This window comes from Papio anubis, chromosome 5, assembly GCF_008728515.1.
Source record: "Papio anubis isolate 15944 chromosome 5, Panubis1.0, whole genome shotgun sequence".
NCBI classification, from domain to species: domain Eukaryota; kingdom Metazoa; phylum Chordata; class Mammalia; order Primates; family Cercopithecidae; genus Papio; species Papio anubis.
In genome coordinates, this window is record NC_044980.1 from 34,825,641 (window position 1) to 34,897,729 (window position 72,089).

The following is a 72,089-nucleotide window of genomic DNA, read 5'->3' on the forward strand; positions in this document are numbered from 1 at the left end:
TCACTGGGCCAGCAGACTAAAGCTGTACACCTGGCCAACTAGAGGTATATCAGAAGGTATAAGTGACTCTGGGTTTACATTATGAGATCTATAATAGCATGCATAGGAGTCAGCACTCCTAAATAAATGATCATAAGCCTGTCCCTGACCATGGCAGATGTTGCTTCCTTTCCTGCCACTGCTTTGGTAGCCCAGCAGACATCCTTCAACTCTCTTGGGAAGATTATTTTAGACAACAGAATCGCTCTAGACCACCTTTTAGCCCAGCTGGGAAGAGTGTATGCAACTGCCAATAACTCCTGCTATACCTGGATAAACAACTCAGGTACTGCTGAAACGCAGATAGAGAAGATCTGATTGCAGACAGTGGGGCCACTGAAAGAATCTTCTCTGAGCCCTTTAGCAACTTCTAACCTCGATGCCAGGATCTAGGCTAGGTTACTGCCCATGCAGGCCTGCTCGTCCTCCTTGTGGTATAGTCCCCTCGGGCATGGTGAAAAGTATTGTAGCTACGGTTTGCAGGTCACAAGAATAATGCAGAATGTGCTGGATCAGCTACATCTGGATATAGGGAGGGTCTGGCTGAAACAGACAGGGCTCTGTTCCAGTCCCCCCAAAACAGGAGGTCTTTCCGCACTGTAGCCCAGTATGTCATGCTGTCTCTGAAGTATAAAATCAGGGCGGGCTGCTTCCCTGTGAGCCTCAGCTGTGGTGCAAGTGGGGCACAGGCAGATGAGATGCTGTCCACCCTGGGGAAGTCCCTGAGCCTTGGGGGATCAGCTGGCAATGAATCCTGGACTTCTGTTGTCCCTTGCTGCCGATCTATAATAACAGGTGCACTTCATCTAACTCGTGTGTGGAGAGATGATCTGTCTCACTATACTCAGAAAAACTGGGAACCAGTACACATTGAGCCTGCTTCACAAGCACAATATTTACAGACTCATTAGTGCTCATAAAAGCTGGCAGCAGGATTTCGGGAGAGAGCTCTGCTGCAATCTGGAGTTTCATCTCTTGGGAAGTTATGGGTTCTTTGGGTGTTATGTGCTCTTCTTGTTTATCACACATACAGCATTTCATTACATGCAGATTGTGGAGGCCCCAGAAGGGAAAAGTCCCTATGGTGTGCTCCTTCCTCCATCCTGATACCAACCTACACATTTTCTAAACCTTAATGTCAGTCAAAAGGGAGGAGGTTAGCGAAGAGTGGGAAGGCTTCACATGGAAACAGTAAACATGAATGCTAAGATTAATTCTAGCACCTATTAGTAAGCTTAAAGCCTCCATTCTCCCATACATGTGGGGACATTTTTATATGGATACATACCTCCTACTCATTAGTACAAAATCCTTTGCACCAGCCAGTTACGGTGGCTCACGTCTGTAACCCCAGTACTTTGGGAGGTCGAGGCAAGCGGATCACCAGAGGTAGGAAGTTTGAGACCAGCCTGACCAACATGGAGAAACCCCGTCTCTACTAAAACCACAAAATTAGCTGCGGGTGGTGGTGCATGCTTATAATCCCAGCTACTCGGGAGGCTGAGGCAGGAGAATAGCTTGAAACCCAGAGGCAGAGGTTGCGGTGAGCCGAGATCATGCCTTTGCACTCTACTCCAGCCTGGACAAGAGCGAAACTCCATCTAAAAAAAAAAAAATCCTTTGCACTAAGGACTTCAGAGCCACACTGGCTGAAAAGAGTCAATTTGCAAATCACATTTTCTACAGAACACTAAATAGGGTGTCTTTTACTCTTCTTATATTACTTAAGGTTTAGTGCCCATTGGTTTGTGGTAATGGTCCCTCAAAGAACAACACACAGTCCTGTCCTTGGAACCACAGCTACAGTTGCATTCCCCCTTCTCATCTACATGGACCTGGGGCTCCATGATTGAAATCATCTGCTCTGGCTGCCTACCTCGGCATCCCTATCACACTTAGAAAGTCATTGAAGCCAATTCAGTGATTCCGTAAGTCCAGCCAGAGACTGTAACCAGGAAACAGAAGTGTTTCTTTATCAGCCCGCCCATGATTGCTTGCTGCTTACTTGCATGAATATAGGTCAAGACTAAATAGCAAAACAATCTGGTTCAACAGGTCAAGCATTCTGGAGGATTTGGGGCCACTTTTCCCATTCTTCAGACCCTAGAGGTTGGCTAACCCTCCACTCACTTCCCGCTGCCTTCATCCTGGCCAGTGCCAGTGCGCAGACGTGCCTCATTCCCCGATAGCCTTGAGTAGCCAGATGACAGAATTCTGGGCAACTAGAACAGTAATCTCTTGGTCAAATGTTTAGTGAGGCCGCAAGGAGATAATTCTGTGAACTTTTACTTTTCAGGAAATCTGGAAACCTACAGTCTCCATGCCTGATCAGCAAAGGAGCTCTCTGTGGGCACCAGAGACAGGGACCCTATGTGGAGACCTGCAAGCGTGTGTCTGGCCCTGAACTCTCAAGCACAGGACAGGGTTCCTGAGCATTGAAGAGAATATGTGGGAGAACAGAACAGAAACGGAAAGAATATGCGAGGTGTCTTTCTCGGTGTTATTCCGTGACAGATGGTGACTGAAAGAGGCTGAGAAGATCTGGACAGGGAGTCTGGAATGGTCAGGCTGTGATTCAGAGAGGCGCATGAGAAGGAAGGTGGATTTTAAGGCTGGAAATCTGAGGGTCAGTGGTCCAAGTCACTTAGAGACAGAATCACAGCACAGCCCTTGCTGATGGCAAACAAAGGAGGACAAGAGGACTGAAAAGAATTCTGCTAACAGGCAGGAGCTAGTAAGGATGAGTTTGTAGCAAAATTAGCAAGTGGAGAGGACGATTTTTGGCGATTTTTCCTGTTCTTCAAGAAAACAGGAGATAATTAGAAGGACTGGAGAACAGGGTTGCCAGAACTAGTGGGAAGCCCCCGAGAAATGGTGACATCACCCACCAAACAGACTCCGCCAAGGCCACATCTGGCCTTATGTCTCCTTCACCTTTCTAGCCCCACACAGCCACCAGACAGCTATACCCAGCAGCTTCCCACAAAGCCACAGAGTGCCCAGAGTGAGCCCCAGCAGAAACACAAAAACGTCAAGCAGGTACTGCTCATGCCAGGGCTGCTGGAAGACATAGGGCTTGAGGTGAGTCGCCCCCCCTGTCTGGAGGATGTGGTCAATCCAGCCCACCAGCCGCTGCGTGGGGCTGAGCGGGTGGGAGCGCAGGATGATGCTGGCAGCCACTGCTGCAGACTTGTACCTGTTGAGAGAGACAGAGAGCAGGCATTACTAATGTGACCTCACAAGAGTTAGAATGTGTGATCCGTTCTATATGATGCACGAAAGACTAAGTTTCAAGGAAATGTTGTTGGCTTTGCCGTAATGTATCTGGGTCCCCTTGAAATTTAATCATGACACCTACATGCAAAGATCTATGCATAATGCTGAAAGTCTTAAACTTCAAAAAAGTGACTAAGTCCACAAAGACTAGTGCCTACTCCAAGGAGGTTTATGATGTACCCTAGGAAAATTATATATGATGTAATTTTTATATATATACATGTAGCACCTCCATTGTGCCAGTCTCTAGATGGGGTGACAAATCTCACTGTAGGGAATGTCAGGCACAAGCTAAAGCCTACACATTCCTGCACCATCAGAACGTCATGTTGACCAGGGCTGACTTCCTGGGCTACAGGCTGCATATTTGTACCACATACTTAGCAGCATCCTGTACTTGGTTTCACCATGTCAAAGTTCTCAAACTTTATAATAGGAGGCTCCACATTTTTACTTTACACCATGTCCTACAAATTGTGAAGCTGGCCCTAGTTATGTACAATGTCTGAGGACCATCCCAGCTCAGAATGGTCATTTTGGGTCTAGGTCATTGAAAATCCAGTGAAAGTTACAAACACATTTTTCAGAAAATGACCATCGGCAATACATGAAATTGCAAATATATACAACTGATCTGAAGTTAACCAACCCATGGAATTTAATGACTCTTTTAGGGCTAAGAACCACGAGCTATGTGGTTGTTTTAAGTCATCTAGCGAGAATTGCTGAGTGTCTCCTAATACATGTTAAGCCTTGAGGTCTGATTTTGGTTTGTGCCCTTGAAACTCCAATAAATTATTCAGTGCCTTTCACTTATTACATGAGGTGTATTTTTCTCTTCACATGAGATCACTGTGCTGGATATGTAGTTAGTTACCTTGGAGGTCACTGGGCCCCTTCTATTGCCTCACTTAACTAAAACTCATTAACCATTTACTTTGTGGCACACCATGTGCTAGGCACTAAGAAGACAGCAGAAAACAAGAGACACATGCTGCTGTCCTCATTAAGCTAACTCTCCAGTCTCTGGTTGGAAGGTGAGGGGGACAAATAATAAATGAAAACATAAGCCAGGCATGGTGGCTTATGTGATCCCAGCTACTCAGGAGGCTGACGCGGGAGGATCATTTGAGCCCAGGAGTTTGAGACCAGCCTGGGCAACATAAAGAGACTCTGTAAACAAACACGTAAATAACTGAGGTAATTGCAGACCTTAAAAAGTGTTAAGAAGGAAATGATATAATGGGGGTGGGTGAGAGAAGAGGTTACTTAGGACCGTCGGAGGTGAACTCTAAGAAGAAACGGGTTGGAGATGAGACCGGAATGTGACGAAGGAGCCAGTATGTGAAGAGGCAGCATCACAAACAAAAGGCCAAGGGGGAGAAGAGTGTGGAGTATTTGGGGAACGGAAAGGCAATCTCCCGCCTCAATTGGAATCCCGCTGACCTGAATTCCAATTGACCTGAAATACAGCTCACAGAGACCCTGTGCACATAGTCCAGGTTCTCCAAAATGAAAAGGTAGGAAATGATTCTTAACATCTAACTTAAATGCTCTAGTCTTGCTCTCAGAGGACACAGGTCAGCTGTTGGCATCACGCACATATTATCCCATGTCCCAGAAAATACAGTTTTAATCTAAAGTAAAACAAAGCAAAACCAAGGAAACAGACTCCCACAGTACCCTTAGTGTTTTTGCCTTCGTTCATCATTACGACCACAACCCCAGAGAGCTGCATACCTCTTGTCTTCCATGATTTGTTTCATCTTAAGAGCCAATGTCTCTGCCTTGAGCTTCTTTAACTGAATAGAGACACCAAAGTTTTTGGCTTCTACTCGGACCATGTTTTCAGGCTGGTCTCCAAAGAGAGGGATCCCCACCATGGGCACACCATGCTGAATGGCCTCCATTATGCTATTCTGCCCGCCATGGGTGACAAACAGACGGATGCTGGGGTGAGCTGTTGTAAATAAGAAAGAGGGTGGGACACTTCAGGATGAAAAATTCAAGATATCCTGCAAAGATGAAGGGGATAAGAAAGTGCCAAGTGGATCTAGCGGTGTGTTGGAGACATTGTATCTAATGACTGTGCTTGGGACACATCCAAGGTTACAGTTCCAAGATACAAGATTCCAAGCATTGTTATCAAATGGAAACATCTTCCCTCAGCCAGAAACTCAGCTAAGGCTTAGAATTGAGTGAATTCTGTAGAGAAGAGTGTTAAGCAAGGCATCCATCTCTATCTGTCCATCCATTCTTCCTTCTCTCTGTCCTCCCTGTGCCTCTCTTTGCTTCTCTCATCTGTATTCTGTGTGTCTCTCTGTTTCTACCTCCTCTGTCTGTCTATATTGAGCCCTCTTTTATCCACTGACAGCTAATTTCCCTTTTCTTGTATTTCTGACATATTTGTTGACAGCACAACTCATGTGTCACTCATAAAACTTGTATTGACTGTATGGTGTCCTCAATTATATGAGAAGCCCCTTGAAAGTAGACTGGATCTTTCACCTCTGTATTTCCAGTTCCTGTCTTTCCATGCCAGCATTACTTAGAGCTAACTAAAGTGATTGTTGATAATGACAAGCACATCTCAACCTGGGTCACTCAACTGCGATGTGCATCAGACTCCTTGTCTCTTCTTTGAAATTGGAGGCATATGCCCGGCCCCAGAATTTTAAAATATATATTTACAGAAGTAGGACCAGGAATCTACTTCTTAAATTGCCCAGATTCTTTTCAGCCATAATCTTGGTTATGAATCTCTGCTCTAGTCAGTGTCTATGGCAACACTTGGCATGGAGAAAACCTGTTGGGGGTAAGGGAGCTCTCTAGTCCCAGATGATTCAGTAGACCAAATCACCAACTGTGAAGTTGCTAAGCCTGGCACACAGGTATGTTGGCACATCCTAAAGACATCATTGGCATTAATCTTGTGATGGTAGAAATTGCTCAGACCCTTAGTAAATGAAGAGGATGTGTCCACATTTATGTGTGGATGTGTGTTTGTGTAAGTCCATGTGGCCAAACTGGTGCTCACAAAGTCACTAAAGCGAGTGGCAACTCTCCCAATCCCTGGTATATACATTCAGAGTTGATGGGTTGTCTTTAATTTTGTTTGGGTGACCTTGTCCAAGACCAAATGCAGTAGGGTTAAAGAGACTTGAGAGGAATATCACATAGGACTGCAGACATCAGGTCTGGGATAGAAACGAATGAAGGAAAGATGGCTGCTTTGACATCTGATCCCATTGGAAGTATAGCCTTGTTTCCCAAGAACTCCAACTGGCTGCTACTTTTCTGTCCACTGAGCCTCACCTGTGCCATTCAACAATGGGTACAAATGTCCAGCTAAAGGTCAGAGCCCAGATGAGCCCCAAAGACAGGTCAGTGGAAGGAGAAGAGCAGTCCTGGGCAGCCCTTACCCAGGAGGTCACTCTGAGGAAGCCAGTCCACAATTTTCACATTTGCAGCCAGCTGGACTTCTTTGGGCCAATGAGAACACTGGCACTTCCATATCACCCCTTGGGGTAGGTAGGCAAAGGCATTGTTCATCTCCTTGAAGATTTCCGGATTCTGACAGGTGTTCACCATGGAGCCCAAGGTCACGAGGACAAAACCAGAGTCCCCAAACTTGGCAATGAAGTTCTCCAAGTCCTAGAGAAAGATTACCAAGGTAAAGAGGTGACAAAATTATTGGTGAAAGCCTAGTTGACCAGAAAATGAAAGCCAGATTATTTACTAACACAGTGCCCTGTCCTCACTGTCCCAAAGCTATTATTATAGCTCCTAGGATAGCGCAATACTAGCTGCACTGTGGTCACGTCCTTTGTGTTGGTGAGAACATCTTTCTTCTTGAAATTCTGACCCTACTATCAGGGCCTTTCTTGACCTTCCACCCATTATAGGCTCAGGGGGTCACATGAGTTTTCCAAGGTCAGACTAGAGGTAATAGTATCTGGAAGAGTACTAGTAGGTGGCCAGGGTCCAACATGAGGAGAGGGATTTCTGGAGGCTGAAATGGAGAAGCTGGGAGAACACCTCTGTTGCAGGCAGAAATGGTGGCAGAATAGGGTAAGGCTCCTCTCCATCTACACAAAATGTACCATTTTAGTGTGTTTTCCTCTAATGTTTTATGATAGTCTCGGTCACTGATCTTTTTGTACATACTTCATCCTCTACCTCAGTAGTTCACCCACAGGACTGCAGATTATAACCACAGAGAAAGATTTTTTAAAAGCAGCAATGCTATAGGGAGGTGGAGCCAGATGGCAGAAGAGAACCCTGAAGTGATTGTGCCCCCCACAGGAATACCAAATTAACAGCTATCCACAAGAAAACACCTTCAAAAGAACAACAACAACAACAAAAATCAGGTGAGCAATCACCATTCCTGGTTTTAACATCATACCGAGGAAAGTGGCACTGAGAAGGTAGGAACGACAGTCTTCAATTACCATGTGGTGCAGAGAGAGAATCTGTGTGCTTAGGGGAGGCAGAGCACAGAGGCTATAGACTTTGCACTGGAAGTCAGTGCTCTGCAGTCACAGAGCAAAGCAACACAGGGAAGAATTCAGCTGGCACCCATGCAGGGAGCATTTAGACCAGCCCTTGCTAGAAGGGAATCATCCACCTCAGCAGTAGGGACCTGAGTGCTGGTTAGACCAACCACCGCAGGCTAAAGTGCTCTGGGGTTCTAAATAAACTTGAAAGGCAATCTAGGCCACAGGAACTAAAATTCCTGCAGTGCACATGACCTGGTGAGACATCAGCCAGGGCAGCCAAAGGAGTGCTTGTGTCGCCCCTCTCCCAACTCCAGGCAGGGCAGCCCACAGCTCCAGGAGAGACTCCTTCCTTGAGAAGAGGAGAGAGAAGAGTTAAAAAGTCTTTGTCTTGCAATTTGGGTACTAGTTTAGCTGCAGTAAAATTAAGCATCAAGGAGAATCCTAACATCTCCACATCTAGGCCTTAGCGCCTGGACAACATTGCTAGACATGCCCTGGGTCAGATGAGTACCTACTGCCCTGAAGGGAGAGACCTAACCCTGGCAGGATTCACCACCTGCTAATTCAAAAGCCCTTGGGCCTAAAATAAACATCAGCAGTAGCCAGGCAGTACTTCTCACAGGCCTGGGGTGGCGTGGCCACAGGTGAGACTCCTGCTTTAGGAAGGGAGGGAAGAGAGTAAGTAGATCCCTAGAATTCCCAATTCCAGGACCCAGTTCCCAGACGGAATTCTTAGACCCAACCTGGGCCAGAAGGGAACCTGCTGCCCTAAAGGGAAAGGTATAGGCTTGGAAGAATTCACCACCTGTTGACTAAAGAGCTCTTGAGCCTTGAATAAACATCAGCAGTAACCAGGCAATAGTTATCATAGGTCTTGGACGAGGTCCAGTGCTGTGTTTGGTTTCAAGCATAATCCAGCACAATTTCAGTGGAGGTGGTCATGAGAGTGTTTGTGTCACCCCTCCCCCAACTCCAGGCAGCTTAGCACAGGGAGAGAGAGAACCTCTGTTGGTATATGGGAAAGTAAGAGAAGAGAATCAGAGACTCTGACTGGTAATCCAAGGAATTATCCTGGCTCTTACCTAAGACTACCAAGGTGGTATTTCTACAAGGCTGCAAGAGTCAGCATGTCTGGGCTTGGAGTGCCCCCTAATGCAGACACAGGTGCAGTGACCAAAGACTTAGATCACAACACTCAATTCCCTTTGAACACTTGGAAAGCTTTCTCAAGAAGGATAGGTACAAACAAGCTCAGACTGCAAAGATTAGAATAAATACTTAACTCTTCAATGCCCAGATATTGATGAACAAGTTACAAGCATCAAGACCATCCAGGAAAACATGTCTTCACCCAACGAACCAAATAAGGCACCAGCAACTAATCCTGGAGACACAGAAAAATGTGACCTTTCAGACAGGGAAATCAAAATAACCGTTTTGAGGAAGCTCAGTGACATTCAAGATAACACAGAGAAGAAATTCAGAATCCTATCAGCTAAATTTAGCAAAGAGATTGAAAGAATTAAAAATAAAAAAGTAGAAATTCTGGAGTTGAAAATGCAACTGACATATTGAAGAATGCCTCAGAGTCTCTTAACAGAAGAACTGATCATGCAGAAGAAAGAATAAGTGAGCTTAGACAATATAATAAGATATAAATAGAAACAACAAAAACTTAGTGAACTGAGAGATAAAGTGTAGAATTTTTTTACTGTTCTTTTTTGCTTGTTTGTTTCTTTTTGCAATCAAAGTTAAGTTTGTTTCTTTTTGTAATCAAGGTTAAGTTGTCATCAGTTTAAAATAATAGGTTATAAGATGTTACTTGCAAGCCTTGTAGTCACCTCAAATCACAAAACTTTAAACAGATACGCAAAAAATAAAATTCAAGAAATTAAAACACACCACCAGAGAAAATAATTTTCACTAAAAGGAAGACAAGAAGAAAGGAAACAAGAAAGAGAAGATCACAAAACAACCAGAAAACAAATAACAAAATGGCAGGAGTAAGTCCTTACTTACAAATAACAACATTGAATGTAAACGGACTAAACTCTCCAATCAAAACAGAAAGAGTGACTGAATGGATAAAAAAAGAGACTTAACATGTTGCCTCCAAGAAACACACTGCCTATGAAAACACAGACTTAAAATAAAGGGATAGAAAAGATATTCCATGAAAGTGGAAACCAAGAAAAAAGAAGGAGTAGCTATACTTACATCAGATAAAAGAGATATCAAGATAAAACCATGAAAAGAGACAAAGAAGGATACTATATAATTTTATAAAGGTTGATTCAGCAAGCACATATAACAATTATAAATATATAGGCACTGGAGCCCTCAGACATATAAAGCAAACATTATTAGAGGTAAAGAGAGAGATAGACCCCAATACAATAATAGATGGAAAATGTAACACTTTCAGCATTGGACACAACATCCAGACAGAAAATCAACAAAGAAACATTGAACTTAATCTGCACTACAGATTAAGTGAACCTAATAATATTTGTAGAAATTTTCATCCAATGACTGCAAAAAAGACATTCTTCTCCTCAGCACATGGACCATGTTTAAGTGTAGACCATACATTAGGCCATAAAACAACTTTTATGAAATTCAAAAAACTGAAATTATATCAACTACCTTCTTAGACCACAATGGAATAAAACTATAAGTCAATAACAAGAGGAACTCTGGATATTATACAAATGCATGGAATAAAACAATATGCCCCTGAATGACCAGTAGGTCAATGAAGTAAGTAAGAAGGAAATTTAAAAATTTATTGAAACAAATGATAATGAAAACAAAACATACCAAAACCTATGAGATACAGTGAAAATAATACTAAGAGAAAATTTTATAGCTATAAGTGCCTACATCAAAAGAGTGAGACTTCAAATAAACCATCTAAGGATGCATCTTAAAGAATTGAAAAATCAAGAACAAACCAAACCCAAAATTAGTAGAAGAAAGAAAGATTATAGCAGAAATAAATGAAATTTAAAATTAAAAAATAAAAGATCAATGAAATGAAAAGTTCGGTTTTGAAAAGATAAGAAAATAGACAACCCTTTAGCCAAACTAAGGAAAGAGAGAAAACCCAAATAAAATCAGAGCTAAAGAAAAAAGACATTACAACTGATGCTACAGAAATTCAAAGGATCATTGGAAACATCTATGAGCAACTACATGCCAATAAGGTGGAAAACCTGGAAGAAATGAATACGTTCCTAACACATAAAACTTACCAAGATTATTCCATGAAGAAATCCTGAACCTGAACAGACCAGTAACAAGTAACGAGACTGAAGTTGTAATAAAAAGTCTCCTAGCAAAGAAAAGCCTAGGACCCAATGGCATCAATGCTGAATTTTACCAAACATTTAAAGAACTAATACCAATCCTACTCAAACTATTCTAAAAACCATAGAAGAGAAGGGAATAAAAGGCCTGTATTACCTTTACACCAAAACCAGACAAATACACATCGGAAAAAGGAAACTACAGGCTAATATCTCTGATGAACATTAAGGCAAAAATCCTTGACAAAATATAGCAAATCAAAATCAACAACACATTAAAAAGATCATTCATCATGACCAAGGGGGATTTATCTGAGGGATTCAAGGATTGTTCAACATATGCAAATCAATCAATGTGATTCATCATATCAACAGAATGAAGGAAAAAAACCATATGATCATATCAATTGATGCTGAAAAAGCATTCAATAAAATTCAAAGTCCCTTCATGATAAAAACCCTAAAAAACCTGAGTGTAGAAGAAACATACCTCAACACAATAAAAGCCATATATGACACACCCAAAGTTAGTATCACACTGAATGGGAAAAAACTGAACACCATTCCTCTAACATGACAAGGATGCCCACTTTTACCACTGTTATTCAACATAGTATTGGAAGTTCTAGCTAGAGCAATCAGAAAAGAGAAAGAAACAAAGGGCAGTTAAATTGGAAAGGGAGAAGTTAAATTATGCTAGTTTGCAAATTATATAATCTTATATTTGGAAAAACCTAAAGACTCTACCAAAATAACTATTAGAACTGATCCACAAATTCAGTAAAGTTTCAGGACACAAAATCAATATATGTAAATCAGTGGCATTTCTGTATGCCAACAGTGAATAATCTGAAAAAGAAATCAAGAAAGTAATTTTATTTACAATGCCCACAAACAAAATAAAATACCTAGCAATTAAGTTAAACAAAGAAGTAAAAGATCTCTCCAGTGAAAACTATAAAGCATCAATGCAATTATTTGAAGAAGACATTTTAAAAACTGGAAAGCTATTCCACGTTAATGCACTGGAAGAATCAATATTGTTAAAATGTGCATACCACCCAAAGCAATCTACAGATTCAATTCAGTCTCTATAAAAATACCAATCACATCCTTCACAGAAGGAGAAAAAATAATCCTAAAATTTATATGGAACCACAAAAGACCCAGAATAGCCAATGCCATCCCAAGCAAAAAGAACAAAACTGGAAGAATCACATTACCTGATTTCAAACTATACTACAAGACTATAGTAACCAAAACTGTATGGTACTGGCATAAAAAAAGACACATAGACCAACAGAACAGAATAGACAACCCAGCAATAAATCCATACATCTGTGGTGAACTTATTTTTGACAAGGGTGCCAAGAACATAAGGACAGTCTCTTCAATGAATGGTGCTAAAAAAAAAACTAGATATGAATATGCAGAAGAATAAAACTAGACCCCTATATCTCATCATATACAAAAATCAAATCAAAATGGAATAAAAGACTTAAATCTAACACTTTGGGAGGCCGAGGCCAGTGGATCGCCTGAGGTCAGGAGTTCGAGACCAGCCCGGCCAACTTGGTGAAACCCCATCTCTACTGAAAATACAAAAAATTAGGTGGGCGCCTGCAATCCCAGCTGCTCGGGAGGCTGAGGCAGGATAATCGCTTGAATCCAGGAGGCAGAGGTTGCAGTGAGCCAAGGTTGCACCATTGCACTCCAGCCTGGGCAACACGAGCAAAACTCAGTCTCCAAAAAAAAAAAAAGAAAAGAAAAGAAAAAGACTGAAATCTAAGACCTCAAGCTATTAAACTACTAAAAGAAAACATTGGGGAAATGCTCCAGGATGTTGATCTGGGTACACTTATTTTTCTTGCGTAATACAGGCAACCAAGGGAAAAATGGACAAATGAGATCACATCAAGTTAGAAGGCTTCTATACAACAAAGGAAACTATCAATAAAGCAAAGAGATAACCCACGGAATGGGAAAAAATATGTGCAAATTCTTCTTCTGACAAAGGATTAATAACCAGAATACATAAAAGCTCAAACAACTCTGTGAGAAAAAAAAAATCTAATAACCTGATTAAAAAATAAAAGATCTGAATGGACATTTTTCAAAAGACATACAAATGACAAACAGGCATATAAAAGGTTTGCTCAACATCACTGATTACCGCAGAAATGTAAATCAAACTACAATGAGATATTATCTCACCCCAGTTAAAATGGCTTTCATCCAAAAGACAGGCAATAACAAGGATGTGGAGAAAGAAAACTTGCACACTGTTTGTGGGAATTTAAATCAGTACAACCACTATGGAAAGCAGTTTAGAGGTTCATCAAAAAACTAAAACTAGAACTGCCATATGATTCAGCAATCTCACTGCTAGGTATATATCCAAAAGAAAAGAAGTCACTATACTGAAGAGATACCTGCACTTCTGTGTTTATTGCTGCACTATTTGCTGTAGCCAAGATACAGAATTAATCTAAATGTCCAACATCAGATGAATGGATAAAGAAAATATAGTATATGTACATAATGGAGAACTCATCAGTCACAAAAAGAAAGGGATCCTGTCATTTGCAACAATATGGATGAAACTAGAGTATGTTATGTTAAGTGAACTAAGCCGGACACAGAAAGACAAACTGCATGTTCTCACTCATTTGTGGGAGCTAAAAATTAAAACAATTAAACTCATGGAGATAGAGAGTAGAATGACTGTTACCAGAGGCTGGGATGGGGAAGTGGTATAGTTAATGGTACAAAAATATAGTTAGAATGTATAAGGTCCAGTGTTTGATAGCACAACAGGGTGACTACAGTCAACAATAATTTATAGTACATTTTCAAGTAATTAAAAGAATATAATTGGGATGTTTGTAACACAAAGAAGTGATCAATGCCTTGATGTGGTAGATTTAAAAAAAATAAATAAAGCAGTATTGCTCTGTCCCAAAAGCAGGCCTGGGCAGCTTGTATCATAAAGTCCCCCAGGTAGTTCTTAACAAAGTTAGTGTTGTGAAAGGAAAATAAATCTCAGGATCCCCAAATCTAAGCCAAAGAGAAAAGTCAAGCTGGGAACTGCATTGGGCAAAATTGCCTCCCATTCCGTTCCTAAATAGGATGGCCACAGCCACAAAGATTTAAAAAAAAAAAAAAAAGCTGCATACCCCCCTCACCATTTGCTCACAAGAAAATTCCTTGTGGACAAAGAGCAGACAGAACTCAAAAGCATCCGTCTGCTCGCCTGAGACAAATGTATTTTGGCTTGATTCCTCTGCCCTATTGTTTCACTAACCCAGACTAAGGTATAAGTGACTGTTTCTGTAAATTGTGCACTCAGTGAAAAGCTAATCAGAGACTCAAAAAAAATGCAATTGTTTGTCTCTTGTCTACCTATGACCTAGAATACCCCTCTCCTGCTTTTCCGGACCAAACCAATGTTTACCTTAAACATACTGATTGGTGTCTCACGTCTCCCTAAAATGTATAAAACCAGCCTGTGCCCCAACCACCTTGGGCACATGTTGTCAGGACCTCCTGAAGCTGTCATGGATGCATCCTCAACCTTGGCAAATAAAGTTTCTAAATTGGTGAGACCAGTGTCATATATTTTGGGCTCACAGTATCCAATGTCTTAATTTTGTGTTTAGCACAATTTTGTCAATTCTTACTTCCAAATATTTCTTTGAACTCTGTCTGATTCTCTCTGCCCTACAAGTGCTCACTCCACCTCCCAACCCATCATTCTACTACGTGGTTCAGACTCTACTGGATTCCAGCCAGTATACCACTTACAATTCCTAAGGACTTCTTTAAAACAGCCTTGTCATCATTTTTGTAATTACAAGGCAACATAAGACCATTATATAAAAATTGGAAAATGCAGAGAAGAAACATTATTTTTTTTTTAGTGTATGTTGTTTCACAGTCATTACAACCCTTATTCCCATTGTTATCCTCTTAACAACGTCCTCTCCCTACTCCATGGTGGAGGCCTGATCCACCCACCTGCTAGCTAAGGTTTCTGGTAAATCCCCACAGTTTTACTCATGCAATTGAATATTCCACTCCACTAGTGTAGCCAGCGCCACCCAGGGAACCCAGTCTTATTGCCATCTCAATTACATCTCCACATATTGGGACCCCTGCTCCCCAACCTGGGGTGCTTTCCCTCTCAGCTCCATTCCTAAAACTTCCTGCCACCAATGCAAAGCCCATATCACCTATAGATCATTCCCCACCTCTTCCTGCTCACTCAATGAAAGTTAGAAAAGTGGACACTTGGGTGGCTGGAAAGCCCAGGCCCTCAGGGCCTCTGAAATACATGGTGGTGGGAAGGTCACCTACATCACCTGAGCTTCTGTCCTCCTCCATTTATAAAAATGAAGATGATCACACCTCCATACAGATGGAAGGATATTAAATAAGATGACTTCTGTAAAATGAGAACCCAGTGCTCAGAGGCAACAGGCAGCCAACTCATTCCTAGCTCTCCTCCCTTAGAAAAATTTCTGTAGCAGAGTTGTGAAACTGTGCTGTGCATTCAAATCACCTGGGCAGCATTTGCAAATTACAGTAGCAGGGGTCCACCCCAGAGAAATCAAGTCAGAAGATCTGGGTGGAGCCAGGAGCCAGGGCTCTACAGGCAGGGAACACTGGAGATACTACCCGCAGTTCTTGCTGTCGGTCCCATACAGACCCACCCTGCTTACTCCGAATCCATAGTGTTGTCATTTCACTGTGAGTATCTTATCTCCTTAACAATTATTGCATGTAATGGGCACTAACTACCTGTTTATTGTACACATGATCATGCAAAATAAAAATGCAAACAAAAAATTGAAACTTTAATACAGGGCTTATTTTATCAAGGCTAGGACTAGGGTGTGGCAAGAGAGGAGCCAGAGGAACCCATACAAAGATGCCCTTGATCTCAGGATGGTGCAAGCCCTAACATTATACTTGCACAACCCTGAAACTCATCACTTCCTTTAAAAGCATGCCCTAGGTGCCTCCCTTGCCTATCCCTACTTCAGCCTCAAGATCCTACTGGCAGGTGGCAGCCATCAACTATGCACTGAAGGCCTCTGTGTGAATCCCAAACTCAATGCTGAGGGTCACTTACTTGTGGTACTGGTTTAATAGGTTTTTCCATCAAGCCTCCAACATAAACAGTGTTGGGAAGCAGAGGTCGAGCAAAATCAAAGGCAAAGTCAGAGTTAATGAACCACAACTCTGCTTTCAGTAGAAGATGAGACAAAACTGGCCTAGAGCCTTCTGGGAAATGCTCCTTGATGGCGTTGTCAAATGTAGACTGCATGTGCCATTGCCTCCTGCAGAAACTAAAGAACATCAGAAAATTCTTCACTCGGCCCCAGAAGTCCATGTGATCGGTCAGCAAGGAACGGAATACTGGAACATAAGACAAGGGGATTGGTAGCCCAAATTCCAAAGAGCCGAATGAGGTGGAAAGAATGGCCACAAATGGCTTACTGAGCTTCTCAGCAATCAAGAAAGGACAGTAGTCAAAAGTTTCAACTATCACCATGTCGAAGTTCTCATTCTTTAAGGAATCCATGATATCCTTTCTCCTTAAAAAATGACTGCACTGCAACGCCAAGTATTCTAGAACTTTTAATAAGTTTTCAAAATTTCCTCTGTAAGAAAAAAAAATAATAAATATTCATGGGAAGTGTTAAATTTACAGTACATAAAAGTATCTTGAGATACAAAGAAAATATCCCAGGGAAGCAACAACCTTTCTAGCAGTCACCCACAAATTCAACCAGTTTCCCACAAATGCCCTCTGCCATAATTATCCTGGCTTAAATGTTTCTACTCCCTAGAGTTACCCTTCTCCCTTCCCCTTTTCTACCCTTATCCAAACCCCAACCACCATCAATGCCGACTCAAGGTCCTTCTACTCTGGGAGCCATCTCTCAGAGCAGCAGATCTCAGAGTTCCATCTCCTTGATAAATTAGGTGACACTCTATTTACCCCTCATTTACATACGGAGTGTTTATGAGTGATTTTCTTATTTATCCAACCAAATTGTGTAAGTAACTTGACGAAAGAGTTTATCAGTATTGATTATATGTGCTATGTTTTAGCACTGTGTGCTTGCATACGAGAGATTGCCTCAGTCTAGTTACTCTTTGATTATATTACAACCGAATATCTCAGCTGAAAATGAGAATTCCACCTTTTTATCCCTAGGAGTTAAGCAATGGAAAAAAATAAAAACAAAAGGAACCTGGTTTTTGAAACGCATTGCTTTTTCCTTTATTATTCTTTCTTTCTTTATTATTTACTTTTATTTATTTTCATTTTACATATTTTTATATATTTATTTACATATTCATTTACTTATTTACATTATTATTTTTAATTATTTATTATTATTATTTCTTTCCACCTCAATGCAGGCTGGGGTATTCAGGTAAGATAATGTCAAAGCTTTACTGACATATGCAAAGGGACGATTTTTTGCAACATATTCCCAGTAATGCCTGCATAGAATATGATCCTATTTTACAGAATTTGGGGGAAATAGATGAGGATGCCTAGGCCAGCTGCAATAAGTGCAAGAGCTCTAGATATCAGAGACCTACTGGCTGTATGGACGACTGAGAGAATCAATTCCCTGACACACCTGTAACCTGTACACCACCGTACCATTGCCCTCCAGTTAGAGAAGGTCTCTCACTAGTGATATGCAGACTGACTGAAGTCATCCTCTGTTGTATATTTTTAAAGATTCATATAATAAAGGAAAAGTTGCCAAACATTTTTGAAAATGTCAGTAATGAACTGGGTACAGTGGCTCACGCCTGTATCCCAGCACTTTGGGAGGTCGAGGAGGGTAGATCACCCAAGGTTAGGAGTTTGGGACCAGCCTGGCGAATATGGTGAAACCCCGTCACTACTAATAATACAAAACTTAGCTGGGCATGGTGGCACACTCCTGTAATCCCAGCTACTTGGGAGGCTGAGGCAGGAGAATCGCTTGAACCCTGGAGGCAGAGGTTGCAGTGAGCCGAGATCGCGCCATTGCACTCCAGCCGGGGCGACAAGAGCAAAACTCCATCTCAAAAAAAAAAAAAAAGCCAGTCATGTAGTAAAAATTTTTAGACTGTAGTTCATTAATCGTATTTAAAATTAAGCTAATAAATTAAAATATTTTAAGAATGCACTCTTAACCATACCTGTCCTTTAAAATATGAAACTGGATAAGAAGAGACAAGGCATATGCTTAAAATATACAACTAACTCTGCAAGATGATATAGGCTAAGTGTCAACTGGGTGGATTAGATCAGACGTATAGAGGAGAGAATGTGGTGTTCCAGCTTAGGTGAGGAGGGAGGCTTTATGGAAGAAGTCAGATTTAAGCACTATGTTGACTATTGAGTAGAATTTTCAAGAACACAAGAGTAGGTAAGGCCACTGCGATTAACCAAGATAGACATGGATTTCTGTGTTTCCTCTTTTATGTCTGAGATCAAAAAGTTATGTGTTTCTTCCCATCCAGATTAAGCAAAAGGAGTCAGTTTCATGTTTCATTTGTACCAGGTTGATTGCTTTTTTAAAGAACTTTGCATGACTGTATGTTCAACTTCTACAAACCCAATGTTCATAAGCCTTCCCTTTATTTATGAATATATGTGAGAAGAAGGGAAGACAGTAAGTGGGAAAAGGTGACTCTAATTTTCCCACCAACAATGAAAAGTGGAGGAGTCTATCCCAATTTCTGTGTCGGGGATATTACAGGCAATGATTGTAGGTGAAGTGTCGCAAGGAAGTCCCAGAAGAAACAATTTCCCACTTTCTGCAGAAAAGCATTCATGCTTATAGTGTAAGAAAGACGGTATAAAGAAGAATGTCCAGGGACTTTACTGGATGATGTAGTATGTAGTACTCATCTACTCCCCTTATCATCTGCCTCTCCATCTATCAATCCATCCATCCATCCATTTGTCACTTTCTCTTATTAAAATAAAATCTCATTAAAATAAAATCCAAGTATCCATGCATCCATCCATTATTTGTATGATGAAAATAGTGACCCTTTGGTTCAAAGAATAAAAAAAAACATTACCTGCCACCTAAAGTTTCTTCCAGAAAGAAATCAAAACTCTTCTTAAATTCTCTTTGATGATCTTCAGGTGCAAGCCAACTGATAACTTGATACGATTTTTCCTCCTTTTTAAAATCTAAGAAAACAGCAACGGGTTTAAAAAAAGTAAAATATGCTGCGCAAAAGAGTAACATTAGCATAACAATATCAAAACTTATTTCAAAAATTATGTATGTATTTGAATGATTGCTTCTTTAAGTATTTTTAATGTATGCATTTATTTATTTTTGAGACAGAGTCTTGCTCTGTCATCTAGGCTGGAGTGCAATAGCACAATCCTAGCTCATTGCAGTCTCAGCTCCCTTAAAAACCACTGGGATTACAGGTGTGAGCCATTGGTATAATTTGTATTTAAATACAGTACACATTTGTTTGATTCCAGAGTCTCTGTTCTTTCCGTTTTACAAAAACAATCATTTTTATTATTTAAAGTGATACATGCAAATAATTTTTAAATTCAGTCAAAAAATACTAAAAGACTTCATTGAAAGAGTAGTCCCCTACATCCCGACTTGCCAGCTTGGCCCCTTCTTCATTACCCACGTGTAATAAGAAGTCTGACTCCATTTTCACTGTTTGCCTCTTGACAAATGTCAAGCCCCATTTCCCCTTCCCAACCCCATGCTTCATCTGAGCAAATTGGTAAGAAAACCCGCACATACCTTCTCTGTTATCCCTGGTAGGAGTTTCAATCCATGCAAGTCAGGACAATGAAGGGAAATCCTCAGCTCATCCTACCTCTCCTCACAGTAAAAACTCAAGCCAGTCATCCCTCCCTGCTCTCTAAAGCCATTTTTCAGATTTGCCTGGCAGCCTGTCCTGCTATTCTGAAAAAAAGAAAAAAAAACCTCACCCTATGAGTCATAAACCTCTCATTTCTTCTTAATACATGTGTGCCTTCATCACATCCAAATCAGATTTTGTGTGAGGATTGGGGTATATTAACACATAGTCCCACATATTAAGGTTCTCATACTCAACTTAATTGAAATGAAAGACTCTATCCAAGTATCTACTGGCAAATACTCTGCAGTCATAGACTTGGCTAGAATGTTCTCTTCCATGCTGATTTTTACAGCCTCTCAGCCACAGTGCGTCTTTACCTTGGAAGAAACACAATGCATGGCTACCCACAGTGTACTGCAACAGCCCTACTATTGCCCACAATCTTTGCCAGCAAGAGCCACTGCTTCCAGCTTTCTCCAGGAGTACAGATATAACATTACATTGAGAGTGTCCTCCTCTGAGGAGATTCATTCGCCACACTCATTTAAGACACAGAAACATTCAAAAAGGAGCTCATAAAGGGGATAAGCCATTGTCCCATGCAGAGTATCAGACCCAGTCCCTCACTTAAACTCCAAAGGATCATTTGGTTAGTTGAAGGCCTCTCCATCCCCAATACTACTAAAAAAACAACTATCGAGCCTCCCTGTGTCCATAGTGTTACAAGCCCAACATCTTTTAGGCCTTTTTGCATTTTAAAGACAATATATTCCTTATTTATAAATTTTACTCAGGTCCACTCATGTTTATTACTTGAAAATCAGCCCACATTGCATAGGATCCCCTGTAACAGAAGGCTCCAGAATCTATCCAAGTTGCAGTACAGCAGGCTCTCTCATTAGTGCCCCCCAGGAACACCTGCAATGTAAAGGCATTAACATCCTCCTTTTGTGCCTCCTGGAGTTCTTCTGAGCACCTATCATGGCCGTTTCAGTTTCCTATTGCTGCTTTAACAAACTTAGTGGCTTAAAATGACACAAAGTATTATCCCATAGTTCTGGAGATCAGAAGTCCAAAATGGATCTCATTAAAATAAAATCAAGGTGGGGGTGAGCTGCATTTCTTCTGAAGGCTCTAGGGAACAATCCTTTTACTTGCCCGTTCCAGCTTCTGAAGGCTACCCGCATCCCTGGCTCATAGCCCCCTTCCAACAGGCAATCACATCGCTCTAATTGCTTCTTCCATCATTAATTCTTTAACTCTCCTACGATCTTCTCTCCTTTATAACAGGGGTGTCAAATCTTTTGGCTTCCCTGGGCCACATTGGAAGAAGAAGAATTGTCTTGGGCCACACATAAAATACACTAATACTAACGATAGCTAATGAGCTAAAAAAAAAATTGCAAAAACAATCTCATAATGTTTTTAAAAAGTTTACGAATTCATGTTGGGCCACATTCAAAGCTGTCCTAGGCCACATGCAGCTGGTGGGCCACCAGTTGCACAAGCTTGCCTTATAAGAACTCTTGTAATTACATTGGACTCACCTGGGTAATCCATGATAATCTCCCTGTCTCAAAATCCTTATATTAATCATATCTGCAAAGATCCTTTTGCCATGTAAAATAGCACACTCATAATTATAGGAATTTGAACACATATATCTTTGCGGGGTGGGGGGAGTAGCATTATTTGCCCACCGCAGTGTGTTCTCTAGATCCCAGACATTCATATACATCCCTCATGGAATGAAAATGTATTCATCCTGTCCCAACATCCCCCAAAGTCTCAAACAATTATATCATCAATTCAAAGTGAAAAACCTCATCTAAAGCTCATCAGCTCAGAATTCCCAAATCACATCATCCAGATAATCTACAGCAAGCGTGGGTGAGAGTCTGGGTGTAATCCATTCAGTGAAACATTGCTCTCCTTCTGTGGATCTATGAAACTAGGAAAAAATGACCTGCTCCCCAAAACCAAGAGTGGGACAGGCATAGGATACCAGTTATAGACATTATTCTAATGGGGGCAAAAAGGAAGTAAAAAAAAAAAAATGAGGTGCCAGTCCCAAGACATTTGACTACAACTGGGCAAACAAAATTAGGTTTTAAGGACTGGGAATAATCCTGTGGTTTGGCTCAGCCTTCTGGGCTAGAAGCTCTGCCATCTGGGCTCATTGCTTCACCTTCAGAGTTATCCTTTGTTTTTCATGAAGCGTTGCATGTGGTTACAGCTGAGTGGTTTGTCAGTTTAATTCCTACTTGCAGATTGGGGAGCTCAACAGCCCTCCTTCCTGTCATATTCTCCTCATACCTCTGAATCCAAATTGGCAGTGCTTCTGAAGGTATAAAATTCTTGGGTACCGGGAGGCTGAGGCAGGAGAATTGCTTAAACCCGGGAGGCGGAGGTTGCAGTGAGCTAAGATCCCGCCATGACACTCTAGCCTGGGCAACAACAGCGAGACTGAGTCTCAAAAAAAAAAAATTCTTGGGTACCTTGTGACCCTCCTGGGTGTGTCATAGGAATTCACTCCGCTAGACGAGAAGCTGCTCCACAGACTTGTTTGGTTTTGTTTTTGTTTTTTAGACAGTCTCGTTCTGTCACCCAGGCTGGAGTCCAGTGGCACAATCTCGGCTCACTGCAACCTCTGCCTCCCAGGTTCAAACAATTCACGTGCCTCGGCCCTCTTTGTAGTTGGGAATACAGGCACAAGCCACCATGCCTGCTTGATTTTTGTATTTTAGTAGAGACAGGGTTGCACCATGTTGGCCAGGTTGGTCTGGAACTCCTGACCTCAGGTGATCCGCCTGACCTCCCAATGTGCTGGGATTACAGGTGTGAGTCACCGTGCCCGGCCTAGGATCCACTGCCTTTTAGAACAGCAAGACCACCAGCTAGTGTCTAGATGTTCACCTCATCATCCTTTTAATATGTTGCCTCTGTAATGTGGACCATTAAAATCTTTTATCTGGCTGGCTGGCTTGTAGGAATACCTTGTCAATTATTTTACTCATTTACTTCTTTTTGTTTATCCTCAACTCAGTGTGCTTCCTCTGTACCTTGCTGATCTAAGTAGCAATAATACTTTACTTCTATTCCTTTTCCTTTTGATTTCAACCTGTTTCTTTTGAACAAGAATAAATATCCTTTCAGGGACATTTTCTCATTCCTTTTCACCAGGTCTGTGAGATAGTCATGAGCCTCTATTTATGTTTATTTGCAGAAATTGATATTTTATTTTATTTGTAGACTAGTCATTATCTTGTCCTATCCATCTTTTCCTTTGTTTGATTCATTTCCTTTTCCTCTGTTTCATTTCCTTTCATATCCTAGGATTACAGGCATGAGCCACCATGCCCAGTCTCCACATATCTTTACGAGATAGTTTCATCCACATATCGTTATGAGATAGTTTCATCTTGATTGGTGGCTTCTGCCATTATGGGTGAAGGAATCCATGAGACAGACACCTAATTGCAGGACAGTTCTCAGGGTGGCCTTGGGCTGACCCTGTTTTCCTCTCTGCTTGTCACTTGTAGTTATCGAGAATAACTGTACAATGAGCTGGGAATGTAACACTCTGAGATAGAGAGGCACTGGGTGGAATAGCCCAGGCTTTGTTACAGTCTCCACTAGAAACAGGATACCCTTCAACACTTAGCTTAGCACATCATGTTTCTCCAGGGTATAAAACCCAAGGTGGCCTGCACTTCGTGGTCCTTTATCTGCATTGCAAGTGGGGCATGTACAGTTGAGACTCCATTCATCCCAGGCAGCTTTCTGAGCCTTGGAGGACCAGCTCACAGTGAATTTTAGGTTTCAGTTGCTGTCCGCATGTAGGTAGTAAATCCACTTCATGGAATTTGTTGCGTTATGTGGGTGTTCTTTCTTAGCAGACTCAGGCAAGTTGGTAACCAGTGCACACCAAACCTGCTTCATGCTAATCTCTTCAATGAGCTTTCTGTGTGACTGAATACTCTGACCGTTTAATCCTTCAGAGGCAATAGCAAAAGGCTGTCCAGACATACAATTGGCTTTCTCTACAAGACAACAGGATACACTGCTTTCCTGACGTTTGAATTCCCTAATTTTTAAATATTTTCCATCCTAATAGGCTGAGAATTTCCAAAACCATAAAGTCCTCGTTTTCTGCCTCATAGTTATTTTCTCAATTTATCTTTCCTCTCACATTTTACTATAGACAGTAAGAACACTTGAACATCTACATTTCTACAAAAAGTCTGTGTATGATGATTTATAGTCTCTAAGACAATACAGATTTTCTCTATCATATTCCTTCCTTCCTTCTGAGCAGAGTTCTTGGAATTCCCAGTCTACTCACAGTCTGTTCAAAGCAATCTAGGCTTTCCCTCTTATGCTCTTGAATAGTCTTCTAGTCACTGTGTATAATCCAATTGTGATTCCAGATATTGATGGGTTGGAGTAGTAGTACATGTGAGTATTAGAAACCTTTGCTTCTTCAGTGCCTCTGATGTCATTTATTAAAGTTGCAAATAAATAAACAGTATGGGAAAGTGTTTCCAAATAAGGAGTTAATAATTGGCTCAAATGTGTCGATTCATTAAATGGGGCATCTGATCAGAAATAATAACCCAATTATGTGTTTCCTTGTTTGTAGACCTTCAGCCAAGCTCTACGGATGAAATGAAAAATGGGAATTCTGTTTCAAAGCTTCAGAGACATCCATGATGAGGGAATTATTAAAAGAAACTCTAGACTCCTAATCCTATGAAAAAAGAGAAAGGATCCACACATTCCTTGAATTGTTTATAGATTTTGCTGTGCTTATATTTGTTAAAGAGTAAAAGGTCTGTAGCTTTCAGTAGTTTCTCTCTCTCTCTTTTTTTTTTTTTTTTTTTTTTCTCAGACTGGGTCTCACTTTATTGGCCAGGCTGGAACGCAGTGGTGTGATAATAGCTCATTGCAGCTTCGGCCTCCAGGGCTCACACAACCCACACAATCCTCCTGCCTCAGCTTCCCACATAGCTGGGACCACAGGAGCATGCCACCATGCCCAGCTAATGTTTTATTTTTATTTTTAGTAGAGATGAAGTCTCACTATGTTGCCCAGGCTGGTTTTAACTCCTGGGCTCAAGTGATGCTCCTGCCTCAGCCTCCCAAAGTGCTGGGATTACAAATGTGAGCCACGATACCCGGCCAGTAGTTTCTCAAAGTTTATTGGAAATGCCATCATTAATTTTTCATCTAAATTTTATTTTAAATCAATTGAATTTAGTTACACTTTTTGAAATTAAGAAATAATTGTCTTAAAATGAAAATACTACAACTATTTAATCAGATATCCAGTTTAGGCAGATACAAAGGCAGCAAAGAATATGAAAACAAACGTAAAAGATACTAAAATGGTTTTAAGCGGGGACTCAGAAAGATATTTGTATACCAGTGTTCATAGCAGCATTATTCACAATAGTCAAAAAGTGGAAAAAACCTAAATGCCCATCAATGGATTAATGGATAAACAAAATGTGATATATCCATAAAATTGAATATCCAGCCATAAAAAAGAAGGTCTAACACACGTTAAATATGAATGAACCTTGAAGATATTATGCTAAGTAAAGCAAGCCAGACACAAAAGGACAAATATTGTATTATTTCACTTATACGCTGTAACCAGAATAGTCAAATTAATAGAGAAATAAAATAGAATATGGTTATCAGGGGCTGAAGGTAGAGGGTAATGGGGAGTTGTTGGAGGCCGAAAGAGTGAGGGTCAAGATCAACTCAGTATACCACTGGAGACTATGTGAGTAAACAGCAAACTGTTTCTCATAATCGCAGAATGTTGGCAAACTGACAAACTGCGTCTGCCACCCAGAAGGAATGCTGAGGGCAGTCACGCCCCAAGTACAGTGTTTCTTGTGATTAGGCAAATCTCAAGCCTGTTAGTAATAATATGAACCTGTGATCAATCAAGCAGCTGACCAATCGTTACCTCCTCCTCCACTCTTTCTACCCAATAAATACAAAGTGTTATGGAAGCTCAGCAGCTGCCTTTGCTCACTAGAAGTGGAGCACTCTTTTCTTCTTCCCCTGGCCCCCTTCTTTATAACAGTTTCTTTTGTCTTAGGTTTTCATTTCTATGGTTGTCCTCCTTCATTCAGTCTCGTAATGACAGTCTCAAGTAGTAAGAGTAATGTCTCTCGTAATGATAGTAACAAGTAGTAATTGTGGCAGTCCGCCACAAGTGGCGCCTGAACAGGGATAAATAGGGACATTCAGGGACAAACAGAGACCTGAAGGGACCTGCAGGGACAAATAGAAATAAGTAGGGATAAATAGAAATAAATAGAGATAGAGACAAATAGAGATAGGTAGGGAAAGACAGGGACTTGCAGGAACTAACAGGGACCACAGGGACAAATAGGGATAAAGACTAGCATAGACTAGCAGAAACTTGCAGGAACAGATAGGGACACATAGGGTCCTATAGGGACTCGAGCAAGGAAGGTCTGCTGGAGCAGAAAAAATCTAAAGCCCAGAAAAAATTAAAACCAACCAGATGAACGAGACTTGAACGAGACTTGTAAAGTCTGCTGGCAGCAACATAAGGTCAGTGCCCTAGAGGTACGAAGAACAGGAAGTTTCTGAATCAAAATAACATGGGGAAGAATTTGGTTATTTCTTTTCTCTTTTTTGTTTGGAGTTTGGTACGTACCATCTTTTTGTTATTATTTCAGTGTCTGAAAGAATTTTTTGCCCCACCTACAGCACCTATTGAGGGTGGTGAACAGGAGAGGGAGGATGAAAATTGGCTTGTACCGTCTTCTGTGGCTACAGAAAGGCTAACTTTAGCTTTGGCTTTCATGGATTGTAAACATGTGCTGGCACCTGCGAGATGTGCAGAGGACTTGGGAGGTTTTCTCGGAGCTTAAGATGTGGGAACTGGGCACGAGAAGGATAAGCCTTAGATTTGCTTTCTCTGTGTCTTCTGTTAATCAGAAAGAGCCTGTTTCTCGTTAGCAATGGAAAGTTTTACCCCGCAGCAATTAACCAAAAGAGGCAGAAACTGTGTTGCAGCTTGTGGAGCAGATGCTTCAGCAACAGCCTGCCTCCTGGCTACAGCTACAAAAACCTTTGCTTTTGTTTTGGTAGATTTACTAACGTGGGGACCAGGGTATGTTTGTGTTTTCACAAAGAATGAACAAACCATGTGGGTGCTCCCAAGGTGTGTGCGACCATGGAATGGGAGACTGGGGGGACCCATGGATTCCAAACACAGGCCTGGTTCCCCCAGTACAAGCCATGAGCCAGTTGAATCTGAATGTGAAGATGGAACGAGGACTGACTGGAGTCACACTCACATCAACCCCATGACATGCAGACAGATCAAGAAAACCACACAGGAAGCTGAGAAACTGTTAGAGCATCAAGGTCAGGCAAAAACCCCTGATTCCATGTTTGTGGCCATGCGGGCCGTGGTTTCCTGTGCATCTGTAAGATCAGCTGGACCACCAACCGGCAATTGAGGGCTGCACAGCCTGTAATTGCCTTTCTCAATTAAAAACAAAACAGGAGAAATGTTGGAGGCCAAAAGAGTGAGGACTGTGATCAACTCAGTATACCACTGGAGACTATGTGAGTAAACAGCAAACTGTTTCTCATAAATGCAGAATGTTGGCAAACTGACAAACTGCGTCTGCCACCCAGAAGGAATGCTGAGGGCAGTTACACCCCAGTTACAGTGTTTCTTGTGATTAGGCAAATCTGAAGCCTGTTAGTAATCATATGAAACTGTGATCAATCAAGCAGCTGACCGGTCGTTACCTCCTCCTCCCTGTTCATTGTACCTGATAAATACGCCGAGACGGGTGGATCACGAGGTCAGGAGATCGAGACCATCCTGGCTAACACGGTGAAACCCCGTCTCTACTAAAAAATACAAAAAACTAGCCGGGTGAGTTGGCGGGTGCCTGTAGTCCCAGCTACTCGGGAGGCTGAGGCAGGAGAATGGCGTAAACCCGGGAGGCGGAGCTTGCAGTGAGCTGAGATCCGGCCACTGCACTCCAGCCTGGGCGACAGAGCGAGACTCCGTCTCAAAAAAAAAAAAAAGAAGGTTATGGAAGTTCAACAGCTGCCTTTGCTCACTAGAAGCAGGGAGCTCTTTTCTTCTTCCCCTGGCCACTTTCTTTATAACAGTTTCTTTTAAGTTTTCATTTCTACCTTCGTCCTCCTTCGTTCAGTCTCGTAATGACGGTCTCAAGCAGTAACAGTAATAACTGTCATAGTGATGGTCTCAAGAAGTAAGAGTGGCTGTCAGTCACAGGGAGTCACTGTTTAATAAGTAGAGTTCCACTTCGTGATGATGACAAACTTCTGAAAACGGATGGTAATAATGGTTCTACAACAATGTGAATGTCCTTAAAGCCTCTAAACGGTACATTTGAAAATGGGGCCAGGTGCGGTGGCTCACTCCTGTAATCCTAGCACTTTGAAGGCCAAGGCAGGCAGATCACCTGAGGTCAGGAGTGTTCAAGACCAGCCTGGCGAACATGGCGAAACCCTGTCTCTACTAAAAATACAAAAAAATTAGCCAGGCGTGGTGCTGCACGCCTAATGGCGCCCGCCTGTGGTCCTAGTTACTTGGGAGGCTAAGGTACAAGAATCGCTTGAACCTAGGTGATGGAGGCTGCAGTGAGCCAAGATCACGTCACTGCCCTCCAACCTGGGAGACAGAGCGAGACTCTGACTCAATTTAAAAAAAAAATGGCTAAAATGGTAGATTATATGTTATATATATTTCACCACAATGAAATTTTAAAATTTAAATGAAAAAATGTAGATTAAAAAATGGTTTTGGCCAGGCGCAGTGGTTCACACCTGTAATCCCAGCACTTTGGGAGGCCAAGGCAGCAGGATTACTTAAGGTCAGGAGTTCGAGACCAGCCCGGTCAACATGATGAAACCCCATATCTACTAAAAATACAAAAATTAGCCGGGCATGGTGGCACACGCCTGTAATCTCAGCCACTTAGGAGGCTGAGGCAGGAGAATTGCTTGAGCCCGAGAGATGGAAGTTGCAGTGAGCCAAGGTCATGCCACTGTACTGCGGCCTGGCCAACAGAGCGAGACTGTCTCAAAAAAAAAAAATGGTTTTAGAAATCTGAACAATAACAAGGACTGATGTTACCTTCAAAGGTTGAAAATATCTCAGAATTTTCTTCCTCAAAGATGCTTGCTTTTGAGTTTTTTTTCTTTTTTTAAATTATAGCTTCAGGGGGTGCACGTCCAGGTGTGTTGCCTGGGTGTATTACATGATGCTGGAGTTTGGGCTTTTCCTGGAGCAACACTTTCATATTGAGCAATTTGGAGCATAAAGTCCTAATCCACCCAACTCTGTTATCAAGCAAGTCTGTTAAGTTCTCAGGGTTTCTGTTTCCTTGTGGATCAACAGAGGAGTTCATAAGATGTATGAGCTTCATTTTGGCTAAAATTCTTTGGATTCAATGACTCCATTAAGAACATCTGAAATCACTATGCACAAACTTGTGGGCAGCCACTTATTTTTCAAGAATGCAAAACCATCTCAGCCATAGACTCCTAACTTAGCTACATAAATAAGGGGCTCCCTGCGAGAGCTTACTTACATTCCGATATCATAAAAAGAGGAAAAGTAATCTATAAAAAGAAAAGTGATTCTTACATGTAAGAAGTGTTAAATAAGGCTGAATATTTCTGTTCTATCTATATACAGAGAGTCTTTGAGATGGAGCCTCACTCTGTTGCCCAGGCTCTAGTGCAGTGGTGCATTCCCAGCACTGCAACCTCTGCCTGCTGGCTCAAGCAATCCTCCACCCTCAGCCTCCCAAGTAGCTGGAATTACAAGTGGGTGCCACCATGTCAAGTTAATTTTTGTATTTTTTGTAGAGACAGAGTGTCCCTGTGTTGCTCAGGCTGGTCTCAAGTGATCCACCTGTCTCAGCCTCCTAAAGTGCTGGGATTACAGGTGTGAGCCACCTTGCCCAACCCTGTTTAATATATTTTTTAAGCCATCTTATTAAGTAGTATTTGTTAAAATAATCCATAATAATGAGTGGATGGTTGCTTGGGATGGAGTAGAGGTCAAGTAAGGGGAAAAAAATATGGGAGTATGGAGTGTCAAGTCCTGGTAATTAGAGCCTAAGAAGCTTTTTGGCACTTTACATACACACACACACACACACACACACACACACACACAGGCTTTTCATCCTTCCAATTGAATTAGAATTTTTAAAAAAAATTTTGCTAAGCCTTTCTATGCAAGCAATATTTTGCTCTTTGCTTGGAGTAGAAGAAATCAAGAAAAGTGAGAAAAGATACCTGGCATAAAAGGACCTCTTTTGTGGTTAAGCATGGTGATATTATGGCCGTGATCTTGAAGAATCTGAGAAACCCGGTCCATCAGTAGATAATGGCTTCCACCTAGGAACAATGCACAATTTTAGTTCTGGAATGATGAGAACACCGTGTCTAAAGTCGATAGTGATCAATCCAGGAGAGGAAAGGTAGGGGAACAGGAAGTGGATAGTGAGTGGAGGAAGATGAGTTTTGCCAGTCTCCTCATGTCCCTCTGGGTAAAACCCAGCCCACTCACCCAGAGCACGACCACCCAAATTTTTACCTGTGGCTCTGGTCCGTGAGAGATTGCCTCTTGTGAATCACAGTATCCATGTCAGTGTAATGAGTTACTATGTGCTTAGGCCATGGGAGTTCCTCATCCTGAGGTACATGTACATTTTAACTAAGGCCTTATGGAAACACAGAGTCCAAAAGAAATCACAGCATTGGTGGAAATACAGGTATGGTGTTGTACATATGAGTGTGAATAGTTCCTAAAAAACAATGAGAACTGTTTCTGGGATCCTGCTCTTTGGACATTTATGCTGCTGTAGGAGATAGAAACCTTAAGAGATCTGTCCAAGAAATCATCACTGGAAGGGAAGAAATGAGGGACTACTACTTAGAATCCAAATCTTTAAGATTCTAATGTAATTGGAAAGGATGTACTTAATTTAGGCCAAACAATGATCAAGTTCTAATTAAGACATTTGAGGACAAATGTGGGGCCCTTGGGGTGGGCCTGCTGGATCCTGGTTGCACGACAGACTAGGGAATCCCTGATTCCAGAAAAATCCTACCATCCTAAGGAAAGAGAAGCTTGATCCTCAAAAGAGGTACAAGTTCCATGAAATCAATGTCTTCTCAGTATATGTTCTAGTACATAGCCTTTGCTTGAATGTAAGGTTCTCAGCAGCAGAGAAAGGAAGATCAGAAGAGAAGGTAATGTAATGGTAAATACCAAAAGTTTGGGGGTGGAGGTGGAAGGGAGTAGAGAAGTAGTGTGCAGCTCTCTGCATGACTCAGTTTACTTATACCCAGCTTGAATAGTCTAGAGCAACAAGCGATGTATAAAGTACAAATCTGCAACAGATCTTGCTCACATTTTAATCCATGTAAGAACAGGGAGCCAGGAAGAAGGGGTCCCCACAGAAACAGCTGTTAGTGGTGGATCCTGGGGAGTCAGGTGGCTTTCTGGGGCAAAAATCGGGATTCCAGCACCTCAGAAACGATACCAACTCCTTCTTGGAGCCTGAGGAAGGAGGACGGTGTACTTTCAAGAAGTTAAGAAGCTCTGTTGCTTCACTGAGACTAACACTCAGAAAGGGGTTGGGGGGAGTCTTCAAATGGACTTGCACTGTTTCTTAAACAGTGATTTTTGAAAATCCCCAGTGAAAAGGGCTTCAGAGTGGAAGTTGTTGTGAGCGTGGTCTTGCAGTAAGAAAACCCTGAGTTAATTCCTCATGGGACATCAGGGAGGCCACATGTGCTCTTAAGGAAGGCATCTCACTCCCCATCCCTCAGTTGCCCTCTCAGGAAATCAAAATGGGCACTAAATTAGATGATCTGTGGTTCCTCCCAGTTCTAGGAGCCCTGATTCTAAGTAATAAAAGGAATCCATTAGAACCCACTATGGGTTGAAATAAAATCTTGGGGAAGCTCGATCCTGGGATGATCCCTTTATGTTCATATACGCTTCTCTTTTATATCCTATTCCCTTTGGGGTAAAAGTAAAAGAAGTAAAACTGAGACCCAAAATGCTGAATTAACAGTTCCACGAATCCCTCAAAAACGGTCAGCGGCACAGGTAAAAGGAAGGAGACTCCAAAAGATCCGAATGACCTGGGTCCTCTCCTCAGCCCTGGGCAGTTTCTCCAGGTCTTCCCTGGAGGAAAACACTCCACTGGCCTTGCAGCCATGAAATACCTGCCTGCGCCACCCTGGCTCCGGACGCAGCTTCACAACATTTACAGTGCTGCCCTCAGGAGCGCCTTTCCCTGGTCTCCAAGAGCTGAAAACGCTCACCACCGTTTCTACTGGAAGCTACTGTGCAACCACACACACGCACCCTCTGGAGCTTAGGATGAGCCTCTGAAAGTCCCACTGCGCTCTGGAGAAGGCAGCCCAGGGTCTCAAACTCCGGGATGAGTCTCAAATTTCTGGCCCCAGCCCTGCGGGATGGGGAGCGCTTCCTGAAGAAGAGTGAGAAACGGAGAGTCTCTTTTCTCCAAAACTATCTTCCCCACCTCAGCAACAGAGGCCCCTCTCTGCCCCACAGCTGGATGGGCTTCTCCCTCCTCCAGCCGGGTCCGCAAGCCCAGCCTGGAAAATCGCCTGGATGACTCTGATCAAGCGCGGTTCGCTGGAGCCCTGGCAGTGCGGGTATCCGGGACGCGCCTGTCTGGGAATTCTCCGGCCAAGCACTCACCTACTGTAGATACTGTCAGGATTTTGGCAGCCTCTGAGAGCAGGACCCCAGGGAGAAGGAAGCCCACTAGAAGCAGCAACCGCTGCCCAGCCATGCTCACTTCTACGGAAGCCGCGGATCTCAGCCTGGGCTGCGCGCCCTGCGCCGGGCTAAGGGACGCTGTGCACCTCAGTGCGCCAAAGGCACTGGGTGTGGGAAGAGGTAGAAGTGAGGATCCTGCCAGTCTTCTCTTCTGTGCATCCCCTCTTGCCCTCTGCCCCTCCTGCCTCGTGCTCCATTGGGTAATCTATCCTTGCTCTACCGAACTACCAGCAGTCAGTAGGAGGGGTTGGTGAGTCCATCCTTAACCCTGCTCTGTCCGTGTGATCACAGCCCTCCTGCCTGGAAAATCCTTACTGTGAGCCAGGAATGGCAGGGACCTCAGTAAATCGCGCTGATGAACGCTCTATCTCCATGGGACCCATCTCTCTTTTGCCAAGGCTGTGTGAATTTACCTACTCTAGTTCCCTTCTGACTGCCTCTACTACCTCATACTGCCAGCCCCGTGGTCTGTTTCCTGAGAGACTTACTTAAAATCTTGAGCTGATATTCCAAGCCCAAGACCTCCCTGGAAGGGGATCCTCAAGGGAAATCAATCTACCATCCCTGGAGTCTACCTCTTAGTGTCTCTTTAGAAGGTAAGAGAGGCTAGAGTTCTACCTCTGGAAGTCCAGGTCTGTCCCTGGAGGACTGAAATTCAAAAGCTGACACTATCATTCCGAATGAGTATCCTGAAATAGGACTGGTGAATCTTTCCGTAATTTCCAAGAGCACACGCTGAAGACAGGTTGTAATTCTGCCTCCGTGCAATGTCAGCCCCAGTGAGGGCAGGGATCACTAGGTCCGGTAGCCCCCTTTACACTCTCTATCCTCAAACTCTAAGACTTCCTTTAGGAAAGGCTTTCAGTGCACCTCTAAACAAGCAGAGGAATCCTTGGTTGCAGTGGGTCCTTGAATTCTGCTTGTACTGTTCCTGCCTTCTTCAGTCTATAGGTGTTATTTTTTCTCATTGGAATTTAAAGCATTACATGCCTATGCATTTGTGCATCCCTCACCTAGCCATACCTACTGTGGAGGAAGAGAGAAGAGAGGAGGGAGAGAGAGAAGTGTGGGAAGGGCCAGGTTTACCAGACATCACAGGGCTCCAGTTCGTCTTATTCTTGTACTTTTCATAATGCATTAGCAAAATAAAGGATTTGTTATCAAACTCCAAGATTTTTATTTATTCAACAATTATATTGATAGCATTTATTTATTTATTTATTTATTTATTATTATTATTTTTTTTTTTGAGACACAGTCTCACTTGTCACCCAGACTAGAGTCCAGTGGTGCAATCTCAGCTTACTGCAACCTCTGCCTCTCAAGTTCAAGCAATTCTCCTGTCTCAGCCTCCTGAGTAGCTGGGATTGCAGGCGCCTACCACCACACTCGGCTGATTTTTGTATTTTTTAGTAGAGACGGGGTTTCACCATGTTGGCCAGGCTGGTCTTGAACTCCTGACCTCACAAGATCCACCCGCCTTGGCCTCCCAAAGTGCTGGGATTACAGGCATGAGCCACCATGCCTGGCTGATAGCTGTTTATTATGCCAGGCATTGTTCTGCCAGGCAAACTGATACTAAACACACTAAGAAATAAAATATATAGTACATTAATGGCAAATGCTACTAAGAAAAATCAAATGGAAAGAGATATGAAGAGTCAGGTATCAGATTCGTTAACGTTTTAAATAGCATGATTCCAATGGACTCTAAAATATTATAGGAGTATCAGGATTATTTGAACCCAAATTTTGATTGTATTAAGTAGTTATTGTTGCTTTGGAGAAGAGTTCTATGTAATTGTGGTTATAAACATCTTATAAAGAAATTCTGGCCAGGTGCAGTGGTTCACGCCTGTAACCCCAGCACTTTGGTAGGCGAGGCAGGCAGAACATGAGGTCAGGAGTTCAAGGACAGCCTGGCCAACACAGTGAAACCCCGTCTCTACTAAAACTGCAAAAATTAGCCCGGCGTGGTGGTGCATGCCTGTGGCCCCAGCTACCCGGGAGGCTGAGGTGGGATAATTGCTTGAACCCGGGAGTTGGAGGTTGCAGTGAGCCAAGATCGCGCCACTGCACTCCAGCTCAGGAAACAGAGTGAGACTTTGTCAAAAAAGAAGGAAGGGAGGGAAGGAAAAGAAGGGAAGGAAGGGAAAGAAGGGAAGGAAGGAAGGAAGGAAGGAAGGAAGGAAGGAAGGAAGGAAATTGGCTCTTAAGGTACATTCTGAAGCATTTACAGATTCAGTCTTATGATTTCTTAGATTTGCTTCAAAATAATAGGTTGTGGGGGTAAACAAGGTTAAATGTGTGTGGCAGCATAAGAAAAGAGAATTTGCCAGGAGTTAATAATCATTGAAGCTGAATCCTGGGCATAAAGAAGCTCTACTTTTGTGAATGTTTGAAATTTTTCATTAAGATGTTTTTATAGTTCTTCCACTATAATTCTATTTTTCCTTGGTGTTATAGCAATTTTTCCTCTATACCCATAAGGCTACTCATTAAATGCATATATATGAACAATTGTAGTTTCAGGTATTATACCTTCCAGGGAAACAGTCGGTCCTCATTTTATAATGAGGACCTATGTTGTCTCTGGTAATACTTTTCACCCACAGTCTATTTTGTTTGCCATTGCTACTAACCATTCAGATTTTATTTTCCACTGTGTAAAAAGATCTATCTTTTCCTATCCTTTCATGTTCAACCCTCCTGTATCCTCATATTTTAAGTGTGTCTCTTGAAACAGCAATCAGCTTGAAATTTTTATTCAAGTCTGTCAATCTTGTATTTCAGTCTGAGTGCATGTGTTTAAATCTACCAGGTTGCTATTTCTCCCATTTATTCTGTTACATTTTCTCTACTTTTTGGCTTTCTTTGAAGACTTGATTATTTTAGACTACTAGTTCACTTCAATTAACTTGGAGCGGGGGGTGCTGCTCCATCTCACTGGACTCAGACAAACTGATAACCCATTCACAGTGAACCTGCTTCCTATGTACAATATTTCCAGACTCACTAGGTCTCCATAAAGGCTTGCAGCAGAAGTTGAGGAGATAGCTTTGCTACAATCTGGTGTCTTCTTTTCTACTTATGGGAAGCTGTAGGTTCTGTGGGTGTTATGTGATCTTCTTGTTTATGTTTATCTTACATGCACCATTTAATTACATGCAGATTGTGGAGGCCCCAGAAGGGGAAACTCCCTATGGTGTACTCTCTTTACTCCATCCTGATACCAACGTATGCATTTTCTAAACCTTAATGCCAGTCAAAAGCAAAGAGTGGTACAGGCGCCACAAAGGAACAGTATACATGAATACCCAGATTAATTCTAGCACCTATTAGTAAAGCCTAAAGTCTCCATTCTCCTGTACATGTGGAGACATTTTGATGTGGATACATACCTCCTACTCATTAGTACAAAATCCTTTGCCTAGAGAACTTCAGAACCATACAGACTGAAAAGAGAGTCCATTTGCAAATTCCATTTTCTACAGAACCCAAATAAAGTGGGTTTCACCCTTTGTATACGACTTAAGGTTTAGTGCCAACTGGTTTGCAGCAACGCACAGTCCTGTCTGTGCTGTCCTTGGAACCACAGCTACAATTGCATTCCACCTTCTCATCTACACGGATCTGGGGATCCATGATTGAAATCATCTGCTCTGGCTGATTGACTTGTGGTCCCCATCACACTTAGAAAGTCATTGAAGGCTGGGCGCAGTGGCTCACACCTGTAATCCCAACACTTTGGGAGGCCGAGGTGGGCAGGTCACCTGAGGTCAGGAGTTGGAGACCAGTCTGACCAACATGATGAAACCCGTCTCTACTAAAAATACAAAAAAATTAGCCAGACATGGTGGTGGGTACTTGTAATCCCAGCTACTCAGGAGGCTGAGGCAGGAGAATCGCTTGAACCTGGGAGGTGGAGGTTACATTGAGCCGAGATCGTGCCACTTGCACTCCAGCCTGAGCAACAGAGTGAGACTCCATCTCAATTAAAAAAAAAAAAAAGGAAAGTCATTGAAGCAAACTCAGTGGTTCCTCAGATCCAGCCAGAGACTGTAACCAGGAAACAGAAGTGTTTCTTTATCAGCCTGTCCATGATTGCTTGCTGCTTAAGTGCATGAATATAGGCCAAGACTAAATAACAAAACAATCTGGTTCAACAGGTCAAGCATTCTGGAGGATTTGGGGCCACTTTTCCTATTCTTCAGACCCTACAGGTTGGCTAACCCTCCACCCACTTCCTGCTGCCTTCATCCTGGCCAGCTGCCAGTGCAGACTTGCCCCATTCCCTGATAGCTGTGAGTAGCCAGAAGACAGAATTCTGGGCAACTAGGACAGAAATCTCTTGGCCAATCGTTTAGTGAGGTTGTGGATAGATGATGTTGTAAACTTTTATTTTTCAGGAAATCTGGAAACCTACAGTCTCCATGCCTGATCAGCAAAGAAGGAGCTCTCTGTGGGCACCAGAGACAGGGACCCAATGTGGAGGCCTGCAAGCGTGTGTCTGGCCCTGAACTCTCAAGCATAGGGCAGGGTTCCTGAGCATTGAAGAGAATATGTGGGAGAACAGAACAGAAACGGAAAGAACATGCAAGATGTCTTTCTCGGTGTTATTCCGTGACAGATGGTGACTGAAAGAGGCTGAGAAGATCTGGACAGGGAGTCTGGAATGGTCAGGCTGTGATTCAGAGAGGTGCGTGAGAAGGAAGGTGGATTTTAAGGCTGGAAATCTGAGGGTCAGTGGTCCAAGTCACTTAGAGACAGAATCACAGCACAGCCCTCGCTGATGGCAAACAAAGGAGGACAAGAGGACTGGAAAGAATTCTGCTAACAGGCAGGAGCTAGTAAGGATGAATTTGTAGCAGAATTAGCAAGTGGAGAGGATGTGGAGAACAGGTTTGCCAGAACTGGTGGGAAGCCCCCAAGAAAATGTAACACTGCCCAACAAACACACCCCGCCAAGGTCTCACATCTCCTTCACCTTTCTGGCCCCAGGCAGCCACCCAGCTGTCATGCCACGCCCAGCAGCTTCCCACAAAGCTACATAGTGCCCAGAGTGAGCCCCAGGAGGAACACAAAGACATTGGGCAGGTTCTGCTCATTTCAGGGCTGCAGGAAGGCATAAGGTTTGAGGTGTGCTGCCCCCTGTCCCCACCCCATCTGGAGGATGTAGTTGATTCAGCCCACCAGCTGCTGATGGGCTCAGGGTTTGGGAGCACCCGATGACGCTGGTGGCCAGGGCTGCAGACTTGTACCTGTCTGTAGAAACAAAAGGGTGGAAGCAGCATTCAATGACAGCTCTCAGCAGCTTAGGCTTGACACAGAAGGCTGGTTTTCAGACAGTTGTAGCCTGGCCCTGAAATTTACTAGCTGGGTGCCTACAAACCGTTCAATTTTCTAAAGATTCCTATGTTCATGAAATTGAACTTAATGCTGAAAGGTAAGGATGTGCATGAGTCAGTCCCCGCCTTCATGGAACTTATGATCTACTAGTCCAAGAGACACCTACATGGTTGTTATGTGTGCTCTTGCTAACGAAGCACCACTGTTTGTAGTTCTCTCAGTGGATAGAGCTAGGACATATATACAAGCAGATGTGCATATAGATATTCCATACATAAATCTCTACATCTCTATCTCCATGTCCTTACTATTGTGAATAATGCTAAAATGAACGTGCAAGAACTTGTGTCTTTTTGGTAGAATGATTCATTTTATTTGGGGTATGTACCCAGTAATGGGATGGCTGGGTTGAACAGTAGTTCTATTTTTAGTTCTTCGAGAAATCTCCAAACTGCTTCCCACAGAAGCTGTAGTAATTCGCATTACCACCAACAGTATATAAGTGTTCCCATTTCTCTACAGCCTTGCCAACATCTGTTATGTTTAGAGCTTTTAGTAATAGCCATTCTGACTGGTGTGAGATGGTGTTTCATTGTAGTTTTGATTCAGATTTCCCTGATGATTAGTGATGTAGAGCATGTTTGCTGGCTTCTTGTATGTCTTCTTATGAGAAGGATCTGTTCATGTCCTTTCCCACGTTTTAATTGGGTTATTTTGATCTTGTTGAGTTCCCTATAGCTTCTGAATATTAGTCCTTTGTCAAAAGCATAGTTAGCAAATATTTTCTCTCAATCCATAGGTTGTCTGTTTACTCCGTTGATAGTTTCTTTTGCCGTGCAGAAACTCTTTGGTTTAATTAGGTCCCACTTGTCAATTTTTGTTATTGTTACAGTTGCTTTTGAGGACTTAGTCAAAAATTCTTTTGCTTTGTTCATTAGAAAGTGTTTTTTCTTTATTTTTGTCTGACTCAGTTGATTCAAAGGATCTATCTTTGAGCTCTTCAATTAGTTCCTCTGTTCCAAATAGTCTGTTGTTAAGGCTTCCAAATATGTTTTGAAATTTCTGTAGTGGTTTTCTGTATTCCAGAAGTTCAGTTTGGTTCTTTCTTCTAGCTATGATGTCTTTCATATATTGGGTCGGTTTTCTGGCTTCCATGGATTGAATTTCAACCTTCTCATTGAACTTTCTTATCATCCAGATTCTGAATTCTGTGTCTATCTTTTCAGACATTTCAATCTGGTTAGGATTCATTGCTAGGGAGCTAGTGCAATTCTTTGGAGGTAACGAAACACTCTGACTTTTTGAATTGCCAGAGTTCTTGCACTGGTTCCTTATTATCTGAGGGACCTGGGATTTCATTTTCTTTTTGAATTTGGATGGGCCTTTTTACTTTCATATTATTTTTTCCCTTGAGGGTTTGACTGCGGTTAATGTTGTGTTTAGCTGGGTGGCTTCTTTGCTGGGTGCTTTCAGAGGGCGGAGGCTCTGAATGAGTTGCTAGGTTGTAGGTTCCTGCCTTGGGTTTCAGAGGCATTGCATTGTTTGGAGGTGTAATTCAAGCTGCAATCCAGTAGATGGCACTTAATGTAAGGCCCACAGATAGGCTCTGCCTCAGCCAGGTGCCCCTTTTATTTTGCAGTATGTATGCAACAGTGCCCTGCAGAAGAGAGGCAGGGGCAAGAATTGATATATTTTCTGAGTCTGCTCCCAGGCCTTGGTGACATATCCTTCAACTACTGGCACTGCGCCCACATTTCCTTTGCGTCAAGGGGGCCTTTGGAATTTCCTCATACCTTATACCTTAGTGTTAGTCCCAGCTGAGGGTTAAGTCACCAGGAGACTCACAACACCCCGGTGATATACCAGTCCCCTGTAAGAGTCAGAGTGGGCTGTGGAATGTGTCTGGCTGGTGATGCAATGGGTCAAGGGTGGAGACTAGGTCCCTAGGCAGGACAAACTGCTTTCCACAGGGACTGAAGTAATTTACGTCCTCAACAACAGTGTATAAGCTTCCCATTTCTCCATAGCCTGATCAACATCTGTTATTTTTAGACTTTTTAGTAATAGCCATTCTGACTGGTGTAAGATAGTATCTCATTGTAGTTTTCATTTGCATTTCTCTGATAATCAATGATGAGAATTTTTTCATATGCTTGTTGGCTGTTTGTATGTTTTCTTTTGAGAAGGTCTGTTCATGTCATTTGCCCAATTTTTAATGAGGTTATTTGTTTTTTTCTTGTTGATTTGTTTAAATTCTTTGTAGATTGTGAACATTAGCCCTTGGTCAGATGAATCATTTACAAATATTTTCTTCCATTCTGTAGGTTGTTTGTTTACTCTGTTGATAGTTTTTGTTGTTGTTGTTTTGTTTTGAGTTTTTTGCTGTGCAGAAGTGCTTTAGTTTAATTAGGTCACATTTGTCCATTTCTATTTATATTGCATTTGATTTTGAGGACATGGCCATAAATTCTTTGCCTAGGCCAATGTCCAGAAGTTTTATCTAGGTTTTTATCTAGGATTTTTATAGTCATAGGTCTTATATTGAACATTTTATCCATCTTTAGTTAATTTTTATACAAAGTGAGAAGTAGGTGCCCAGTTTCATTCTTCTGCAAGCAGCTAGCCAATTTTCCAGCACCATTTATTGAATAGGGTGTTCTTCTCCCTTGTTTTTTTCCACTTGTCAAAGATCAGTTGGCTGTAAGTGTGTGGCTTTATTTCTAGATTCTCTGTTCTGTTTCATTTGTCTGTGTGTCTATTTTTGTACCAGTCCCATGCTGTTTTGGTTTCTATAGACTTGCAGGACAGTTTGAAATTAGGTAATGTGATCCCTGGCTTTGCGGTTGTTTTGCTTATGATGGCTTTGGCTGTTTGGGTTCTTTTTTTTTTTGGTTCCATATGAATTTTAGAACAGTTTTTTTCTAATGCTGTGAGAAATGATGTTGGTAATTTGATAGGCATAGTGTTGAATCTGTAAACTGCTTTGGGCACTGTGGACATTTTAACAATATTGATTCTTCTAATCCATGAGCATGGAATGTTTTTCCATTTGTTTTGTGTTGTCTATGATTTTTTTTTCAGCAGTGTTTTGTAGTTCTTCTTGTAGAGATCTTTCATCTCCTTGTTTAGATGTATTCGTAGGTATTTTGGGGGGTTCTGTTGGTGATTGTGAATAGAATTGCCTTTTTTTTTTTTTTTTTTTTTTTTGAGACTTATGCTGGAGTACAGTGGCACAATCTCAGCTCACTGCAACCTCCACCTCTCAGGTTCAAGTGATTCTCCTGCGTCAGCCTCCTGAGTAGCTGGGATTACAGGTGCTCACCACCATGCCCAACTAATTTTTGTATTTTAGTAGAGACAGGGTTTCACCATGTTGGCCAGGCTGGTCTTGAACTCCTGACCTCAAGTGATCTGCCCCACTCGGCCTTGCAAAGTGCTGGGATTACAGGTGTGAACCACTGTGACCGGCCTAGGACTGCATTTTTTTAATTTTTAAATTTTAACTTTTGTGGGTACATAATAGGTGTATATATTTATGGCATACATGAGGTATTTTGGTACAGGCATGCAGTGCATAATAATCAGGATTGCATTTTTGATTTGGCTCTCAACTTGAACACTGTTGATGTGTAAAAATGTTAATGATTTTTGTACATTGATTTTGTATCCTGAAACTTTACTGGTTATTTATCTAGTCTAGGAGCCTATTGGAATAAGCTTTAGAGTTTTCTAGGTATAGAATCATATCATCATTGAAGAGAGACAATTTTACTTGCTTTTTCTAAATTTGTATGTCTTTTATTTTTTTTCCCTTCCCTGATGGCTCAGCCTAGGACTTCCAGGGCTATGTTGAATAGAAATGGTAAGAATGGATATCCTTTCCTTTTTCCAGTTCTTAGGAGGAATGCTTCCAACTTTTGTTCATTCAGTATGATGTTGGGTGTGGGTTTATCATAGATGCTTCTTATGTATGCTTCTTTAATGCCTAGTTTGTTGAGTGTTTTTATCATGAAGGGATGTTGGATTTATCAAAAGCATTCTTATATATATTGAAATAACCAAATGATATTTGTTTTTAATTCTGTTTATGTAATGAATTTCATTTATTAATTTGCACATCTTGAAGCATCATTGCTTCTCAGGAATAAATGCCACTTGATCATGGTGAGTTATCTTTTTGATGTGCTGCTGGATTTGGTTTGCTGGTATTTTGTTTAGGATTTTTGCATCTATGTTTACCAGCAATATTGGCCTATAGTTTCCTTTTTTTGTTGTGTCCTTGCAAGATTTTGTTTCAGGATGACACTGGTTTCTTAGAATGAGTTATGGAGGAATCCCTCCTCCTCTACTTTCTGGAATAATTTCAGTGAGATTGGCACAAGCTCTTCTTTGTATGTCTGCTAGAATTCAGCTATGAATCCATCTGCTCCAGGAGTTTTTTTGTTCTTTTTGTTTTTGTTAAAAAACAAAACAAAATTAAAAAAAAAAAAAAAAAAACCAGTCTCACTCTGTCACCCAGGCTGCAGTGAAGTGGAGTGGTCACAGCTCATTGCAGCCTTGGCTCCCTGGGCTCAAGAAATCTTCCCACCTCAGCCTTCCAAGTAGCTGGGACTACTGGCAAACACCACCATGCCTGGCTAATTTTGGTAGTGTTTGTAGAGATGAGGTTTCACCGTGGTGCCCAGGCTGGTCTCAAACTCCAGGGTTCAAGTATTCCACCCAGTTCAGCCTCCCAAAGTGTTGGGATTACAGACATGAGCCACTGCACCTGGCCCAATTTTTTATAGTGGGTAAATGTTTATTACTTATACAACTCCAAAACTCATTATTGGTCTATTCATGGTTTCCATTTCTTCGTGGTTCAACTTTGGGAGGTTGGGTATTTCCAGGAATTTATACATTTCCTCTAAATTTTCTAGTTTGTGCACAAAGAGATGTTCATAGCAGTCTCTCAGGATCTTCTGTATTTCTGTGGAATCAGTTGTAATGTCACCTTTGCCATTTCTGATTGTAGTTATTTGGATCTACTCTCTTTTTTCCCTATATCTAGCTAGTGGTCTATCAATCTTGTTTATCCTTTCAAACAACTAACTTTTTATTTCATTGATCCTTTGCATGGCTTTGGGGGTCTCAGTTTCATTTATTTCTGCACTGATTTTAGTTATTTCTTTTCTTCTGCTAGCTTGAGTTTAGTTTGTTTTTGTATATTTGTTCTTGTTCTTTTGTTCTTGTTTTTCAGGTGTAACATTAAATTGTTATTTTAAGATTTTTCTATCTTTTTGATGTAGGCATTTAGCACTACAAACTTAACACTGCTTTTGCTGTATTCCAGATATTTTGGTATATTATACCTCTATTTTCATTCATTTCAAATAATTTTTTATTTCTCCCTTAATTGTATTATGTACCCTAAAGTCTTTCGGAACAAGTTGTTTAGTTTCCATGTAATTGTATGGTCTTCAGAGTTCCTCTTGGTATTAATTTCTAATTTTATTCCACTGTGGTCCATGATGATGCTTGGTGTAATTTCAGTTTTTTAAAAATGTATTGGGATTTGCTTTATGACTGAGCATGTGGTCAATCTTTGAGAAAGTTCTGTGCACAGATGAGAATAATAAATGTTCTGTGGTTGTTAGGTGGAATATTCACTAGATGTCTATTAGGTCTGTTTGGTCAAGTATCAAATTTAAGTCCAGAATTTCTTTGTTAATTTTCTGTCTCTGTGATCTGCCTAATGCTGTTATTATGTTATTATATGGCTGTTTATCTCCTTTCTTATTTCTGGAAGTAATTGTCTTATAAATCTGGGTGCTCCAATATTGAATGCCTATATATTTAGGATAGTTAAATCATCTTGTTGAATGGAACCATTTATCATTACTTAATACCCTTCTTTGTTCTCTTTTAATATTGTTGGTTTGAGTCCATTTTATCTGATACAAGAATTGCTACCCCTGCTCCTTTTGTTTTCCATTTCAGTGATAGATCTTTCCCTATCCTTTTACTTTGAACACGTGAGATGCATGTGTTGAAAGCAGCAGAGGGTTAAATCTGTTTTTTATCCATTTTGCCATTCTGTGTCTTTTAAGGGGCGCGTTTAGGCCATTTACATTCAAAGTTAATATTGATATGTGAGGTTTTGTTTCTATTGTGGTATTGTTAGCCAGTTGCTAGTTGTTTGTTAGTTGCTTTGTAGTTTCAATTATGTAGTTGCTTTATATAGAGTCTATGGGCTTTGCTTACACATGCTTTTGTTGTAGCAGGTATTGTTTAGTGGTGGAGTTCAGATGCAGCCCTGTAGATGGTGATAAAGAGTAAGAGCTACCAGGTAGGCTGATGCCCAGTGTACATGACCTCCCTGATGGGGGTGGCAGAAAGAGTTCCTGTTGGAGTATGCTGAAGTCTCAGGGGAAGGTGGAGCAGGAAGTGCACCAGATCCTTGTCCTGAGCTGGCAGGAATGTGATCTGCTTCCATATCATTCCCCTGTCACAGGGCTCATGACCTGTTTACAAAGGCTTTGTTCTTTGGTTTCAGACCACAGTGTGGCTATACACCACAGATTGACCTCTCTGATAGCTACCACTAGTAGGGGAGTCAGGGAAGAACTTCTTCCCCCAGTCCAGGGCAGGAAACTTCATGGTCTGTCCTCAGTTGCCAGGGCACTGCTGCTCTATGTAGGGAGGGAAAGTTGGACCCCACCCTTCATCCCATTGTATTGTTAATGAGAATCTGGTTGTTACCAGCTCTTACCATCATAGACAAAGCTACAATGAACATTCTTATGCATGCGCTTTGTTGGAAATGTGCATTCATTTATCTTGGTATAAATCTAGGAGTGGAATTCCTTAATCACAAGATAAGGTAGATTAATCTTTCTTAGATATTACTGAAGAGTTCTTCTAAGGATTATACCAGTTTCCACTACCACCAGCAATGTATGAGAGTTCAGATTGCCCCACAACCTTCCCCACTCTGGAATTGTCAATCTTTTTAGTGTTAGTTATTAATATCTTTGCTTTAATTTGCATTTTCCTGATTACTAATGATTTTGCATACTTTTGAAATATATTATTGGCAATTTGGGTAGCCTTGCTTATGAAATGCCTAATCAAATATTTGGCCATTTTTAAAATTATGTGGAATTTTTTTGTTTTGTCTAATTTTTTGGTAGGAATTTATATATATTCTGGATCAGAGTCCTTTGTCAAATATACATTGGGCACTGTCTTCTCCCAATATATGGCTGGCCCTTTATTTGCTTAATGGTATCTTTTGATTAATAGAATTTCCTAATCATAATTCTAAGGTAGTTATTTTTGATTTTTAGATTAGTTCTTTTTATACTGTCCATTAAAAAATACCTTGTGTATTCTGAGTTCAAAAGTATATCACTTATTCTTTTCAAGAGTCTTTATTGATTTATCTATTATACTTTGGTCTATGATTCATTTCAAATTCTCTATGTATAGTGCTGGGTATTTTTTCCACATGGATATGTAATTGCTTCAGCAACATTTATTGGGAAAAATTTTTTAACTTTTATTTCCACATTTTATTGGGGTTTTGGTCATAAAATGAAAGATCCTTTTTTTGTGGGATTATTTCTGAATACTTCTATTCTGTTTCATTGATCGACCTGATAGCCTTATTCTAATATCATACTGTCTTAATCACAGTAGCTTTAAAGTAAATCTTAAAATCTGGAATTTTAAATTTTCTGAAGGTCTCCTATTTCACATTGCAAACAACTTGTTAATTTTAACAAAGATGTTTATAGTAAAATTATATAGTAATGTTATAGTTTCCTTAATATTTAATTGAATCTGCAAATCAATTTGGATGAATTGATTTCTTCACAATATTAATTCTTCCAGTCCATCTCTAATTAATTACATCCTCTTCAATTTTTTCCAATGCTTTATAGCTTTCAGTGTACAGATCATTTAATTTATTCCAAAGATTTTGTTTTACGATTATTATAAAATGTACTATGACATTTTATGTCAATTTTCAATTGTGTATTTCTGGTATATAGAAATACAATTGATATTTGTAAACTGTCCTTTTATCCTATGACAAGGTTGAGTTCATTTAGTAAGGGGCTGTAAAACCAGAGCTGGTACTGAGAGCTTACTGAACCATTTGTGATACCTTTGGTTTTTCGATGTACCTAAATGCATAATCTGCAAATAGTTTTATTCTTTATTTTTTATTTTATTTTTTGGTCTAATTGCACTCCATGGACTTCCATATAATGTTGAAAGGAAATGGTGAGAGTGGGCTTGCCTGTCATGTTCCTGACTTTAGGGAAAAGAAAAGTTATCTTTTCACCATTGAATGCTACATCAGTTTAGGATTTGTAAATACTTTTTATTAGATGAGGAAGATTTCTTTATATCTAGTTATATTATAAAATAGACAATTTTTTATTACAGATCAATAAATTAAAAATGCATGTTATAATCCCTAAGGGAACCACTAGATACACATACACGTACACCCTCCCCCGGCCCCCCCCCCACACAAACTAAAAAGTCAATAGAGGAAATAAAGTGGTATAATAACAATATACCTCCAATTCACCCAAAGAAGGAACAAGAATAGAAATTAAGTAGCAGGTGGCACAACTCAGTGCCGAGGGAGTCCTTCTTAGCCCACAGTTTCTCCCAAAGGAGAAAATGAAAAGTGAATTACAAGTTTTCTCAGCCTGTGGTACACTGCCCACCCAGAACATTAAGGGGATTAGGAAAACTGAAATGTCTAGGACAGCTAGAAGCAGTGAGAAGAGGCGGAAGTACACAGCAACTGGTGTGTGATTCTTAATAGCTGGACATGGATTCTGCTAAGTGGCTTGAGGATTCTGGCAAAAGGCCCACCCATAAACTCCACACAAGGACAACTTGCTGGCAGACTCCCCCTTTAACAAGCTAGTGCATGCCTTAAACATCTTGTGTGTCCATCCATGGATGTTGCCCTGTGCATCCCTGTGCGCAAGGCCTATGTACTCCTGCAAATGGCACATGTATCTGAATAGCAGTTGCAGATTTTAGCAGCAGGTTCAACTCCATTGGAATGTGAGAAGAAGCACACAACCTTGAAAACTTTGGAACATTGTTGGGTAAAATAGATAAGCTCTCAGTACCAGGTCTGGTTTTATAGGATTGAGAGACAGAACATAATCCTAAAACTTCCTCCCTTAGAGGGAACAAGAGGAGTGTAGCAGATGCATCCATAGAAAAGGTCTGAGAGACCCCAGAATCTCTAGTGGGACTTACTGAGGAAGGTCTGTCTCTTGCAATGCTAGAAAGTAGACTGTCATAGGTGACTACTTTTGCAAATGCAAACAAAGAAACAGAACCCTTCAAAGAACACAAAGAATCAATGAATTATGGTATTACAAAAGGAACAATAGAAAGCTCTGGTGGCTGACCCAAAAGAAAGAGAAATCTACACACTGCCTGACAAAAAGAAAAAAAACAGAAAATAATCATTTTAAAGAAGCTTAGTGAGTTACAAGGGAACAGATAGACAACAAAGTGATATCAGAAAAACACTACACGAACAAAATGGAAAGTTCAACAAAGGGACAGAAACCATAAACATAAGCCAACAGAAATTCTATATAATATCTGGCTGAAAAATTCAGTGGAAATCCTCAACAGCTGACTCTATCAAGTGAAAATAAAAGAATTTGACAGCTGACCTGTGAAAACCTGTACAGACTGCTTTTCAAAATGAGTCCCCAATCCCATTCCTCCTCAATGGGCAGGACCTCCCAACCAGGGTCTCCAGCCACCCTGCCAGTGCTTTCTGGCCAACAGAGATTTGAAACCTCTCTAGGATGGAGCTCCCAGAAGGACAGTGTGGCTGCCATCTTTGTTGTTTGGGTGACTTAGCTGTTCTGGCCTTCAGATTTTGGAGAGTCCAAGGCAATCAGGGGCTGAAGTGGACCCCCAGCACAGCACAGCTGCCCTACGAAAATGTGGCCAGACTGTTTTTTAACCAGGACCCTGATCCTGTTCCTCCTCACTAGACAGGGCCTCCCAACCAGGATCTCCAGCCACCTCCTACAAGTGTGTGTGGGCCAGCAACAGGTCCATACTTCTCTGGGACAGAGCTCCCAGAGGGATGGGCAGGCTGCCATCTTTGCTGTTTTGTAGCCTTCAGTGGTGATACCTCCAGGTACTAGAAAATCTGAGGTGACTACAGACTGGAATGTGCCCCCAGCATAGTTCAACAGCCCTATGGAAAAGTGGCCAGACTGTAACATGGGTGCCCATTCCCATATCTCCTCATCAGGCATGTCCTCCAGCCCTCGGCCTCCAGCAACCACTCCCAACCCCAGAGCTATCAAGCCAGTAGCAACTTGGCAACTCTGGACAGAGTCTCCAGGGGCAATTGAAAGCCTCTCTGCCACTGCCTCTGCAGTAGAACTGCCTTTGCTACCCTTGGACTAACAAACAAGCAAAGACCCTAAGTGCTTCAGTCACACCTCCAATAAGCTGTATTTGACCTAAGGAGAGGAGGCCAGTCCATCTCCCATGAGTCCCACACACCCCTCACTGCTCATCTTAAGACAGGGAACTCCTGGCTTGGGTCCACAGTACAGAACCTTCATCCTGAGCTGATTGCACTCAGCAATTGCTCACCTGCATCTCTCTGGGGTGGAACCCCTAGGAGACAAGCAGAAGACCCTTGGCCACAACCACTACTAAGATCCCTTCTTCTGCTCCTTTCAAGTTGGGGAAGGAACGTAAAAACTGAGATCACCCCAGAGCTGTAGTGGAAAGCCCAAAAATGCCAAGCCATGATCTACAGCCAGAATCACTCAAGGGGGAGAGAAACCCACACCCTCAGAGCATTGAGAAGGAACACAGTTGCAACTGTGAGGAAACATAGCGGAGACACATAACCAAGTAAGAGTGTACCAACTGACCAATAAGCCTAAGTGCCACCTATTGGATCACACCCTAAAGTTTCAACACCAAAAACACCTCACTAACATACCCCCCTGAAACCAGAGACACTACAAATAAAGACCATGCACAAAGCCCTGGCCCAATGAAAACATCCAGAAAAGAAGTCTATTGGCTATACTCAATGTACACTGCAGTTAAAGGAACACCCACATGCAGAGATGAGAAAGAACCAATGCAAGAACTCCAGTTACTCAAATGGCCAGAGCGTTGTATGAGTTTAGTAATTCTAGACATTGTTTGTGATTGAAACAAGATTGAGGAGTCAACCTTGTCCTCCAAACAACTGCACCAGTTCACCACCAACAGTTCTTAACTGGGATGAACTGGCTGGAATTACAGAAATAGAATTCAGATTATGGATAGGAATTAAGATAATCGAGATTCAGGAGGATGGAAAAACCCAATCCAAAAAATAAAAAATAAAAATCACAATAAAGTGATACAGGAACTGAAGGACAAAATAGCCAGTATAAAAAAGAACTTAATGAGTCTGACAGAGCTGAAGAACACAGTACAAGAATTTCACAATGCAATCACAAGTATTAGCAGAATAAACCAAGCTGAGGAGAGAATCTCAGAACTTAAAGACTGGTTCTTTGAAATAAGACAGTCAGACAAAAATAAAGAAAAAAGAATAAAAAGGAATGAACAAAACTTCCAAGAAGTGTGGGATTATGTAAAGAGGCCAAATCTATGAATCATTGGCATCCCTGAATGGGCGGGGTGGGGAGGGGGGGCACAGGAAGCAAACAACTTGGAAAACACATTTCAGGATATCATCCATGAAAACTTCCCCACCCTTGCTAGAGAAGTCAACAGCCAAATTCAGGAAATACAGAGAACTCCTACAAGATTCTACAAGTAGATCATTCCCAAGACATAATTGTCAGATTTTCCAAGGTCAAAATGAAAGAATGTTAAAGGCAGCTACAGAGAAAGGGCAGTTCACCTACAATGGGAATGCCATCAAACTAACAGCAGATCCCTCAACTGAAACCTACAAGCCATAAGAGATTGGGGCCCTATAGTTAACCTTCTTAAACAAAGAAAATCTTTGACCAAGAATTTCATAGCCAGCCAAACTAAGCTTCCTAAACGAAGGAGAAATTAGATCCTTTTCAGATAAGCAAATGTTGAGGAAGCCTTACAAGAGATCTTGAAGAAAGCACTAAATATGAGAAGAAAATACTGTTACCAACCACAAAAAACACACATGAAGTACACAGACCAGTGACACTATAAAACAACCACACATCCAAGCCAACATAATAGCCAGCTAACACCACAATGACAAGATCAAATACACACATATCAATACTAAAATTGAATGTAAACAGGCTAAGTGCCCCCACTTAAAAGGCACAGAGTGGCAAGCTGGATTAAAAAAAAAAAAGCACGATCCTATGGTATGCTGTCTTCAAGAGACCCATCTTACATGAAATGACAGTATACGCTCAAAATAAAGGGATGGAGGAAAATCCAACAAACAAATGGAAAACAAAAAATGGGCTGCAACCCTAATTTCAGACAAAACAGGCTTCAAGTCAGCAAAGATCAAAAAAGACAAAGAGCATTTTATAATAATGGTCAAGAGTTCAATTCAACAAGAAGACCTAACTATCCTAACGATATACGCACACAACACAGGAGCACCCAGATTCTTAGAGCAAGTTCTTAGAGACCTACAAAGAGACAGACTCACACACAATAATAGTGGGAGAACATTCCACTGACAGTATTAGGCAGATCATTGAAGCAGAAAATTAACAAAGATATTCAGGAACTAAACCCAACATTGCACCAAATGGATCTAATAGACCTCTACAGAACTATCTACCCAAAAGCAACAGAATATACATTCTTCTCATTGCTACTGGCACATACTCTAAAATTAATCACATAATTGGATATAAAATAATTCTCAGCAAATGCAAAAGAACCAAATATCAACTCATGGATTAAAGGTTTAAATGTAAAACCCCAAACTATAAAAACCCTGTAAGACAACCTAGGCAATACCCTCCTGGACATAGGAATGGGCAAAGATTTCATGACAAAGACACCAAAAGCAATCATGAAAAAAGCAAAAATTGGCAAGTGGGATATAATTAAACTAAAGAGCTACTGTACAGCAAAAGAAACTATCAACAGAGTAAACAGACAAACTGCATAATGGGAGAAAATATTTGCAAACTATGCATCTGACAAAGGTCTAATATCAAGCATCTATAAGGAATGTAAACAAATTTACAAGAGAAAAACAACCCCATTAAAAAGTGGGCAAATGACATGAACAGATTTTTCAAAAGAAGACATACATGTGGCCAACAAGCATATGAAATAAAAGCTCAGTATCACTGATAGTTAGAGAGGTGAAAATCAAAGCAACAATGAGATACCATCTCACACCAGTCAGAATGGCTACCATTAAAAAGAAAAAAAAATAACTGATGCTGGTGAGGTTGCAGAGAAAAGGGAACACTTATACACTGTCGGTGGGAGTATGAATTAGTTCAACCATTGTGGAAAGCAGTATGATGGTCCCTCAAAGAGCTAAAAACAGAACTACCATTCAACCCAGCAATCCCATTACTGGGTCTATATGCAGAGGAATATAAATCATTCTATGCCCTTTCTCTACCTTTTGATTCCTGCTCTGCTCTGCTGACCTCTCATCTTGACCCTGCCTAGAAGCCCTGGATTGGCAGGTCTCTATGGAAATCACATAGGTGACAGGCCTTTTGTTGAAGTGGGCAAGCAATGCCCTGACCAGCACTGACACAGTACACCAATGTGAGGTACACAGAGTCCACCTTCAATGTTCACATGTCTCCCTTTCTGGACCTTCTCTCGATTTTTGGGTGCCCCATAACACTTCTTACTAATTCTAACTAATTCTGTACTCCCAACTTTACCCCAACTCACAGGGAAGAGACAGAGAGGTGGTGAGGTTTAAAAAGCAGCACGAGGTTCTCCCTGTCTAGTATACTAATGAATACACCTGTACCTATTATAGTGCAGTAGCCCAGATCAGGGCAGGGTGGTGACTGACTAAATTACCTCATTTATACCTGGTCGATCCTGCCAGTTAAAAAAAAATGCACCCATTTATCTGTTGAGTCAACACAAATTTGTTGAGCATCTACTATGAGCCAGGCAGAGGTGATTCCGCACATAAGACAAACAAAAATCATCCCTTGTGGAGCTTGTATTTGAGTAGAGAGGTGGGCATTAGTGTATAGTATATTAGGTGGTGTTAGGGAGAAAAAAAGCAGGAAAGGCCCCTCAGAGAAATGACTAGCCAGTAAAGACATGAAGAAAGAGGGTGAGCTAACCATGCAGATGTTTGGTGTTTCTTAACAAATGAGTCCCTGCTATGGGGCAGCATTATGCTTTGCATTTGCAAGGGCATTATCTGATTATAATCTTCACAGCAACCCTGAGAAGTATTATATTATAAGCCACCCCTTTCTCTTTTTTTAAACAAATCATGAGTTTGAGGTTCAGGTTTACTGACTTAACCAAAGTTCCCAGAAACCATATTAAGAGAAAACACTTTCTTATCAATTTTAATAATTAGTAGTTTTTAAATTTTTCACATAAATAACCATGTCACAAGAAATAAATGCTTGTATCTCTTTTTTCCTCATCCTTAGGTCTTTTAGTTCTCTTTTCTTGTATTATTATTTTGGGGCATACAATGTTGAACAGAAGTAGTGAAGGCAGAGGAAGGACAGAAGGAAGGGAAGGGAAGGGAGGAGGGGAAAGAAAAAAAAGAAAAAAGAGAAAAGAAAGAACAAAATGAAAGAAAGGAAAGAAAGGAAGGAAGGAAGAAGGAAGGAAGGGAGGAAGGGAGGGAGGGAAGGAGGGAGGGAGGAAGGAAGGAAAGAAAAGAAAGAAAAGAAAGGAAAGAAAGGAAAAGAGAGAAGTTCCAAGATGGCCAAATAGGAACAGCTCCAGTTTGCAGCTCCCAGCATGAGCGACACAGAAGATAGGTGATTTCTGTATTTCCAACTGAGGTACTGGGTTCATCTCACTGGGTCTTGTGAGACAGTGGGTGCAGCCCATGGAGCAGGGCGGGGCATCGCCTCACCTGGGAAGTGCAAGGGGTCGGGGAATTCCCTTTCCTAGCAAAGGGAAGCCATGACAGATGGTACCTGGAAAATCAGGACACTCCCATGCTAATACTGTGCTTTTCCAATGGCCTTAGCAAACAGCACACCAAGAGATTATATCCTGCATTTGGCTCAGAGGGTCCCACACCCATGGAGCCTCACTCACTGCTAGCACAGGAGTCTGAGATCGAACTGCAAGGTGGCAGTGAAGCTAGGGTAGGGGCGTCCACCATTGCTGAGACTTGAGTAGGTAAATAAAGCGGCTGGGAAGCTCGAACTGGGTGGAGCCCACCACAGCTCAAGGAGGCCTGCCTGCCTCTGTAGACTCCACCTCTGGGGGCAGGGCATAGCTGAACAAAAGGCAGCAGAAACTTCTGCAGACTTAAATGTCCCTGTCTGACAGCTTTGAAGAGACTAGTGCTTCTCTCAGCAAGGAGTTTGAGATCTGAGAACAGACAGCCTGCCTCCTCAAGTGGGTCCCTGACCCCCGAGTAGCCTAACTGGGAGACACCTCCCAGTAGGGGCCGACTGACACCTCATACAAGTGGATGCCCCTCTGAGACGAAGTTTCCAGAAGAAGGATCAGACAGCAACATTTTCTGTTTTGCAATATTTGCTGTTCTGCAGCTTCCACTGGTGATACCCAGGCAAACAGGGTCTGGAGTGGACCTCGAGCGAACTCCAACAAGCCTGCAGCTGAGGGTCCTGACTGTTAGAAGGAAAACTAACAAACAGAAAGGACATCCATACCAAAACCCCATCTGTACATCACCATCACCAAGACCAAAGGTAGATAAAACCACAAAGATGGGGAGAAACCAGAGCAGAAAAGCTGAAAATTCTAAAAATCAGAGTACCTCTTCTCCTCCAAAGGAATGCAGCTCCTTACCAGCAATGGAACAAAGCTGGACGGAGAATGACTTTGACGAGTTGAGAGAAGAAGACTTCAGATGATCAGTAATAACAAACTTCTCCAAGCTAAAGGAAGATGTTCGAACCCATCACAAAGAAGCTAAAAACCTTGAATAAAGATTAGATGAATTGCTAACTAGAATAAACAGTGTAGAGAAGTCTTTAAATGACCTGATGGAGCTGAAAACCATAGCATAAGAACTACATGATGCATGCACAAGCTTCAGCAGCCAATTTGATCAAGTAGAAGGAAGGGTATCAAGTTGATTGAAGATCAACTTGATAAGAAAGTAGTGTTTCTTAATATGGAACAGAACCAAGTTGGAAAACACTCTTCAGGATATTATCCAGGAGAACTTCCCCAACCTAGCGAGGCAGGCATGAATTCAAATTCAGGAAGTACAGAGAATGCCACAAAGATACTCCTCGAGAAGAGCAACTCCAAGACACATAATTGTCAGATTCACCAAAGTTGAAACACAGGAAAAAATGTTAAGGGCAGCCAGAGAAAGGTCGGGTTACCCACAAAGAGAAGCCCATCAGACTAACAGCGGATCTCTCGGCAGAAACTCTACAAGTCAGAAGAGAGTGGGGGCCAATATTCAACATTCTTAAAGAAAAGAATTTTCAACCCAGAATTTCAAAGCCAGCCAAACTAAGCTTCATAAGTGAAGGAGAAATAAAATCCTTTACAGACAAACAAATGCTGAGAGATTTTTGTCACCACGAGGCCTGCCTTACAAGAGCTCCTGAAGGAAGCACTAAATATGGAAAGGAAAAACTGGTACCAACCACTGAAAAACATGCCAAATAGTAAAGACCATCAATGCTAGGAAGAAACTGCATCAACTAATGAGCAAAATAACCAGCTGACATCATAATGACAGGATCAAATTCACACATAACAATATTAACCTTAAATGTAAATGGGCTAAATGCTCCAATTAAAAGACGCAGACTGACAAATTGGATAAAGAATCAAGACATCAGTGTGCTGTATTCAGGAGACCCATCTCATGTGCAGAGACACACATAGGCTCAAAATAAAGGGATGGAGGAAGATCTACCAAGCAAATGGGGAACAAAAAAAGCAGAGGTTGCAATCCTAGTCTCTGATAAAACAGACTTTAAACCAACAAAGATCAAAAGAGACAAAGAAGGCCATTACATAATGGGAAAGGGATCAATTCAACAAGAAGAGCTAACTATCCTAAATATATATGCACCCAATACAGGAGCACCCAGACTCATAAAGCAAGTCCCTAGAGACCCACAAAGAGACTTAGACTCCCACACAATAATAATGGGAGACTTTAACACTCCACCATCAACATTAGACAGATCAATGAGACAGAAAGTTAACAAGCATATCCAGGAATTGAACTAAGCTCTGCACCAAGTGGACCTAATAGACGTATACAGAACTCTGCACCCCAAATCAACAGAATATACATTCTTCTCAGCACCACATCGCACTTATTCCAAAATTGACCACATAGTTGGAAGTAAAGCACTCCTCAGCAAATGTAAAAGAACAAAAATTATAACAAACTCTCTCTCAGAGCACAGTGCAATCAAACTAGAACTCAGGATTAAGAAACTCACTCAAAACCGTTCAACTACATGGAAACTGAACATTCTGCTCCTGAGTGATTACTGGGTACATAACAAAAAGAAGAGAAATAAAGATGTTCTTTGAAACCAATGAGAACAAAGACACAACATACCAGAATCTCTGGCGAACATTTAAAACAGTGTGTAGAGAGAAATTTATAGCACTAAATGCCCACAAGAAAAAGCAGGAAAAATCTAAAATTGACACCCTAATATCACAATTAAAAGAACTAGAGAAGCGAGAGCAAACACATTCAAAAGCTAGCAGAAGGCAAGAAATAACTAAGATCAGAGCAGAACTGAAGGAGATAGAGACACAAAAAGCCCTTCAAAAAATCAATGAATCCAGGAGCTGGTTTTTTGAAAAGATCAACAAAATTGATAGACCACTAGCAAGACTAATAAAGAAGAAAAGAGAGAAGAATCAAATAGATGCAATAAAAAATGATAAAGGGGATATTACCACCGATCCCACAGAAATACAAATTACCATCAGAGCATACTATAAACACCTCAACACAAATAAACTAGAAAACCTAGAAGAAATGGATAAATTCCTGGACACATACACCCTTCCAAGACTAAACCAGGAAGAAGCTGAATCCCTGAATAGACCAATAACAGGTTCTGAAATTGAGGCAATAATTAATAGCCTATCAACCAAAAAAAGTCCAGGACCAGATGGATTCACAGCCGAATTCTACCAGAGGTACAAAGAGGAGCTGGTACCATTCCTTCTGTAACTATTACAATCAATAGAGAAAGAGAGAATCCTCCCTAACTCATTTTATGAGGCCAACATCATCCTGATACTAAAGCCTGGAAGAGACACAACAAAAAAAGAGAATTTTAGACCAATACCCTGATGAACATCAATGCAAAAATCCTCAATAAAATACTGGCAAACAGAATCCAGCAGCACATCAAAAAGCTTATCCACAACGATTAAGTTGGCTTCATCCCTGAGATGTAAGGCTGGTTCAACATACACAAATGAATAAACAGAATCCATTATATAAACAGAACCAAAGACAAAAACTACACGATTATCTTCATAGATGCAGAAAAGTCCTTCGACAAAATTCAACAGAGCTTCATGCTAAAAACTCTCAATAAACTAGGTATTGATGGGAAGTTCTCAAAATAACAAGAGCTATTTATGACAAACCCACAGCCAATATCATACTGAATGGGCAAAAACTGGAAGCATTCCCTTTGAAAACTGGCACAAGACAGGGATGCCCTCTCTCCCCACTCCTATTCAACATAGTGTTGGAAGTTCTGGCCAGGGCAATCAGGCAAGAGAAAGAAATAAAGGTATTCAATTAGGAAAAGAGGAAGTCAAATTATCCCTGTTTGCAGATGACATGATTGTATTTTTAGAAAACCCCGTCGTCTCAGCCCAAAATCTCCTTAAGCTTATAAGCAACTTCAGCAAAGTCTCAGGATACAAAATCAATGTGCAAAAACGACAAGCATTCCTATACATCAATAACAGACAAACAGAGAGCCAAATCATGAATGAACTCCCATTCACAATTGCTTCAAAGAGAATAAAACACCTAGGAACCAACTTACAAGGGATGTGAAGGACCTCTTCAAGGACAACTACAAACCACTGCTCAACAAAATAAAAGAGGACATGAACAAATGGAAGAACATTCCATGCTCATGGATAGGAAGAATCAATATCATGAAAATGGCCATACTGCCCAAAGTAATTTATAGATTCAATGCCATCCCCTTCAAGTTACCAATGACCTTCTTCACAGAATTGGAAAAAACTACTTTAAAGTTCATATGGACCCAAAAAAGAGCCCATATTGCCACAACAATCCTAAGCCAAAAGAACAAAGCTGGAGGCATCACGCTACCTGACTTCAAACTATACTACAAGGTTACAGTAACCAAAACAGCATGGTACTCGTACCAAAACAGAGATATAGGCCAATGAAACAGAATAGAGCCCCTGGAAATAATACCACACATCTACAGCCATCTGATCTTTGACAAACCTGACAGAAACAAGAAATGGGGAAAGGATTCCCTATTTAATAAATGGTGCTGGGAAAACTTGCTAGCTATATGTAGAAATCTGAAACTGGATCCCTTCCTTACATCTTATACAAAAATTAATTCAAGATGGATTAAAGACTTACATGTTAGACCTAAAACCATAATAACCCTAGAAGAAAACCTAGGGAATACCATTCAGGACATAGGCATGGGCAAGGACTTCATGACTAAAACACCGAAAGCAATGGCAAGAAAAGCCAAAATTGACAAAGGGGATCTAATTCAACTAAAGAGCTTCTGCATAGCAAAAGAAACTACCATCAGAGTAAACAGGCAACTTACAGAATGGGAGAAAAATTTTGCAATCTACCCATCTGACAAAGGGCTAATATCCAGAATTTACAAAGAACTTAAACAAATTTACAAGAAACAATCAAACAACCCCATCAAAAAGTGGGCAAAGAATATGAACAGACACTTCTGAAAAGAAGACATTTATGCAGCCAATAGACACATGAAAAAATGCTCATCATCACTGGCCATCAGAGAAATGCAAATCAAAACAGCAATGAAATACCATCTCACACCAGTTAGAATGTCAATCATTAAAACGTCAGGAAACTACAGGTCCTGGAGAAGATGTGGAGAAATAGGAACGCTTTTACACGGTTGGTGGGAATGTAAACTAGTTCAACCATTGTGGAAGATAGCATAGCGATTCCTCAAGGATCTAGAACTAGAAATACCATTTGACCCAGCCATCCCATTACTGGGCATATACCCAAAGGATTATAAATCATGCTGCTATAAAGACACATGCACATGTATGTTTATTGTGGCACTATTCACAGTAGCAAAGACTTGGAACCAACCCAAATGTCCATCAGTGATAGACTGGATTAAGAAAATGTGGCACATATATGCCATGGAATACTATGCAGCCATAAAAAACGATGAGTTCATGTCCTTTGTAGGGACATGGATGTAGCTGGAAACCATCATTCTGAGCAAACTATCGCAAGGATAGAAAACGAAACACTGCATGTTCTCACTCATAGGTGGGAATTGAACAATGAGAATACTTGGACATAGGGTGGGGACATCACACACCGGGGCGTGTCGTTGGGTAGGGGGATGGAGGAGGGGTAGCATTAGGAGATATACCTAATGTAAATGACAAGTTAACAAGCACAACACACCAACATGGCACATGTATACATATGTGACAAACCTGCACGTTGTGCACATATACATTAGAACTTAAAGTATAATTAAAAAAAAAAAAAGAAGAAGTAGTGAAGGCAGGCATCCTTGGCTTGCTCTGGATCTCAGTGGGAAAGAGTGTAGCATTAAGGATATTTGCAGTAGTTTTGTGTTCTTGTTTACAAATACAAATTTGCTTATAGGTAGATAGACAAATAGATAAACATTTATTCAAAAATGAATGTTTGCTTTTATTCCTTGTTTCCTAGGACTTTTAAAACACATAAATAAATATTGAATTTTATTTAAATGTTTCCTGCATCCGTTTGTAATGGTCATGTGACTTTACTCTTTTCAACCATTAATGTGATTTATAATAATTTATTTTCCTTTTTAAAAACCTGTTAAATTTTGCAGCCAGTCACGGTGGCTCATGCCTGTAATCCCAGTACTTTGGGAAGCCAAGGTGGGTGGATCACTTGAGCTCAGGATTTCGAGACCAGCCTGGGGAATGTGGCGAAACTCATCTCTACTAAAATTAGCCAACGTGGTGGTGCACGCATGTAGTCCCAGCTAGTCAGGAGGCTGAGGTGGGAGAATCGCTTGAACCAAGGAGGTGGAGATTGCAGTGAGCCGAGTTTACACCACTGCACTCCAGCCTGGGTGACAGAGCAAGGCTCTGTCTCAAAACAAACAAACAAACAAACAAAAAACACCTTTCAAATTTTGAAATACGACACATATTCAAAAAAATGCATAAAATATAAATGTACAGTATAGTGAATAAGCATGAATGGAAACATACTTGTAAAAAATATTCAAGTGAAGAAACAAAACATTGCCCCTTGAGTGATATCCCTGAATCAAAAGCACTAACATGACTTTTATAGTCAGTCCCCTCACTTGACTTTCTTTATAATTTGCCCAACTATGTATGTATTTCTAAACAATAAAGTTTAGGTTTTGGCATTTTTCTGTTTTGTATATATTGGATATATTTTTTAAAGCGTTATTTCTTCAATTTAAAGCTATATCCCATTTCTATTATTTTAATGATTGCAGAGGTTGTAACAAGTGTCCTTAACTTCTGAAAGTCTAAGTTAAGCAATATCTTTACCTTCTTTCTGGATATTACTACAACCTAAAAACACTATAACACCATTTCCTCCACTCGCAATCTATATGGTGAGTTGTATAATTTAATTATCTCTATATATAGGTTTTGCCTTTTATGATGAAATAAAATGTACATACAGCAAAGCACATACAAACGAACGTACTACTTAATAATTTACTACAAAGTGGACACCTGTAAAACCACCACCCAAGTCAACAAATAGAACATAGCCAGCAATCCAGAAGCTTCTCTTGTGCATCATTGCAATCACTAATTCCTTGGTCCCTCTCAAAGGTAAGCAATAGCCTGACATGTATGGCAATCTCTTCCTTGATTTTTTAAATGTTTTTACCACTAGACCTTTCTGTTTTAACTCTACAATTTTATTTTGCCTGTTTTTGAATTGTATGTAAATTATATTCTATTGTTTTTTGCTGTTTTGCCTCTTTTGATCCACATTATGTTGGTGAGTTTTATCCATGTTGTTGTGTGGCTGTAACAAATACATTTCCATTTATTCAATGCATTTATCCATCCTTTTAGGTAAATTCATTCTGTTGAATGAGTTGTTTGTGATTGGGCTATTATAAATAACGCTACTAGGAAGATTATTTTACATGTCTCTTGGTGCACATATACACATGTGGAGATATATATATATATATATATATATATATACACACACACACACACACACACAAAAATAAAATTCCTGATTATGAGTACTTCAACTTTAGTAGATATTACCAAAATAGTTTTAATGTGGTTGTACCAATTTATACTCCCAGTGTTCAGTTACTTCACATTCTTGCCAATACTTATGAGAAAATAAAAGAGTGCTTATCTGAGGAATATGAGTCTTTCTAAATTATTAGGCCCAGAGAAACATTAAAATGGGACAGTATCCTCCCCTTGAGCTATGTACTCATCTCATAGAAACTGCTTGCTATTGCCACAAATAGCCACAAGTTAACCTAATAATGCCCCACCAGACACTATAAACCAAATCCTATGATGCAGGACAGGTAGGCCCCAAACTTATTGCTTAGCCCAGGAGAGTTCTTGGCTTTACCTAGGAATGAATTCGAGGGCAAGCCAGTGTGGTTAGACAGCAATCTTTTATTGAATGGCACAGCTCCTTCAAGAGAAGGACAAACTCATAAGCAGTGCACCTACAGTCAGCAATCTTCGCAACTGTGTTTGTATTTGCTTATACCCACTTTCAATTACATGCAAATTAAGGGGTAGGCCAATGCAAATTAAGGGACAGGTATATTTAGAACTTTCTTGGAATGAGGCGGTAACTTCCAGGTCATTGCCATGGAAAGGGGTGGTAACTTCTGGGTCATCGTCATGGCATTTGTAAACTGTCATGGTGTTGGTGGGAGTGTCTTCTGTTAATGAGCAAAAAGGACAGCTGGGGATCACTTTAATCGCCATCTACTGGTTCTTTCTGGTTTCTCCATTTGATCCTGTCTGAACCAGATCCTGTTTTGGTCAGCAGCAGTGTTGTGACCAGAAAACAAGCTCTGCCAGTCTCCCACCTCACCTATAGTTTTACAATATATAGCCAATCACTAATCAATATTATTTCTGTAAGTCACTAAGAATTCCTGTTGAACAACTTTGTATCAGTTCACTCTCTGATCTCTGTCCCCTTTTTTTTGCTTTGTTGTAACAAAGCCCCAAAGGAGCTCATTTTCAAGCTTACTTGGGTCTCAGTCTTTCAGCTGTCCTCATTTTGGCTCAAGTAAACTCTTTAAATTATGTTTTAGCCTCTTCCTTTTAGGTCAACTCATTATTATTATTTTTATTTTTAAATTAGTTATTCTGATAGGTGTGGCTGAGGTATTTTGTTCTTTAATTTGCTTTTCAATAATTCTAACCAAGGTGTGGTGGCTCACATCTGCAATCCCAGAGCGCTGGGGGGACAAGATGATTTCACTTGAGGCCAGGAGTTCAAGACCAGTCCTGGGCAACATAGTGAGAGTGTTTCTATAAAAAAATAAAATAAAAATTAGCTGGGTGTGGTGGTGTGTACCTGTAGTCCTAGCTACTTGGGAGGCTGAGGTGGGAGGATCCCTTGCGCCCAGGAGTTTGAGGTTACAGTCAGCTATGATTGCATCACTGCACTCCAGCTCGGGCAACATAGTGGGACCCTGTCTCTAAAAAATAGAAATAAAAAAAATTCTAAGAAAAGAAAGCACATATATATTTAGGAATCCCCTTTCATGTAGGGCCTATTCAAGTGTCTTGCCTGTTTTTCTATTGGTTTGTTTTTATCATATTGACTTTTAAAAGTTCTTCATATATTGTAGGATGTGAGACACATATAACTTTTTCTTTACATAACATTGGTAACAACTAGTCACATGATTTCACCAGATACAAAGGATCCTGGGAATGTAAGCTAGCTGTGGTGCACAGGAAGAAGAAAAAATGAGATTTTTGAGCACTTATTAGTCACTACAATAATATAATCTAACAAATAAAAAATATTTCCCTATATTCCAAGTTTGCAAGTTTTTATTTCACAAAGAATTTCATTAAAATATTTCAATGATTTTATTTACTGAGATTGACATATAATTCTCTTTCTGGTCATATGTAATGAAGCCTTGCTACCATGATAATCACTGCTTACACAGCTGACTTGGCTTTGGCCTCCTGACCTGCATAGGATCATCCTTGATGTAGGTTAGATACTTGTCCCCCCTCAAATCTTATATTGAAATATAATCCCCAATGCTGGAGGTGGGAGATGATTGTGTCCTGGGGGTGGCTTTATCATGAATGGTTTAGCACTATCCTCTTGGTGCTGCCCTCTCAGCAGTGAGTGAGATCTTGAGAGATGTGGTTGTTGAAGCCTTTAACCGTTTAGGAAAAAAAAAGTGCAGCTTGCTGCCAGCACTCATTTACTTTTACATAAACATGTTCTTTGAGGCTAAAGCAAATATGATTGACTTTCAGTGTAAAAACAAAATATAAAAACTGTTCTTGGAGTTATTTCTAAACAGAACTAACATCAGAATTGTCAGAATCATCAGAATTGTCTACTTCAGAAAAATTGGATTCATCAAATTAATCTTCGCCCAACAATTGTCTGAGAATGATGTTAACATCATGCATAGAAACATTACATTTTCTCAAATTAGACATTTCAGAGATGAAGAATTACTATATGTTATAAGTGGAAATACCACTACTAAAAAGAGACATAATTCCTTAAATATAATTATGTCTTTTATTTCCAAAGTCGATATACTAGAATGATAAGAAAATAATAATAAAAGTGAGACATTTCGTGGCAAAGTTATCTTGGCATACATGCTGCAGCTGCAAGTGCTGCAGGTTGAGTATTCTCAGTGCAAACGGGCAAAGGGTTAAAAGTGTGTGGCAGTCCTCTCCCTTCTTGCTCCAGTTCTCACTGTGTGATGTGATTTCTGTCATGACTGTAAGCTTCCTGAGGTCTTCCCAGAAGCCAAGCAGATGCCAGCATTATGCTTCCTATAAAGCCTGCAGAACTGTGAGCCAATGAAACCTCTTTTCTGCATAAATTACCCAGTCTCAGGTATTTCTTTATAGCAATCCAAGAAAGGCCTAATACAATTCCCAGTCCACACTGAATGTTCACTTTCCTCTGCAGAATAAAAAGTAGGTATTTCCTGGGCCCTGAACAACAGAAAGCAGAACAAATAGATGCTTGTGTGGTTGTACAGCATTGCTTAGGTACCAGCAGCAGCCTGGCAATGCTCATTCCTCAGAGGTTGGAGCACCATAATGTTTCTTCCTCAAGCTCTACAATCTGGTAACTCCAACCTCTTCACTTTTATTTTCCCAACCATAGGGGTGACTGCTTTCTGCAGATTTTCTTTCTAGGTTTCTACACAGCTCCATTGTTGCTCTTACAGCATTCTAACATGTATGTAACCAATCACTTCTGTTAAACCTGGCATCATACCTGTTTTCTTGATCATATCCAGATACATTACCCTTGAAAAATTCTAAGCTTAAGGTATTGATGTGAACAAATCCTCAATATATAAGTAAAAAATTTGACTGAAATATCTCTGTATTCCAGGGCCATGGGGAGATGTTTTATTTAGAGAGAGAATTGAGTGTCCAAATTAGAAGTAAATAATAAAGGCTGCTCCCTCTTCACTTTATGTATTCTATAACCCAGGTGTCCAGAGACCACAGAAGCAAGCCATAACTGTTTAATCTTTTGGTGGCTGTGAACCATTTTTGAAGTTCAAAAGATAAATAAGTAATTAATTGAAACGTGAATTTCCCCATCTCAGGGATGGAGAGATGGGTGGGCAGAGGAAGAAAATAGAAAAAGCCAAGAAAGTACCAAGTCAGTTTCAATACCTCATGGAGAGAAAAGAAAACCAGCTAAGACATCATCAAGGGAAAGCCAAGCATCAGTTGTGACGATTTCCATATCGTCAAGAAATAACCAACCAACCAAGGACTTTGTGAAAGTCTTTTAGGCTAGGTGCTTGGTGTCCACAAGTCTTTACGCTGTAAGAACGAAACAGCCTGGCCAGAAGCCAGAGTCAGTTACCTGCAGGACCTTTCAGCTGTGGTAGGGAGACAATTCCCTAATTAGGCTGATTATTAGGACATTAATCCTTTCTCCCTCCTGCTTCCAGTGAGCAAGGAGTTATCACTTGAGTTACACCTCCTAAATCTGGTGAGAAAATGTACAAAGGCAAATGTCCTTAGGTTCATTATCCCTAAAATAACAAGACTGAGGGAGAAAGAACGGTTTTGTCTCATCCCAGCGTTAGAGACAACTCTTGCTTTGTTTCTCAGAAGTAAAACTCTGTCTAGGCTCAGTCAGTAAACTAGCCAGCCAGAAGATGTGGAAGTATAGTTCTATCTCAATGTTAACAGTTCACATGTAAAGGACTATGTTCGTGCATGTATATGTATTATGTATACATATACGTACACACATACACAAAGCATGGGTAATATCTATACTTCTTTGTAGCTTATTATTCTACAAAATTGATTGACTGTTCAGATGTAGTTTAGGAGAGGCCCTGTTAAAGTCCAAGAACCCCTTGGACTTCTACCAAGTTGATTTAAGACTTACTGTAGTCCTCTCCACCTGGGTGTAGGTGAGGTAGAACAGTGGAGCTTTAAGATGTATCTACAGACTTGTGATTTATTCAGTTATTTTTATTAACAAGGTATCAGAGTGAAATTGGCCAGAGTTAAGATCTCTGAAAATGCCTGTTTTGATAGATTTCATATTTCACTGACATAAACCACAATTCTTATAAGACCCTCACCCATAATGAAACACTAAAATTATTTGGTAGCTGAAAATACACTGAATTAAAATAAACAAAAACACTTCCATAATCAATTATGAACCATTTCAAACAGGTTAAAACTGTGTCTATGGTTCATGCTACTTTAGGTTACACACTTGTGACATTTGTCTACAGTCTTCAAATTCATTCTGAATATTAAATGTTTCAATAAACATCTTCATCAAAATTAATGTTAAATATCATGTTCCCCTGTAAATTCAACATAAGATAAAACATTGTGTCCTTTCAAGACATAAAATGTATGGCTTTTATAAAAGGATGGGGCAAGATATACGTATACGACTAAACATGACTTTTCCCATAATATTCACTATTGTAACTTCTGTGTTCACTTTTAACCTTTTAACCATCCTTTGGTCAGCATATACTTCATGAAAGGCACTGTTAGTTTCTAGGGATGTATAGATGACTGAGCCCTTGCTTGTGCTTTAGCAAACCTAGCCTATTCACATTTATTGTCTCATAATCCTTAGAATTCAAAATACTAAGTTATTTTAATTTATTAGATGTTGACAAGCATCTATTGGGCATTGGCTGAGCTATCACCAGCCAGAGTTGTGTTTTTCTTTAGCAAGAGAAGATATGTTAAACAGGTTGACAGAGACCAAACATTTCTTTTGTTCTGGTCAGAAAACCACAAGTGTGAATGAAGAATATAGTTTTTCAAATTTCTTAGAATTATTTTTGTTTAATTAGGTCACATAATATCTTCAGCTATTTAAGTGTGTGTTAAAGATGCATCCATTTTCAGGAAGTTTTGTTGGCTATCTTCATTGTGAAAATAACTTTATTCTTACTTCTTTTAGACAGAAAAGCAATGTTCTTTTGAAAGTTGGGTAAAGGTCAAATAGTAGTCATATTTTCTCCTGATTTTTGCCACTTCAGCCACAGGACTTTCTGAACAATTACACTAACCTCCCCTTAAAAATTGTTTTCTAGGCTGGGTGCAGTGGCTCACAACTGTGATCCCAGAACTTTGGGAGGCCACAGCTGGTGGATCACATGAGATCAGGAGTTTGAGACCAACCTGGCCAACATGGTGAAACCTTGTCTCTACTAAAAATAGAAAAATTAGCCAGGCATGGTGGCAGGCACCTGTAACCCCAGCTACTTGGTAGGCTGAGGCAGAATAATCTCTTGAACCTGGGAGGCAGAGGTTGCAGTGAGCCTAGACGACGCCATTGCACTCCAGCCTCTGGGCAACAAGAGCAAAACTCTGTTTCAAAAAAAAAAAATTCCTAAGAATTTTGTGGCTTCAAAATCTAACAATTTTGACTAACTTTATATATTTCTTATACTATTCTCAAAGAGATATAAAAGGATGTATATGGAAGTTAATATCTGGTTTGCCTATATTGGATTTTGGTAGCACTAAAATTACTTTTTTAAAAAGTTAAGAGATTTTTACATTATTATTCTTTTTAATTTCGAGACAGGGTCCCACTCTGTCACCCAAGCTGAAGTGCAGAGTGCAATCTTTGCTCACTGTAACCTCTGCCTTCCGGACTCAAGCCATCCTCCCACCTCAGCCTCCCAAGTAGCTGGGACTACAGGCAGGCACCACCACGCCCGGGTAACTTTGTATTTTTTTTTTTTTTTTGTAGAGATAGGGTCTCACTATGTGGCCCAGGCTGGTCTCGAACTCCTGAACTCAAGCAATCCACCCACTCCATCTTCCTAAAGTGCTGAGATTACAAGCATGAGCCGCTACACCTGGCCCAGGCTATTTTTTAGACCAGTTTTAGGTTTACAAAAAAATTGAACAGAAAGTTCAGAGAACCCCCACCTGTTTCCCTATTAACATCTTGCACTAGTATATTTGTTACTATTGATAAGCTGATAATAAGCTGATATTGATACACTAACTAAAGCACACAATTTACATTAGGGTTCATGCTTTGTAAAATTTTGTGGGTTTTAACTAATGTGTGACATCACACATCTACCATTACAGTATCAGTAGAGAATAATTTCACTGCCCTAAATATCTCAAGCTCCATCGATGTATCCCTTCTCTCCCACCCCACCACCACTGGAACTCTGATCTTTTTATTGCTTCCATTGCTTTGCCTTTTTCAGAATGTCATATAGTTGGAATCAAACAGTGTATAGACTGGCTTTTTTCACTTATTAATAAGCATTCAATATTCCTCCTTGTCTTCTTATGGTCTGATAGTTTTATGAGGTTGAATAATATTCCATTTTATGGATGTACAACAGTTTGCTTATTTATTCCCCTGCTGAAGGACATCTTGGTTGTTTCCAGTTTGGGGCAATTATGAATATAACTGTTATAAACATTTGTGTGCAGGTTTCTGTGTGGACGTAAGTTTTCCATTCATTTGGGTAAATACCTATGAACTTGATTGCTGAATCATGTGGAAAGAGCATGTTGGCTTTGTAAGAAACTGTTAAACTGTCTTCCAAAGTGGCTGGCAATGAATGACAGTATCTGTTGCTCCACACCCTTGCCAGCATTTGGTGTTATTTAGTGTTTTGGATTTTAGCCATTGTAGTAAGTGGTATTTTATTGTTGTTTTAATTTACAATGCCCTTATGACGCAGTCCACTAAGCATCTTTACATATGCTTATTTGCCATCTGTATATCTTGTAAGGTGTCTGTTTAGATCCTTTGCCCACTTTTTAATTGGGTTTATCTTTGAGTTTAAAGGGTTCTTTTGTATATTTTGGATATAAATCTTGTATAAGATACCCACATTTTGCAAATATTTTTCTCAGTCTGTGGCTTGGCTTTTTAGCTTTTTATTCTCTTAACAGTATCTTTTGTGGAGCAGAAGTTTTAATTTTAATGACGTCCAGCTTCCAGTTTTTCTTCCACGAATTGTGATTTTGGTGCTCTATCTAAAAATTCATTGCCAAACCCAAGATCACTTAGATTTTCTCTTATGCTATTTTCTAGAAGTTTTATAGTTTTGTGTTTTACTTTTATGTCTATGATCAGCTTTGAATTAATTTTTGTGAAAGGTTACACTTATCTCTTTGAATGTGAATGTCCCAGGACCGTTTGTTAAAAAGTCTATCTCCATTGAATTGTTTTTGTTCCCTTGTTGAAGATCAATGGACTACATTTATATGGGTCTGTTTCTGGGCTCTCTATTCTGGTCCATTGATCTGTTTATTCTTTCACCAACACCACAATGCCTTAACTACTGGAGTGGAGCTTTATAGTAAGACTTAAAATTGAGTAGTGTTAGTCCTGACTTTGTTCTTCAATGTTGTGTTGGCTCTTCTGGTCTTTTGCCTGTCTATATAAATTTTGGAATCAGCTTGTCAATATCCACAAAATAACTTGCTGAGATTTTAAATGGAATTACATTGAACCTATAGATCAATTTGGGAAGAACTGACATGTTGAGTTTTCCTATCCATGAACATGGGCTATTTCTCCATTTAGTTTTTTGATTTCTTTCATCAGTTGTAGTTTCCATCATACAGATCTCATATAAATTTCATTAGATTTATACCTAAGTATTTCATTTTTGTGGATGCCAATATAGAGGTTATTGTGTTTTAAATTTCAAATTCCACTTGTCCATTGCTGCTATTGACTTTTGTATATTAACCTTGTTTCTTGTAGCCTTGCTATACTTGCTTATTTTTTTATTTTTTGAGACAGAGTCTCACTCTGTCACCCAGGCTGGCGTGCAGTGGCGCGATCTCAGCTCTGCAAGCTCCGCCTCCTGGGTTCACGCCATTCTCCAGCCTCAGCCTCCCGAGTTGCTGGGACTACAGGCACCTGCCACTACAGCTGGCTAATTTTTTGTATTTTTAGTAGAGATGGGGTTTCATTGTTAGCCAGGATGGTCTTGATCTCTTGACCTCGTGATCTGCCCTCCTTGGCCTCCCAAAGTGCTGGGATTACAGGCATGAGCCACCACACCCAGCCTATAATTGCTTATTAGTCTAGGAGTTATTCTGTCATTTTTTTTTGGACTTTCTACATAGACAATTATGTCATCTGTGAACAAAAGAATCTGTACACTTTTTATTCCCTTTCTTCTCTTACTCTATTAGCTAAGACCAATGTAAATAGTGTTGTGTTTTTTTTTTTTTTTTTTTTTTTTTAGGGTATAATCTCACCTATATATGGAATCTTTTTTTTTTTTTTAATTTATTTATTATTATTATACTGTAAGTTGTAGGGTACATGTGCATAACGTGCAGGTTTGTTACATATGTATACTTGTGCCTTGTTGGTGTGCTGCACCCATCAACTCGTCATTTACATCAGGTATAACTCCCAATGCAATCCCTCCCCCCTCCCCCCTCCCCATGATAGGCCCCGGTGTGTGATGTTCCCCTTCCCGAGTCCAAGTGATCTCATTGTTCAGTTCCCACCTATGAGTGAGAACATGCGGTGTTTGGTTTTCTGTTCTTGTGATAGTTTGCTAAGAATGATGGATTCCAGCTGCATCCATGTCCCTACAAAGGGCACAAACTCATCCTTTTTTATGGCTGCATAGTATTCCATGGTGTATATGTGCCACATTTTCTTAATCCAATCTGTCACTGATGGACATTTGGGTTGATTCCAAGTCTTAGCTATTGTGAATAGTGCTGCAATAAACATACGTGTGCATGTGTCTTTATAGCAGCATAATTTATAATCCTTTGGGTATATACCCAGTAATGGGATGGCTGGGTCATATGGTACATCTAGTTCTAGATCCTTGAGGAATCGCCATACTGTTTTTCATAATGGTTGAACTAGTTTACAATCCCACCAACAGTGTAAAAGTGTTCCTATTTCTCCACATCCTCTCCAGCACCTGTTGTTTCCTGACTTTTTAATGATCGCCATTCTAACTGGTGTGAGATGGTATCTCATTGTGGTTTTGATTTGCATTTCTCTGATGGCCAGTGATGATGAGCATTTTTTCATGTGTTTGTTGGCTGTATGAATGTCTTCTTTTGAGAAATGTCTGTTCATATCCTTTGCTCACTTTTTGATGGGGTTGTTTGTTTTTTTCTTGTAAATTTGTTTGAGTTCTTTGTAGGTTCTGGATATTAGCCCTTTGTCAGATGAGTAGATTGCAAAAATTTTCTCCCATTCTGTAGGTTGCCTGTTCACTCTGATGGTAGTTTCTTTTGCTGTGCAGAAGCTCTTTAGTTTAATGAGATCCCATTTGTCAATTTTCAAATTCCAATTGTTCATTCTTGGTATACAGGAAAGCAGCCTACTCTGTCTTCTTGGTTAGCCTGGTTAAAATTTCATCAAATTTGGCCAGGTGCGGTGGCTCACACCTGTAATTCCAGCACTTTGGGAGGCCGAGGCTGGAGGATCACGAGGTCAGGAGATCGAGACCACAGTGAAACCTCGTCTCTACTAAAAATACAAAAAAAAAAAAAAAAAAAGGTTGCTGGGCGTAGTGGTGGGTGCCGGTAGTTCCAGCTACTCAGGAGGCTGAGGCAGGAGAATGGTGTGAACCCCGGAGGCGGAGCTTGCAGTGAGCTGAGATTGCGCCACTGCACTCCAGCCTGGGTGACAGAGCAAGACTCTGTCTCAAAAAAAAAAAATTTTTTTTTCATCAAATTTATTGATCTTTTTTTTTTTTAAAGTCCCAGCTTTTGGTGTTGTTGATTTTCTCTGCTGTTCTCCCATTTTCAGTTTCATTGGTTTCTGATCTAATTTTCTTTAAGCATTTTGTAGTGAGGGGGTTACTTCTCTTTTTAAAAATTTTTAAAATAAGTTTTTGTTTTAAATTGATACATAAGTGTCCGTATTTATGGGGTACAATATGTTTCAATACATACACACTTTTTTTTTTTTTGAGACAGAGTCTCGCTCTGTCACCCAGGCTGGAGTACAATGGCGTGATCTTTGCTCACTGCAAGCTCCAACTCCTGGGTTCAAGCCATTCTCCTGCCTCAGCCTCCTGAGTAGCTAGGACTATAGGTGCCCACCACCACGCCTGGCTAACTTTTTTGTATTTTTAGTAGAGACAGGGTTTCACTGTGTTCGCCAGGGTAGTCTCGATCTCCTGACCTCGTGATCCGCCTGCCTCGACCTCCCAAAGTGCTGGGATTACAGGCGTGAGCCACCACGCCTGGCCTATAATTACTTTTAAACATAAGAAAAAGTAATGTGGAAACTAAAGTACACATATTTATTTTAAAACATTTATTTTGTCATATTTGCTAATACATTGATAGGGAACAAAGAACGCCTGAATCTACTTAAAAGAATCTTAATCTCAAATTAAGTAAAATATACAAATAATCAGCAAAATTCTTAACTTGTAGAAATGTAGTTTATTTCATGCAAAGCTACATTCTTTCCTATATTTTAACAGCTAATCAAATGAACATTTCAAAAAATTCATTACATCACAATAAATTAAAATACTACAAAGGAACTTCAAGTCAATGAATTTATCAAAACCAAACTGAGAGAACACTATGCATAGATAAGGCCAAAGTTACTAATTTGCTTATAGGTAGCACTTTGCAGCTTTTTCCAAATACACATTTGAAAATGTAGTGAGAATCTACAGAGAAAAAGGTAGTTTAATTTACAACCCAATGATCAGACAATAAAACATT

The 72,089-nt window shown here is 40.6% G+C and overlaps 2 protein-coding genes across 5 annotated transcripts in view; both read right to left on the minus strand.

Annotated features, from left to right (window-relative positions):
- Nucleotides 1-1,585: 1,585 nt before the first annotated feature.
- On the minus strand, nt 1,586-33,363 carry UGT3A2 (UDP glycosyltransferase family 3 member A2). 2 transcript variants are annotated; one of them, XM_021939285.2, is made up of 7 exons: nt 32,790-33,363; nt 30,344-30,445; nt 19,232-19,346; nt 16,260-16,476; nt 6,738-6,969; nt 5,056-5,275; nt 1,586-3,235 (listed from the first exon to the last, which is right to left on the minus strand). In XM_021939285.2, the coding sequence occupies exons 1-7, from the start codon at nt 32,881-32,883 to the stop codon at nt 2,959-2,961; spliced, it is 1,257 nt and encodes a 418-aa protein (XP_021794977.1). In that variant the 5' UTR covers nt 32,884-33,363; the 3' UTR covers nt 1,586-2,958. The 2 variants fall into 2 exon arrangements, with proteins under 2 accessions (XP_021794977.1, XP_003899626.1); XM_003899577.5 differs by having other exon boundaries at nt 16,260-16,791; nt 32,790-33,359.
- Nucleotides 33,364-71,652: 38,289 nt separating this feature from the next.
- Nucleotides 71,653-72,089, minus strand: part of LMBRD2 (LMBR1 domain containing 2) — a 61,787-nt gene continuing 61,350 nt past the window's right edge. For 2 of the 3 annotated variants that reach the window (XM_009208271.4, XM_021939286.2), the window contains one exon: nt 71,653-72,089. This exon is cut by the window's right edge and continues 5,262 nt beyond it. The gene's annotated coding sequence lies outside the window, so the exon portion shown is untranslated. The other variant, XM_009208272.4, reaches the window with a different exon arrangement.

Bases quoted from the DNA above. Each gene is read 5' to 3' on its own strand.
- UGT3A2 (XM_003899577.5), bottom strand. From the start codon at position 32,883: ATGGCTGGGCAGCGGTTGCTGCTTCTAGTGGGCTTCCTTCTCCCTGGG. The intron at 19,347-30,343 runs GTATCTTTTCTC...CTGTTTTCTTAG, and splicing joins AAGAGGTCCTTTTATGCCAG to ATTTTAAAAAGGAGGAAAAA. The intron at 6,970-16,259 runs GTAAGTGACCCT...ATCTTTCTCTAG, and splicing joins CTATTAAACCAGTACCACAA to GACTTGGAGAACTTCATTGC.